This window comes from Sapajus apella, unplaced genomic scaffold, assembly GCF_009761245.1.
Source record: "Sapajus apella isolate SASKATOON/1434 unplaced genomic scaffold, GSC_monkey_1.0 scaffold44, whole genome shotgun sequence".
In the NCBI taxonomy this organism is placed as follows: domain Eukaryota; kingdom Metazoa; phylum Chordata; class Mammalia; order Primates; family Cebidae; genus Sapajus; species Sapajus apella.
In genome coordinates this window covers 16,446,308-16,517,434 of record NW_022436984.1, presented here as the reverse complement: position 1 = coordinate 16,517,434, position 71,127 = coordinate 16,446,308, and the positions used below count along the sequence as shown (strand labels likewise).

The 71,127-nt window shown below is 50.0% G+C and overlaps 1 long non-coding RNA gene and 1 other non-coding gene across 2 annotated transcripts; one reads left to right on the top strand and one right to left on the bottom strand.

The window, feature by feature from the left end:
- Nucleotides 1-33,937: 33,937 nt before the first annotated feature.
- On the top strand, nt 33,938-34,044 carry LOC116524335. Its single transcript, XR_004257283.1, has one exon. It is a non-coding gene; the product is annotated as a U6 spliceosomal RNA (small nuclear RNA).
- Nucleotides 34,045-39,778: 5,734 nt separating this feature from the next.
- LOC116524237 lies at nt 39,779-50,712 on the bottom strand. Its single transcript, XR_004257233.1, has 2 exons — nt 50,500-50,712; nt 39,779-40,714 (listed from the first exon to the last, which is right to left on the bottom strand). It is a non-coding gene; the product is annotated as an uncharacterized LOC116524237 (long non-coding RNA).
- Nucleotides 50,713-71,127: the final 20,415 nt, after the last annotated feature.

The window sequence follows — 71,127 nt, the reverse complement described above, 5'->3', positions numbered from 1 at the left end:
GCAGAGCGGAGGTGGCACTCTCCCGGTATGAATACCTCTTGTACCATGAGGGGCCTGGCTCTGGTTCCCTGGGGCAGTGGTCCACACGGAGGGCAGGGGAAAGTGAGCCCGCAGAGACCCTCTCAGCTCTCAGAGATAACCTGGTCTCTGGTTACAAGGGGACATGGAGCAACTCCCTCTCCAGATCTCACAGACCCGCCTTGTGCAGACGAGCTCTGCCGGGGTCCACACCTGACCAGGAAAGGATTGGCCTTGGAGGAGAATGAATAAGCAGAAGCCTCTCTGCCAGTCAAGACCTTTTTAGCACTTTCCACAAGGAAATTGTTGCCCAGGCAGCCCCTCCTGCTAGTAGAGTGTGTGTGTGTGTGTGTGTGTGTGTGTGTGTGTGTGTGTGTGTGTGCGCGCGCGCGCACGGGCACACATGCCTGTGTACACTTGCTGAACTGCGACTGGGCTGGAACATCCCTGGGTCTTACCATGTGGCTTGCAGGTAAGGCTAAAGTTTGGAGTTGGCCCTGGGCCAGGTGCTGGAGTCTCCACAGAGACATTTAACTCCTTCGAGCCTCAGCTTCCTCATCTATAAATGGGCACAGTAACATTTCCTACCGTATAGATTGTTCGGAGGGTCAAATGAGGGAATGTGTGTTGAGCATTTAGCATAGTTGCTGGGGCATAGATTGTGCTCGATGAATGCTGGCAAGTGTGGTTTTTGCTGCTGCTGTCATTGTCATCCTCATCATCAGCATTCAAGTTAACATCTTGATTTCTAGAATCCAGCCTTTAGGTGATCTATTTCTTTAGTCTGATATAAAAAAGCACTGCCTGGCTTTCCCACTCCTGCTCCCCACACCCCCAGCAGCTTACAGAGGCAGTTGGGAGAAGTTTTAGTCCAGGAACATCTTGGACATTTGGGGTACAGGATAAGGACAACAGATGTGGGGTGGCTGGGGGTGCAGCTGAGATGGCTGTGTTCCTGTCGCCTTCCAGGAGCGTGAGAGTATGTGTGCTGAGTGTGCGAGGGTGAACACGTGCGGTCTGCACCCTGTCTGGGCGTGTGTCTGGGTGGGGCATGTGTGCATGCTCTGGATGGGGGGGGGGGTGTGTGTCCCATGTGTGAACCACGTGGGAATGCTTCTTGGTCCCATGTGTGTGAGGGCTTCTGTGCCCCACTGCTCCCCAAGTGAGTGCATCTGTGCGTCTGCTGCTGTGTGTGGGTACCTGGCCCTGGTGGGCTGGTTTGTGGGAGCTTCTGCTGCATGATGGGGCTCCAGGGCTGAGTGAATAGAGGCAGCACATGCCTGCTGCTTCAGTAGGGCTGAGTGCGGAGGCCTTCTGGGTCTGGAAACATCCTTCTTATGCTAGTGGAAGTTAAAGATTCCTCTTTCCCGAGGTAAAGACTGTGTTATTAAATCTAATTCCGAGCCATGATGGGGTTGAGAGTTCCACCCTGGAACTCTTATTTTATAGCTGGGGATCTGATACCTAGCCAGGGATGGGGAATGGCTTGAGATGTGGGCCATGGGGGCTATGAGCTGCTGTTGGGAACCTCCCTGGCCCCGCTTCCTACCCTGAATGGTGCCTCTCCAGGGCCAGACTCTGGGCAGAGGTAGAAGTCTCAACAGACGCTGGGCATGGTGGCTCTCGCCTATAATCCCAGCGCTTTAGGAGGCTGAGGCAGGCGGATCACGAGGTTAGGAGTTCGAGACCAGCCTGGCCAATATGGTGAAACCCCGTCTTTACTAAAAATTGAAAAATTAGCTGGGAGTGGTGGCGCATGCCTGTAGTCCCAGCTCCTTGGAAGGCTGAGGCAGAAGAATCGCTTGAACCTAGGAGGCAGAGGTTGCAGTGAACCAAGATCGTGCCGTTGCACTCCAGCCTGGGCGAAAAAGAACTGTTAGCAGAGAATCTGGACTTGGGCACAGTCTTTTGCTGGGCCTGACACGGATTTGTCTGGGAACGAGCCCCTAAAGGGTAGAGTTCCTGATAAACAGTGTTTTTAATACAGCATGCCGTAAATATTGCATGGAACATATTTATACTAAAAGTTATTCATTCTTTGTTGGGAAATTCAAATTTAACTGGGCATTCTTATTTTAATGCCAAATGGGCTAAGAGGCTGGTGGAGAAATAGGGACATCTAACTGTCCTGCTCTATCCTGGCCAGACAATTCAGGGCAGCCCCAGTTGGCTCATGCCCGTTGAATGATTCCTGGGGTTCAGCCTCCTGCCAGGAGCATGAGGGTTACCTAGTCTGAGGCCCAAGGCTTTCGCCTAGTAGATCCACATGGTCTAACTCAGTGGACCTGAATGGTGGGGTCAGGAAACCGGACTGGCTTAGGACAGCTTTCCTGCCGATACGGCTGCTGGTTTTCAAATGTTAGGAGATACTGTTGTAATGAATAAAATGCACATTTGCTCCAAGGCAAGCACTGCATAATGGCTGTTGCTATTAAAACTTTTTCTCATTGCTTCTCGGCCTTTTGGCTATGATCAAGTGTAAAACTTTTTCTCAATCAAGAGAACACCAAAAGCATAATTACTAGTGGAGAGGGACACATTTGGGGGTGTGGTTTTCTACTGAAGAGTGTGGGAATTCTGGGGCTTGACCTTTCATGTACCATAAAACCCATGGGCACGTGGTGAAGCTTGTGGATGAACCCCTTCTTGGAATAATGTTTTCAAATGTGTGAAATGAAATCCATAGGGCTGCAGAAGAAACCAATGTCACTAAAATACGCTTATCAAAGCTTTCAGAAAACAGCTCTGATATAGTAATATACGTGCTTCTTTACTGACACTTCAGCGGTGATCACTTTAAAGTGGTGATGAATATAAATGATATTTGAAAAGACCTGCAACAACTCTGATGTGATTTAAAAATGTCCGTAATTTTGACTGGAGACAAAGCTTCAGGTTCTGCAAATACGACTGAAGATTTTTCCTACATCCATATGGAAAGGAAACGCTGCCTTTCAGTGGGAGCCTAGTGAAAACAAAGATATACTTTTTTTCCCATCTGAATTCATGAATGTCAGCATCATAGGAAAGGTAGAAAAGAGAAAAAGGAAATAAAACAGCCCCCACATTCATGGAACCCCATCTATTCCCAGACCTCTGGATGAGAAGGGGCATTGGTGCAGTCCAGGCTCACAGCATGTGCTCTCGAGGAAAACCCTCACAAGGATTAGAAGAGAGTTCAGGCAGGAGTCGCTTCTGGTCACAAGAGGGGTGAGTTGGGCGTGGTGGCTGAAGCCTGTAATCCCAGCCCTTGGAAGGCCAAGGCGGGCGGATCACGAGGTCAGGAAATCGAGACCATCCTGGCCAACATGGTGAAACTCCATCTCTACTAAAAATACAAAAATTAGCCGGACTTGGTGACACCATGCCTGTAATTTCAGCTACTCGGGAGGCTGAGGCAGGAGAATCCCTTGAACCAGGAAGTCGGAGGTTGCAGTGAGCCAAGATAGTGCCCCTGCCCTCCAGCCTCGTGACAGAGCAAGACTCGGTCTAAAAAAATAAAAATAAAAAAAAAGGAAGTGGGGTGAAATCAGACAGGAACATGATGGGAACCTGCATGCATGGGCCAGTGTGTAGGGGGCTCCATGGCTGCCCACAGGGCCCAGGAAAGACACTAAGTATGCTCCTACCTGCATTGCCTAACCCGGTGCTACAGATCAGGGGTTACGCACTGCGTTCCAAGGCCCTTGCCACCCAGTGTGGACTGTGTGGGCAGACCCTGTCCTTCTTGAGCAACTGGCCTCGGGCTGACCCTTGGGGGTCTGGGCTGTTTTGGGGAGAAGGTCCTGGAGGGGAGGACTCAGGCCGAGCTGGTGACCAGGCGAGACCAGAGGCGCTGCGGGCAGCTTTGCAATGAGGAGGATGGAGGCAGGAAGGGTGGGGCTGCATTCAAGCCAGAGCTGGGTTTTGTCTTCAGGGGTAGGAGTGCCCAGGATGAGGTGCACGTGAGAGGAAACCATGAGGAAGTTTCTGGAAATCTATGCCTTTTGTCTCCCTCCTGACCTTCCTCTCTCTCCCTCTCCCCTCCTCCCACCTGGAACCAGGATCCAATGTTATCAAAATACAACTCAGAATAGATTTAATCTAGGAGAACTGTTCTGTGAGGAGAACCTGAGGAGGCAAGTTGTGTCTGAGGGTGTAAGACAAATGTGTATAAAGATTTTGAAAAATAAAAAGCCCACTCGGCACGTGAAGTGACTCGAATCCCTGGCTGCTGGTCACCTGCTTCCTGCCTGGACATCAGCTGGGGCAACATCCCAGGGGTGGTTTCCCTCCCCCGCCCCCGCTGTCCTAAAGTGGCAGCAGCCCATGGGGATCTTTCAGAAACGACCACATAGAAGCCCTACATTTGGGAAGGGCCTAGCACCCTGTGACCTATGATAATCCTCAGGCAGAGGCTAAGAATGAAGATTCCCAGGCCCCTTCCAACCTAATCTGGGGATTCTGCTGCAGCCAGGGCGGGAAGTCCCCTCGGGCAGCCGCGGGACCTGGCTGGCACTTGCTCGGTGAGCTCCTGGAGGTGGTCTGTGTTGGGGGCCTTTCTTTGTATAGTGCCTCAGAGAGGGGGGCTTTGGGACAGAACTTTTTTTTTTTTTGAGATGGAGTTTCGCTTCTGTCGCCCAGGCTGGAATGCACTGGCAAGATCTCAGCTCACCACAACCTCCGCCTCCCGAGTTCAAGCAATTCTCCTGCCTTAGCCTCTTGAGTAGCTGGGATTACAGGCATGTGCCACCATGCTCAGCTAATTTTGTATTTTTAGTAGAGACAGAGTTTCTCCATGTTGGTCAGGCTGGTTTCAAACTCCTGACTTCAGGAGATCTGCCCACCTCAGCTCCCAAAGTGCTGGGATTACAGGCATGAGTGACTGAGCCCAGCAAACTGGTTTTTTATTGTTGTTTTTTGAGAGACAGAGTCTTGATCTGTCAACAGGCTGGAGTGCAGTGGTGCGATCTTGGCTCACTGCAACCTCTACCTCCTGGGTTCAAGCAGTTTTCTGCCTCAGCCACCCGAGTAGCTGGGATTACAGGCGCTTGCCACCATGCCTGGCTAATTTTTTTTGTGTATTTTTAGTAGAGATGAGGTTTCACCATCTTGGTCAGGCTGGTCTTGAACTCCTGACCTTGTGATCCACCCGACTCAGCCACCCAAGGTTCTGGGATTACAGGAGTGAGCCACCGTGCCTGGCCAGTGGGGAAGAACTTTTAAGCTCTTGAAAACTGCCTCTTGAAGCTGATCATTCTGAAGTGCAGTGAGATGGGATAGGGTAGAGTGGGGTGGATGTTGCCAGTTTGTGAGGCATGGTACTCTCTGGTGCCAGGTGACAGAGGGTCAGTGATGCAGTGCAATGTGTTGGGGTTGACCGACATGGGTTGGCCCAGACACTCCTCAGGTGGTGTAGCAATGATGCTCCCTGACCTCCCATCACTCAAGGCCAAGTGACACAAGGGACACACTTCCACAAAAAGCAGGGCTTTCCATTCTCCTGAACAAAGTGTGTCTGATCCACTGTGGGCAGCCTACATTTATGGTCCTAGACACCCAAAGCACTTCTCTATAAGCTTTAAATGCCTACCAGGCCAGGATTTCCAGAACTTTCTGTGAGCAACATTAGCATACCATGGAATGTAAAAAGTCTCCTCTCACAAACATACAAAACTAATAACTTTTGTTTTTCTTTTTGAGACAGGGTCTTCCAGTCTCTCAGGCTGGAATGCAGTGGCCCAATCATGGCTCACTGCCCCCCTGACCTCGCACCTCATCTTTCTGAATAGTTAGGACTACAGGTGTATGCCACCTTTCCTGGCTAATTTTTATATATATTTTTTGTAGAGACAGGGTCTCACTATGTTGCCCAGGCTGGTCTCAAACTCCTGAGCTCAAAGCAATCCTCCTGTCTTAGCCTCCCAAAGTGCTGGATTACAGGTGTGAATTGCTGTGCTTGGCCAAAACTAGTAACATTTTTCATTACATTTTTATTTATTTATTTTTATTTTGTGCAGCGTCTCTCCCTGCTGCCAGGCTGGAGTGCAGTGGCGCCATCTCAGCTCACTGGAACCTCCACCTCCTGGGTTCAAGTGATTCTTCTGCCTTAGTCTCCTGAGTAGCTGGGACTACAGGCGTGCACCACCGTGCCCAGATAATTTGTGTGTGTGTATTTTTAGTAGAGATGGAGTTTCACCATGCTGGCCAGGATGATCTCAATCTGATCTCTTGGTCTTGTAATCCACCCACGTTGGCTTCCCAAAGTGCTGGGATTATAGGCATGAGCCACTGCACCCAGCCTGTTTAAAATTTATGTTGAAAAATGCATTAATATATGTATGAAAATTATAAATATGTGACGTGACTATACTTATGTGATAATCTGTCTTTACACAATGGGACACTTTTCAGATGTCAGGAATTCATATTATGACTTGCTCAATGCATGAATGATGTTGAGAATTTCAGAAGTGCTATACTGGTCCTCAAGTGAGATACTTGAGGACAAGAGTCAGGACTAGTGTCCCCTCACATCTTGGGGTGAACTGTTATATTGGTGGCCCCCAGTGAATCATACCTTTTGGCATTCATGCCCTCATATTGCTGTCTTCCCCTCATGGGCTTGAGCTGTAACTTGCTTTGGACAATGTAACACTAATAAGCATGATGCAAGTATAGATCTGATAAGCACTTGCTTCTCCTCTTGGGGCTTGTCCTATTGGAATGCTCTTGAGGAAGCTAGCCACCTAGCTGAAAAGAAGCTTGGGTAGATTCATGAATGATGAGATAGCACATGGAGAAAGGCCATGTGGAGGAACTGAGGCACCAGATATTTTAGTGCAGCCATTTTGGACTTTCTAGGCTAACCCAGTTGAATGAGTGGGACTAAGATGCTACCTGGAGCAGAAGAACCAACCAGCTGAGCTCTGTCCAAATTCCTGACCCAGAAAATTATGAGAAATAATAAATCATTGCTATTTTAAGCCACTGAGTTTTGGAGTGATTTGTTACACAGCAATAGATAACTGAGATACTTGTAATAGGTGTGTAATAAATGTGTATGGAATGAATGAATGGCAAATCACAATTATAGCCTTGGTGTTAATCTCTTACATTGGTCTTGGATACTCATTAAGCCTTGGTCACATCTGTTTTCTGGTATGATTCCTATGATGGTTAATCTTATGCGTCAACTTGACTGGGTCACCAAATGTCCAGATATTTGGTCAAACATTATCCTGGGTGTTTTATGAAGGTGTTTTTGAATGAGATTAACATTTAAATCTGTAGACTTAGCAAAGCAGGTTGCCCTCAATAATGCGGGTGGGCCTCATCTAATCAGTTGGAAGTTTAAATAGAACAAAAGGTTGACCTTCCCCTGAATAAAAGATAATTCTGCCTGACAAGCCTAAAATTGGAACATCAGCTCTTCCTGATTCTGTAGTAGCCTGCTGGCCTTCAGATGGAAACTGAGACATTGGCTCTATCGCTTTTGAACTTGCCACCTTCCGTAACTGCTTGAACCAATACCTTATAATCTCTCTCTCTCTCTGTCTCTCTCTCTCTCTCTCTCTCTCTCTCACACACACACACACACACTCACACAGACACAGATGTTCCTTGACTTATGATGGGGATACATCTCAGTAAACCCATTATAAATGGAAAATATCATAAATGAAAATGCAGTAAATACATGTAACCTGCTGAACATCACAGCTTGGCCCTAATTTAAATGTGGTCGGAACACTTACATTAGCCTACAGTTGGGCAAAAATCACCTGGCAACACAGTAAACTGTAGAATATCAGTTGTTTATCCTCATAATTGCATGGCTGACTGGGAGCTGCAGCTCACTGCTGCTGCCCATCATTGTGAGAGAGTATCATACCGCATATTGCTAGCCCAGAAAAGACCCAAACTGAAAATTTGAATTATGGTTTCTACTGAATGTATATTGCTTTTGCACCATCATAAAGTGAAAGAAATCATAATTTTGAACCACCATAAGTTGTGAACCGTTTATGTATTTATATATAGGAGACATCTATATCTCCTATAGGTTCTGTTTCTCTAGAGAACTCTGACTAATATAGACTTTGCCACTGAGAGTGGATGCTACTATAACAAATACCTAAGCATGTGGAAGTGGCTTTGGAATTAGGTAATGGGCAAAGGCTGAAGAGTTTTGAGGTACATGTTAGAAAAAGCCAAGATTGCCTTGAAGAGACTGTTGGTAGAAATATGGAGATTAAAGGCAATTCTGGTGAAGGCTCAGAAAGAAAAGGGCTGTAGAGAAAGTTTCTATCATCTAAGAGAATACATATATCATCATAAACAGAATGTTGGTAGAAATATGAATATTAAATATACTTCTGGTAAGGTCTTGAATGAGGAGCATAATGTTGGAAATTGGCAAAAGGCAATCTTTGTTATAAAAGTGGTAAAGAACTTGGCTGAATTGTGTTCAGCGAAGGTAAACCCTGGGAGTGATGACCTTGGATATTTAGCACAGGAGATTTCTAAGCAAAGTGGTGAAAGTGTAGCCTGGCTTCTCCTTACTGCTTATAGTAAAATGCAGGAGAAAAGAGATAAGTTGAAGGAATTGTTATGCAAAAACCAGAATTTAAAGATTTGGAAATGCTCAGTCTATCCATATTTCAAAAAAAAAGAGAGAAAACACATTTCTCTGCTTGGTGCAAACACCAAAGGCCTGTGTGGACAATCACTCCATAGTAAGATTCGCATGAATTTAGTCAGTCATCTCAGCTGAAGCCAAGAATAGAGATGGGATTATACTAGCAGAAACACTTCCAGCTGGGACTAAAGCAAACAGAGAAAATGGAACAGAATGAAAGGAGGCTGTTGGACTTCTGGGATTCTACAGGACAGGACAATAGAATTATCCAGCTTAGAACATATGTTATCCTTCAAGAAAAGGGAAGAATGACCCCTGAAGACAATATGGAGATTATCAGGGCTGCCACTCACATCCCAGGCCCAGGGGATGGCTGTTTTTCTTGTTTTCACAGGGTGGGACCCCTTCTTGGTTTCAGTGGGTCAGAATGCTATTGCCCAGTCCTCAGGGGCAAGGTGACTGGCAGAACTGCAGAATGGGGTCTACCACCCAGGACGGTGGGGATGATGCAGCTGCTCCCGTGGGCAGAGCATTCGGCACAAGAGGATTATTCTTTTTCTTTTTCTTTTTTTTTTTTTTTTTGAGACAGGGTCTCCTTCTGTCACCCAGGCTGTGTTGCAGTGGTGTGATCATGGCTAACTCCAGCCTTGACCTTCTGGGCTCAAGTGATCCTCCTACTTTAGCATCCCCTACCCCTGAGTAGCTGGGACTACAGGCATGCACCACCATGCCTGGCTAATTTTAGTATTTTTTGTAGAGACAGAGTTTCACCATGTTTCCCAGGCTGGTCTTGGACTCCTGAGCTCAAATAATCCTTCCACCTTGGCCTCCCAAAGTGCTGGCACTACAGCTTAATGGACTACAGATCTAATGGAATTTTCCTTGCTAGGTTTTGGATTTGTTTGGGACCCATTGCCTCTTTCTTCTTTCCAATTTCTCCCTTTTGGAATAGGGATGCCTATTCTATACCTGTCCCACCATCGTATTTTGGAAGCACATAAGCTTGTCTGGTTTCATAGGTTCACAGCTAGAGAGAATTTTGCCTCGGGATGAATCATACCTCAAGTCTCACTCATACCTGGTTTAGATACTCAGTGAGACTTTGGACTTGGAATTGGTGTTGGAATGGGTTAAAATGTTTGGGGTTGCTGGGATGGGCTGAATGGATTTTGCATGAGAGAAGAACATGAATTTTAGGCCGCCAGAGGGTGGAATGTTTTGGACTGAATTGTATCTCCTGGCCAGATTCACATGTTGAAGCTCTGACTCCCAATGTGACCCTATTTGGTGATAAGGCCTTTGAGGAAGTAATTAAGGTTCAGTGAGGCTGGGCATGGTGGCTCCCACTAGTAATCCCAGCACTTGGCCGGGTGTGGCGGCTCACGCCTGTAATCCAAGCACTTTGGAGGCCAAGGCGGGGGATCACCTGAGGTCGGGAGCTCAAGACCAGCCTGACCAACATGGTGAAACCCTGTCTTTAAAAAAAAAAGAAGAGTTAAGTAATCCCAGCACTTTGGGAGGCTGAGGTGGGTGGATCACTTGAGGTCAAGGGTTTGAGACCAGCCTGGCCAACATGGCAAAACCCTGTCTCTACTAAAAATACAAAAATTAGCCGGGTGGTGGGGCTTGCTCATGGTCCCAGCTACTCAAGAGGCTGAGGTGGGAGAATCTCTTGAGCCTGGGAGGTGAAGGTTGCAGTGAGCTGAGATGGCGCCACTGCACTCCAGCGTGGGTGACAGAGTGAGACTTCATCTCAAAAAAAAAAAAAAAAAAAAAAGGTTAAATGAGGCTCTGAGGGTAGGGCTCTAAAAGTTGGTGTCCTTATAGAAGAGGAGGACGCGCCACAGCCCTCCTCCTTGCAGGCATGCACCAGGAGAACAGACTGTGAGAGGGCACAGCAAGAAGGAGCGATTCCAGGAGAGCGGCTTTATCAGAAACCAACCCTGCTGGCTTTTTATTTATTTACTTATTTTTAGACAGAGTCTCACTCTGTCGCTGGGGCTGGAGTGCAGTGATGTGATCTCAGCTCACTGCACCCTCTGCCTCCTGGGTTCAAGTGATTCTCCTTCCTCAGCCTCCTGAGTAGCTGGAATTACAGGCGCCCCCCCCATGCCTGGCTAATTTTTTTTTGTGTGTGTATTTTTTTGGTAGAGATGGGGTTTTACCATGTTGCCCAGGCTGGTCTTGAACTCCTGACCTCAAGTGATCTGCCTGTCTCAGCCTCCCAGAGTGCTGGGATTACAGGCATGAACCACCATACGCAGCTCCCTGCTGGCATTTTGATCTTGGATTTCTAGCCTCCAGAACTGTGAGAAAGTAAATTCGTGTTGTTTAAGCCACCCAATCTGTGGTATTTTGTTATGGCAGCCCAAGCAGAAATATACAATTCCCCATAGCAATTTGCAGAGGAGTCATAAAGACTGAGATTTCAATTCTAGCTTTCATTCAGCTATGTGCTGGACACTGTGTCTACTGATTTCTACACCCACTGGATTTCAATGGTGAGCAAAATGGACATGGTTCTTGTCCTCAAGGAGCTTAAAATCATGTAAGGGAGACATATTTGTCAAATAAATACTCAAATAGACATAAAATAGTAACAGCGATGAGTGCTGTAGGGGATGTTGGCTAGTCAAGGAGGTCAGGGAAAAGTTTTTGAAGAAGTGACACCAGACCTGAGATACAAAGGGTGATTAGGAGTCAACCAGGTGAAGACGTGGAGGAAGGGTGTTCCATGCAGAAGGAACAGCATGTGCAAAGAGTGCTTCTACCAAGGAGGAGGCTGGTGGGTGTTCAGGGGACTGGAAGAAGGCCACCGTGACTGAAATGGAGAGAGGAGGAGCAGAGTGGGCAGGGCTCAAGAAGAGGCTGGATTGCACCAGCTGGCAGACCATGCCCAGCAAGTCTTTGTCATAAGAGCAGTGTGAGCCTGGCGCAATGGTTCACGCCTATAATCTCAGCACTTTGGGAGGCCAGGGCGGGTGGATCACCTGAGGTCGGGAGTTCGAGACCAGCCTGACCAACATGGAGAAACCATGTCTCTGCTAAAAATACAAAATTAGCCAGGCATGGTGGCGCATGCCTGTAATCCCAGCTACTCAGGAGGCTGAGGCAGGAGAATCGCTTGAACCCAGGAGGCAGAGGTTATGGTCAGCCAATATCGCTCCATTGCACTTCAGCCTGGGCAACAAGTGCGAAACTTTGTCTCAAAAAAAAAAAAAAAAGAGCAGTAGGAAGCCATTGAGCTGGCTTGCCCTGGGAGTTGGCATGGCCAGATTTGCATTTCCAAAAAGGTGCTTGAGGCTGCTATGGGGGTGAGCATGGGTGCAATGGAAGAAGACTGGTATAGGAACTGGAGAGGAAGCTCCTGCAGGAGTCATGAGATGCATGTGGGGGGCTTGGATGAGGGTGATGACAACAGAGATGGAGGAAAGGGCAAGATTTGAGAGTGATTTATTAACGCAAAAAATTGGACTTTGGCGTTCAATTTTCTATAGGAGGTGAGGATGAGGGAGGAGCAGAGAGGATCTGAGGTTTCTGGGTTGAGTACCCAGGTGAGTGGTGGTGCCATCCGGCTAGGGAGAGAAGATGGGGGAACCAAGTTAGGGCTGGGGGCAGCTACTTACCAACTGCATGAACTTGAGCAGGTCACTTTTAAGCCCCTGTATGCTTCAGTTTCCCCATCTGAGATAAGCGATGTGAGATGATATTTGTAGAGGATCTGGCTTGGAGCAGATGCTCCTGCATACCAAACTTTCTGAAGTAGCCTGGGCAGATGCTATTGCTCCATTTTTAAGGAAGAGGAAGCTGAGTCTGCAAGACTGGAGTCTTGCCCAAATCCACATACTTTGGAACCAGGCTTACAGGGAGGTGATGGGAAGAGCCTTCCCTCCCTGCCAGACTGCCTTCAACATCAGCTCACAAAGCCCAAGAGCAGAAATTATTCATCCATAAGTTCCTCAGCCATCACTGGAGGTCTGGTATGTGTGGGGAGGAGGGGACATAGTTAAGGTGGGAAAGGCAATTAGAGGAGGAAACAGAGCAGAGTTGGCATGAGAAGGGTGAAATTTAATTAAGCACCAAATTCATGTCGTAGCCAATTTCCCAAATGCGGGCTGCTCACAAAGTTTCTTTGCACTCACATAAAGGCTCAGATGCTGTGATTGGCATGCAGCCTTCCTCTGAGTGAAGATTCAGGCACCCAGGCTCCTTCCACCTGTGGCTCTGCTGTCTCTAGGCCATGAGGTCAGGCAGTAGGGGAAAGAGAGATGGATGAGGCACATCTGCCTAACATCCTTAGCCCAGAATGGAGACACATTGCTTCTGCTCACACTCCACCAGCCACCCAGGATGGCAAGGGAGCTGGAACTGTAGTCTAAATGGGTGCCTTTCAAAACTCCCTTTCCCTTCTCTAGATGGAAGAAGGGAAAGGGAGTTTTTGTGATGAGCGTCTCAGTCCTGCTATACCAGGTCAGAGCTGAGGTCTACATTCTAAATATCATATTCAGGAGCCTGGTAAAGAGACACATTTTACTGGACAGGAACCTGAGCTGCTCCAGGCCAGGCTCCCGGGGTCCAGCAGGGACTAGGCCTCTTGGTTAAGGTGGAGCAGAGGGGAGAGAAAGGTTGTCCAGGCACTGCTGGGACTTCTCCAGCGGGGGAGAGGACCAGCCTTGGGGTAAGCAAGCTGAAGGAACCACACTTGAGCTCATGCACTGGCTGAATGGGTGGCAGGAAGGCTGCTTCTGGGTACACTTTTGTGAGCCACAAAAATAGCCTCTGGCCAAGGCCAATGGGGAATTTGTCCCCAGTTTCTGAAGAGAGTGGGCTCTAAGGAGCCAGTGAGCAAAGCCTCTTGTATTGCACATAATTAAATGTTTGTGGACTGCCAGAGAGAGGGGCATTGTTGTGAACTTTACTTGGGTGGCCTCATTGAGAAGAGATATTTGAGCAAAGACATGAAGATGCTGAAACATGAGGATACTTCAAGAATGGCAGAGGGAACAGCAGTTGCCAAGAGCAGGCTTGCTGTGTTCTGGACCCTTTGCCTTCATCCAGGCCAGAGATGATGGCGGTAACAGTGGGTAAGAGAGAAGGAGAAGTGGTTAGATTCTGCATCTATTTGGTAGGTACCTCCCTCCTTCCTCCTCTTCCTTTCTTGGTTTTCTAGGAGTGACTTGTGAAGACACACTATGGTGTTTCTACCTCTGTGCCCTTTTATAGACTGTAAGCCCCATGAGGGCAGGAAATGGGCTTTACCCTTACAGCTGGCTCAGGTACAGCTTATCCCTAACACCTGGTTAAACATGTCTGTGTCCTGAGTCATCAGATTTCCTGGGCCTAGCCTGGGTATATTGCTCATGATGAGAAAAGCTTTCCTGTGGCTCAGACACTCCTGTCTCGAATGTCCTGTGTAACCAATCAAAGGAGGTGGGGCTTCAGTGTCTTTTTTTTTGAGATGGAGTCTCGCTTTGTCACCCAGGCTGGGGTACACTGGCGTGACCTCAGCTCACTGCAACCTCTGCCTCCTGGATTCAAGCGATTCTCCTGCCTCAGCCTCCCAAGTAGCTGCGATTACAGGCATGCACCACCACGTCTGGCTAATTTTTGTATTTTTGTAGAGATAGGGTTTCACCATGTTGGCCAGGCTGGTCTCAAACTCCTGACCTCAAGTTATCCACCCACCTCAGCCTCCCAAAATGCTGGGATTGCAAGCGTGAGCCACCACGCCTGGCTGGGCTTCAGTGTCTTGAGTATGAGAAAGTCACAGTCCATCCATTCTTCCCGGCCCTGCTGTGAAGTGCTCAGGAGCTCAACCATGGACAGGTTCCTGGGTTCTGTTTTGTCCCTGATACACCTGCCTGCTGGTTTCCTGGGGAAGTGACAGGGGGACATATGGCTGTGCCCATCAGGTATCCCTGGCCCAAATCAGCTGGGCCTGTGCTCAGGCAGGGAGTGTGGGGCTCTGCATTGCTCGCTCACTGATGTCAGGAGGGACCCCCAGGTGCTTCTGGGGAGTGTCTTGAGCTCCACAGAAGGCCCGGGTTAAACAGACTGCAGGTTGTGGGTGACGGATGTTCCACAATTCCACAAGCAATTATGGAATGTCCATCACCCACAACCCGCAGCCTTTCTGTGCAATACCTCTTGCCCTCTGACTTTTGCAGACACTTGGGTGCAACTGATGCTTAGAAACCAGCAGGCTCTCAATGTTTGGGGGCTCTGTCCACAGACCTTCCACAAGCCCCACAGTCTTAAATGCAAAATGTTAGCGTGGGCTTCTGGCTTTCTCCTGAATGGTGTTTTCTTGAGAGTTATGTGTTTCCTGTTCTCTCATGGCACAGATTAACTGCCTTTTCACTTTTCCCACAGATTTTATCTCTCTTTCTCTGTGGCGGGGTCCCACCATGTAGCTGTTGAAAGTGTGTGAACTTCGGAATTGGACTGATTTGAGTGGGCATCGCAGCTTCTGCTCTTATTGGTTATGTTGTGTCTGGCAAAGTCTTCTGAGTCTCAGTTTACTCATCTGTAAAATGAAGAGAATCACAGTATCTACCTAGTAGCTTGGTTGTGAAGCTTCATTGAGGTGGTAACATAATGTCTGGACCCACAATAAATAGGGACTCATTACCCTTAATGAAAACTCCGCCAGGTACGGTGGCTCACGCCTGTAATCCTAACACTTTGAGAGACTGAGGAGGGCAGATGGCTTGGACCCAGGAGTTCAAGACCAGCCTGACAACATGGTGAAGCTGTCTCTACAAAAAATATAAAAGTTAGCCAGGCGTGGTAGCACACACTTGTAGTCCCAGCTACTTGGGAGGCTGAGGTGGGAGGATTGCCTAGGGGGCGGAGGTTGCAATGAACGGAGGTCGCCCCACTGCACTCCCGCCTGGGTGACAGAGAGAGACCCTGTCTCAAGAAAACAAAAAAGAAAAAGAAAACCCAAAGCTGCTTGTGGGGACTTTCAGTGCTGGGTGCAGGCCAGTGTCCCCAGCCAGTTCTGAGGCTTGTTCCTACGTCCACCAGCCTTTCAGCCCAGTCCACTTCAGGCCAGAGCAAAACACGAAAGCCCTGCTTGTTCTGGGCCTTTGGGGGAGTCTGGGAATACTGAATCCATGAATGATGTGTCTGCAGGTGCCAGGGACCCACGGCTCCACCCTCACCCAGCTCAAGCGCTGCCTGCCAGACCCTTGTCAGCGGTTACAACCTCCAACTGCCTCCCGCTGCCCGGGTTTTATCAAAAGCTCAGTTGAGAGAAGTAAAGTTCATGGGGGTTATTTAAAGGTCATGCATTCCATCCATTCTTCCAGATGGGACTTATCCCTGAACCAAGTCAGACTCTCACGCAGCTGAGTTGTTCTTGGAGCTCAGTATTTAGTCTCCATAGAATCTTTCCTACATCCCTCCCTTACGATGGAGATTAGAAGGAAAATGGCCGAGGGAGCCCTGCGTTGTGTTTATTTTGGGATGCTACTGCTTCAGCTAATGTTCTCTGGAAGTCCTACGAGTGAAATGAGTATATATTAGACTCCAGTTTCCAGCAAAATTCTGCATCCTCAGAGGAATTAGGGGGCTTCTGACTTATGGGCAATGTGACTTATGAAATTGACCCCAATTCCCACTTCACTTGGGTTGCTGGGAAGCTCAGAGCCAAACTTGGCACTCATCCTTAAGAATCTTAGAGGCTCTCTTGGGCTCTTTTTAAAGGAGATGATTACCTCCCAGGTGCCGGTTTCTAACAGGTGGGATTATAATTATTATTTTTTTGTATGTATCTTGTCAGTTGGTTCAGGGCTTTAGTGGGACGGGAGTGGGAGTAAGCAAATAAAATAATCCTCATCCTGAAAACAAAAGAGGGATGGAGAATTGGCCTGGGTGAGTAAGAGAAGGAGGAGGCAGCCAGGGGGAGAGATGGTGCGGGGCCTGGTGGCAACAGGACAAGTGTCCCTTTCCAGGCCACTGTGGTGATGCTGAAGGGTCTGGCTTCACTGAGCCAGGGGGTGTGAAAAGAGGATTTTCCATGAATTTGAAAAGAGAACTGCAGTCATTGCTCAATGTGCACTTCTCTCCACGGCCCGCAGGCTTTGGGGGGTATTTTTGTAATGTTGTGAAACATTGAAACTTGCAGCGTCTCCTTTCTCTTCCTCTTCTCTCCCAACCCAGTCACTCCAACCCATTTTTTTTTTTTTTTAAACAAACCATGTTTTGCTTCTTCCCTTCATGTGGCCACTGGCACAGGGGCGTGAGCTGGGCTGCCCACTGTGACTGCTCCTCCGTCTCTGGGCAAGACAGGGGTCCCTCTAGCCCGAAGCCCACAGTCTACTGCTGGAACAAACAGAAGAGTGTCAAGCAGTTCAGAACCTCCATGAAAGAGTAGCAGTGGAGCAGCAAATAGGAATTGAAAACTCTGTGTGTCACTTAGGAACCGTTATTATTGTCGTTTAATTTTACTTATTTACATTTGTCCTATGCCTCAGTTCATGGTACATGCTTATCATTTGTTTTTGCAAAGCCCCTTCATCTCTTTGTCTGTTTGTTTGAGGCAGGGTCCTGCTGTCATCCAGGCTGGAGTGCAGTGGTGTGAACATGGCTCACTGCAACCTCGAACTCCTGGGCTCTAGCGATCCTCCTACCTCAGCTTCCCAAGTAGGTGGGACCACAGGAACATGGCACCATGCCTGTCTAATTTTTAAATATTTTTGTAGAGATGGAGTCTCATTATGTTATCCAGGCTGGTCTCTAGCTCCTGAACTCAAGCAGTCCTCCTTCCTCAGTCTCCCAAAGTGCTGGGATGACAGGCGTGAGCCACCATGTCTGGCCCATTTGTCTGTTTATCCATCTACCTTGCCCAGAGTTTCCCATTGGCTGTACTATTGACATGTCAAGTCTGATCATTCCTTTTATGGGGCTGCCCTGTACATTGCAGGATGTTTGGTAGCATCCTTGCCCTCTCCAATACATGTCAGTATTCCCTACCCCCACATCTCCACTGTGACAACCAAAAATGCCCCTAGATGTTGCCAAACGTCCCCTGGGAAAAGGGAGCAGAATCATTCCAGGCTGAGAACCACCATCCTCTTGTCCCCTTCCTCACTCCCCTCCCCTCCCGACAGAGGCCTCTCTGAGGCATCTGCTGTGTGTCCTCCTGTTTGCACACCTCCTTGCAGCTCTGTTCACTGCCCCTTCACATCCTTTGCGCATCTTTCTATTGGAGTTGCCATGTTCTTTGGATCTGCCAAAGGCCAGTCCTTGTGTTTTCTTTTTTTTTTAAGAGATGGAGTCTCGCTCTGCCACACGGGTTGGAGTGCAGTGGCACAATCTCGGCTCACTTCAACCAACCTCTATCCACCCGGGTTCAAGCGATTCTCCTGCCTTAGCCTCCTGAGTAGCTGGGATCACAGGTGCATGCCACCACGCTTTGCTATTTTTTGTATCTTTAGTAAAGACGGGGTTTCACCATGTTGGCCAGGCTGGTCTCGAATTCCTGACCTCAGGTGATCTGCCCGCTTCGGACCCCCAAAGTGCTGGGATTATAGGCGTGAGCCACTGCGCACAGTCCTTGTGTTTCCTAAATATAAGTCCCACGCTGGTGTGGCTTGTTTTCCTCTGCTTATCTGTCATCAGTCTGCTACATCTTGCCTTACAGATGAGGAAGCAGAAGTGTACAGCCGTAGCTGCCAACACTCACACTGCTAGTAAGTGGTGAGCCAGACCCAGGCCTCTGTCTTCAGAGCCCAGGCTCTCAACCCCTGGGCTATAGCAGTGTCCCTTCTGTCCAAATATGACTTTGCAGGCAGGCAGGCCAGGTCAGGCCCTGAGGCCCAGGCAGGGGAGGAAGGTGGCTCACTCCAGGTCATGCAGCTCGATAGCAGCATTGCTCTGGTTACCCTGATGTGATGGCAAGCATCTTGGGAATTGGACTTAACGTTTCCTTTGGTGGAGGAATGACCAAGTGATTTTGTTCAAATGTCCAGCAGGAGGCCATGGCTCCGGTGAGAAGAGGTGGGGATCTGAGGGTGTCTGTGCAAGGGGCCCCTCTGTTGGCTCTGCATAGCACTCACAGACTCATGCTTGGGCAGATTTCTGGATTTGGATTTTCTGGCCTGGATCTCTGTGCCCTGGACCCTGGTGGAAGAGTGCTTCTCTCCAGCAGGGGATGATGGATGGAGGGGAGCCAGGTTTTGTTCCCCAAATGCCATTCACATGACTCGCTGACCTCAGGGTCCTTCCCCTTTCTCTTGTCTTTTTCTCCTTCACTGCATTCTGCCCTGCTTTGGTTTCCCTTCTCTATTTTCCTTTTTTCAATCTGCACAAAGCCTGTGGAGGGTTGGGGCTGAGCTGGGGCCTCCTATCTCTGGCTGAGGTTGGTGACAGTCCCTGGACTGTAGCCCTGGGGCTGTCTGCTTGGAGGGCCTTAGTTAGACTTAGGGGGTGGGGGGTTTGGGAGGAAGCAAGTCGGCCAATGAGCCGGCACCTGGAGGCTGGTCCTCTCTCCTGCATCCTCAGGGCCAGGCCTCTGAGCCACCAAAGCCTGATGACAAATACCTAGTTCAGACCACAGCCACTCCCACCCATCCCTGACAGACATGCCAAGTGCATCACAGATCTCTTCCTACCAGCCTCAAAATCCTTCTCAGCAGAGAATGTGGGATGGAAATGTATCACTGTGGCTTAGAGCTTCATCTTGATTTCCTGGAAACTTTTCCCACAGTGGTTCTCAACCACAACCGCTCAGCAAAATCACCTGGGTAACTTTCCAGACAGACTGATTTCCAGGCCCAAACCCGAGCTTCAGATTTCATGGGTCTGGAGTGTGGCTGGGAATTGAGATGTAAAATCTCCCTGGGTGATTCTGATATGTGACCAGGACCAACAGCAACTGTTTTGCGGAGGACAGAGTGTTGCAGAAAAAGTCGGGGGACTGGGTTTGCATCTGGACAACCCTCAGGTGGCAGCATGTCCCTCGGCAAAGCCCCTTCCCTCTCCAGGCAGTGGGCAAGAGCACCCTAAGGAAAAATGACTGATTTGTGGAGTTTTATACTCGGAAAGCGCCAGGAAACCAACAAAGCTATCCCCTCATCCTGCAAAAGAGAAGCCTGTGTCTGGAGGGAGTGGAGTAGCTGGGGTCCCACAGGCGACTGGCAGGGTTGCAGGGTGGGAAGCCAGGATAGGCTTTGGGCTGCCTCCTCCCGCTGGCTGGACCCCTCAGTGAGTCCTCTTTAGATTAGAATTTGGGGGACATGATGTCTCCCCCACTGTTTACTCGAAAAGGAGCCTGTTCCCCCAGTGCCTGGGAGTGCCTGCTTTGGTTTCCCATTGGTTTCTAGCAATGGCTAGAGTGAGAGGGTGTTGGTCTTAGCTAAAATTGTCAAGAGGACTTTTGCAGCGCTGCTGACTGTCTGCAGCTGTTTTATAGGCTCTGTGGCTCGAAAGGGGAAGTGTGGCTGCATTTAGAAAGTTGTCCACAGGAGGAATGGTGGGGGTGGGGGTGGGGTGGGGCTGATGAGGGTGGCCAGGCTGGGGAGCTGGGGGGAGAGGAGGGATACAGGCAGGACCTATAGACAGGGGTTTGGTTTAGGGCCCACATGTTGTCACTTTGGAAACTCTTGGGTTTGAAGGGATGGAGATAGGGGAGAGTGAAGGGGAGGCAGACAGAGAAGAAAGGCGGAAGCGGGGAGGGAGAAAGAGCTCCCAGCTGGGAAGCCTGGCTCTTCTTAGGTTGGAAGCAAACATGAAGCATCCTGGGAGCATGCCCAGCCAGGCCCTGAAGGCCCAGGAAGGGATTTCCTCTAAAGGGGAGCGGGGAGATGGTGAGAGGTGCTGGAAAGGGGGAGGTTTTCTCAACATAGGCCAGCCCACAGGAAGGGATGTGAGAGGAGGAACTCTTCCTTCCCCCAAGCTATGTGAAGATACCTCTGTTATCTGAGTCCATTCATGCTCCGATAAAATATCATGGACTGGATGACTTATAAACAGCAGGCATTTGCCTCTCACGGTTCTGGAGGCCGGAAGTCCAAAATCAGGTGCCAGCAGATTCAGTGTCTGGTGAGGGTGACCTCCTCATAAACGGTGGCTTCTTACTCTAACCTCACATGGCAGAAGGGGTGAGGGGTCTCTCAGGGTACAATATAAGGGCACTAATCCTATTCATGAGGGCTCCACCCCCGGGACCTAATCACCTCTCAAAGGCCCCACCGTGAAGATTTCAACATATGGATTTGAGAGGGACATAAACATCTGGCCACCTGAGTGAAATGTCCCATTCCTATGGCCAGGAATGCATCCAACCCTTCCCAGGGCTGAGCTGGGGCTCAGGTCTCCATGGTAGCAACAGGAAGATTGCTACACAAGGCTCCTAGCCCAGGGGCTGGAGACTGGAAGGCCTCAGAGGGCCTGATAGAAGATGCCCATGCCTCAGGTTCCTGTTCCTGTTAGTGATGGGGAGCTCCCCTGCCCTATTACAAGTGCCCTGCCCCAAGCAATAGGAAGGAACATGAAGCTCCTGCTAATCATGTGGGTCACAACCCCCTGCTCCCCGCAGGCCTACTGCTCTCCCTCAGTCACTGGCACCTGCAGGGTGCTGCTCTCTGCTGACCCCCCACCCCCAGCCTTGTCCTTACTGTGTATGTGGGGATAGAGTGATGGGGTGGTGAAGGTGGGGGTGGTGGTACCATACTTCAATCCAGAACTTTCCTGCAGAAGATCCTGCCCCCACCAAAAAGGTGTTTGAGCAAAGCTCCTCTTCCCAAAGTAGTCCCACCCAAAAGGACCATGAGAAGAGGACCTTATCCTAACTTTGATCATATTACACTGGCCATAGAGACAGCTCCACCACCTTTGATGGTAGAATCAGCAGCCAGAAGGATCTGCTTTGAAGGTGGGAGTTAAAGAAAAGAGGGGAGGTTTCCGTTGGTTCTGACTCTGTGGTTGAGCATCTGAGGTTGGAAGCATGACCCCCAATGAGACTGCTTAGTGTACCTAGTGAAGAAGGCAACTCAGCTCAACCCAACCCAACCCAACCCAACCCAACCCAAGCCAACTCAATCCAACTCAACCCCACTTGACCTACCGAACCCAACTAAACTCAGCTTAATTAAACAACTCCCATTCATTCACTCCGTGATTTAACCGGTATGTACTACTCGCCAACAATGTGTCAACCACTACGCTAAGTGCTGGGGACCTGGAAGAGAGCAAACAAGACAGAGCCCTGCCCTCATGGAGCTTTGAGTCTGGTAGAGGCACTTAAGGGCATATTACGGGTCTGTGTCTCTATTAAGCTCATGAGGATGGCCGTGGGAGGGTAGGGAGAGAAAAGGCCCTTTCCCCTGTGGTCTCACTGGAGAGACAATATTCATATAACAAAACACTCAGAGAATGAGGCAATGTTTTGTTGACTCTGGTAACCACTAGGTGGGCCTGACCACCAACTAACCTTGAATAAAAGAAAAAAAACCACTTAGCCAGGTGTGGTGGCTCACGCTTGTAATCCCAGCACTTTGGGGGTCAAGGCAGGCAGATCACTTGATGTCAGAGGTTCAGGACCAACCTGGCCAACACGGTGAAACCACATCTCTACTAAAAATATAAAAAATTAGCCGGATGTGGTGGTGTGTGCCTGTAATCCCAGTTACTTGGAAAGCTGAGGCAGGAGAATAGCTTGAACCTAGGAGGCAGAGGGTACAGTGAAACAAGGTTGTGCCCTTGCATTTCAGCCTGGGTAACAGAGCAAGACTCTGTCTAAGAAAAAAAACCCAAAAAACAACAAAAAAGTTAGTTCTGACATGAATGTATTGGACTAGAGAAGCTTCGTGTGGACTCTGCCATCTTTCTTGGTTTCTTCTTCCATTCGGCTATCTACCCCTTCTCTTCCTCCTTCCACCTCACTCAGAGCTAGAAACCTTCCATGGCAAATGACTGGATTCTAGGTTTGGTTAAATGCCTACCACTTACAAAATACATTGCTAGCTGCAGTAGGATTCAGAGGTAAACAGCACTGGCCTTCCCCTTAAGGATGCTGGGCCTGGCTTGGGTTTGCAAATTGCTATGACAGAAGACAGTGAAAGATGTGTGCATCTTTGGACTGCATTTTACCAGTCCAAATATTTTATTTTTAATAATATAAAATGTAAGGTGTAACAGGGAAATGAAATGCAGAGATCTAAGTGTGCAGTTCCATGCATTCTGAGTGTGGGTGTGACTGTGTGTCACAGGGGGAGGGTCACAGGAGAGTCGAGTCCCTTCCCTGGGTATGGGATTAGCATATCAGTGCTATGATGTTTTGGTGTGTCTGCTGCCTACTGACTTGTTCTTTAAATTTCAAACTTCGGAAAGATTATAAGACTATATAAAGAATTCCTGTATACCCTTTCCCCAGATTCACCAATTATTTACATTGATGAAATCATTTGAGAAAAATTTAGAGACATCTTGCTCCTTTACCCTTAAATACTTCAGTTTATATTTCAAGGACATTCTTTTACATAGTCTGGCTTCCTTCTAGCTCTGCCTTGGTCATCTCACTTTCAGACAGTATTGGGTCATTTTATATCTTAAGTAAAGCTGATTTAATGGCAGAGAGAGCTGGATTGGCTTTCTGCTTGATGCCGTGCTGGGGCTGCCTAGGTCACAGGGTCCCCTTGGGAAAATCTGTTGACTTCGGCAGCTATGCTTGAGTCTGCTTGTTACTGGACAGCTGGTCTGTCTCCTCAGAGGCTTGGCTGAACCCTGTGCTCTCCTTCTCTCTACTTTGTTCTCGAGTTTTCTGCACATTCTCCCACCCACAGATGTGAATGTCGTGTGATGTTGGTTTTCCAGTGTCTTGCAAGGCGTGGTAGCAGCAGAAATGCGCTTGGCTGGGCACCCTCTCTGGGCCTTGGAGGCCACCCTGAGCTCCTCTGAAAATACAGGCAGTTTCCTCTCCCTGACTCGCCTGGAGGAGTGAGGCCCTGTGGTGCGGTCTGGCTCTGAGGCCTGTGGTCCTGCTTGGGACTGGCAGTCTTAGGCTGAGGGAACATTTTCCAGAGTATAGCCGAGGGACAGAATGTCTCAGTAAGATGGGCTGGGAGGGGCAGGGTTTTGGAAAGGCCTCTGCTTGTCCTGGGAGGCGTTCAGGATGCTGAGGTTTTGGAAGTCCATGGCGGCTCTTTACAACTGCTCCCAACTTTGGGAGGAGGAATAGTCGGGTGCCCGTTTCCTTGGGTTCAGTGGCAAAGATGAAGCCCAGCACTGCCGACCTGGGACCTGGGCCTCTCCTGGCCCTGGGCAGGACACTGGACTTTGAAGAGGAATGCAGCCTAGAAGACCTGGACCCTGGAGTCAGGAGATACTGCTCCCATCCAATAAGCCCTGGCTGGAGCTCTGCTGGGCACTGACCCTGGCATAAAACCAGTGGGGCCTCTGGGCCTGCACTCAACGGTGCCTCTGATGGAGCAGGTAGGACAACCCCAACAAACCCACGAGGAAGAACAGAACACGGTGGAGGCATTTAACCGGGCAGACCTGTCTCCTGCAAGGAGAGGCCAGGAAGGGAGAGCTCAGACGACCTGAGCAGCCAGGGGATGCTTAGGGGAGGAAGTGAGGCCCAAGCCCCGCTTTCTAGCACCTTCTCCCTTCTTCTGTTCTGCTTTTGTGCACAACCAGTATGCCCTGGGGCCAGTCCCAGTTCTGTTCTGTGATCTTGGACAAGTCCTTTATCTCCTTGGGCCCATTTCCTGCCTGTGAAATGGCACGTGGAGCACCAGAGCCATCTCCCTGGGACAGTGCTGAGTGGTAACCAAATGTTGGTGGGGAGAGGTGCTTGGAGAGCTTAGGAAAATGCAGATGCCTGGGAAGTTGAGAGCCTGGATCCTCAGTGGTGAGGCCCAGGCGTGTGTAGGCATTGCTTTCAACCAGCTCTCCTGGTGGTCCCTGGAGCAGAGCTGGGTGACCAGAGCTGGGTGACTGTGGAGGCACCCCATCCTCCGCCCCTAACTTAACTGCACGCCCCTCGGACCCAGACTCAGGCCTTTATTCTTGGATGCCTTTTCCCCGGTGTCCTAGAGGGCCTGGTACAGGTGGGGGCATCCGGGCCTGGCCACTGGGCCGTCCACCGGCCCCTCCCACCCGGGAGCCGTGCCACAGCCCGGGCGGCCTGGACGCGCCCCCCTCCTTCCCTACGAGCCAGCCTCAATGCCCCGCATTACCATTTCCATGGCGCCCTCCTCCAGGGCCCCATGGAAATCACGAGGCTTTCTGAGGAGTCGTGCAGACTTCAGAAAAGACCCCGGGCCCCCTGCCCACCCCAGCTCCCCGGCCTGTCTAATCCCGCGCGGGGCGCGAGAGACAGAGCTCCCAGTCTCCTCGCGGCCCGGCCGGGCGCTCATTCTCCCACAGAGCTGACATTTCTCTGCGGCCCAGCTGGCTGCAGTTTTTAGAAATAACAATATCCCCGGGGGGAGGAGCGGCGGGGTGAATGGGCGCCTTTGTCCCGGGCCCTGTGAAGCCCGATTAATTATGCGCGACGGAGCGCGGGGAGCGCGGCCGCCGGGCCCCCCCTGGGCGGCTGAAAGGCCGGGGCTTGGGAGCGCGGCCGCCGGCTCCGCGCCGCCGCACAAAGGGCCGCGAATTAGAGAAGCGGCAATTACCCCGCATTTTGTATGTGCCCTTGTCTCGCTGACACTGTGGACGGCCCCTCCCCGGGCGGCTGCACTTTGAGGATTTTCAAGCCCTTTCTTGGTTACCAGGGGCGACTGGGCAGAGGGCTGGGGGCTTGGGGAGAGGGGGAAGCGCCAAGGGCCGAGTGGGATCGTGTGCAGTGGGGGACGTGGGGAGGGGGTAGCGGTGTGTGGGTACCGCCCTTGGGGACCTGGGCCTCAAGTCTAATCTCTCTCCGAAGCTGGAGCCCGTTCAGCTTGCAGATTTCAGGGCCCCACCGCAGAGGACTCTCTGACTCAGTGAGTCTGGGGCACCCAGGAAGCTGCATTTTACCCTTCCAAATATTTTATTTTTAATAATACATGATAAAATGATATAACAGGGAAATGAAATACACGATCTTAATAAGTGTGCAGTTCCATGCATTTTGACAAATGGAAACCCGGGTGTCACCCACATTCCATCAAGACATAGAAGCATTCCATCACTACAGAAAGTTCCATGGGTCCTCTTTCCGTTTCTCCATCCCACTGCTCATCCTCCCAGGCAATTACGGCTCTGATGTCTAGTGCCATTCCTAAAGTTCCAACTGTTTTTGAACTTCATGATAAATGGGGCCATACAGTATACAGTTGTTTTGTTTCTGGTTGTTCTCTCTTGGAATCAAGTTTTTGAAATCTATTCATGTTGTGTGTACTAATAGTTTCTTTCGGGTAAACAGGTTTCTTTTGATTCATTCACCTGTTGATGGACAGACACCTGGACTGTTTCTAATATTTGGTTGTTATAAATAAGGCTGCTGTGATTATTTCTTATGAGTCTTTTGTGTGTGTGTGTGTGTGTGTGTGTGTGTGTGTGTAACACGTGTTTGTGTCTTTTGGATAAATATCTAGGAGTGGAATTGCTGCATCATAGGGAAGGTGTTTAGCTTTACTAGATTCTAAAGTAGCTATATGATTTTGCATCCCCACCAGCAATATATGAGGAGTCCAGTTGTTCTACCCTTTGGTCAGCACCTGATATTGTCATTCTTTGTGATTTTAGCATTCTAGTGAGTGTGAGGTGGCATCTCACTGTAGTTTTCTGGGTGGGTGATTTTAATGTGTGAGCTCCAAGTAGTACACTTGGAGAAAAACTCCTGTCTAGTCCAATTCTTGCACTTGCTGCAAGGTCCAGCAGAGGAAATGTCCTCCCTGAGGCCCACAGCTGGTTGAGCAAAGGCAGGATGAGAACACAGGACTCCCGTCCCAAACTAGAGCCCTCTTCTTGGTATCATGCTACCCCTTTGGCCTGCACCTCCCGAGCCTGGGTGTATGAAGCATGGCTCATGCTCTGCCTAGAGCCACTCAAAGTGGACCTGGCAGGGCATTTCTGAAAAGTCCCCACCTGCCACCCAAGCATCCATGGGACTCAGAGTGAGAGATTGGGCTTGGCCAAGTACACGTGGTGTGCACACGAACACAGGAACAGGGGTAGGGAGCTGCAGGCTAGCAACTCTTGACTCTAACTCCCGGGACACTCCCTGGCTTTCTGGCTGTCTACTGCCTTATCATACATTCGAAGAGCCAACCTAGGTGAAAGCCTAAACCCTGAGAGTTCCTCTGCTTCAGCTACTCATGGGGGGCCTTGGGTATTTTCTGATCAAACACAGAGAGGATGTTGGGTGGAGGGAATAAGGGAGCAGGAGGCCTGGGGCTTCCAAAGTCCTCCTTTGTCTATAAACATAGTCCTACGTGTGCTTTTTAAGACCCTCCAGAACCTGGTCTGACCTATCTTTGTTGCCTTATATCTGCCTGCCTTTACCTTGCGCTTGGTGCTCCAGCGGTAGTGACACTGGTCTATCTAATTGTTGTTCCCCCCACGCCCTCCATCCCCATCAACACAGGCGGTGGAGATTGTGTTTTCCAAAGATGACTGCACCACAGTCTATCTCCCAACCCACATGCTCTTGCAATGTGATTGTCACTCCTCCCACCAAGAGGACGGGGGTCTCTGTTTCCTCTCATCAACTTGGGACGGGGCTTGAGGCCACTCTGACCAATAGACCATGACAAGAGGAATGATTTTTGATGCTAAGTCATATAAAAGCTAGAACTCCCATGTAGCTCTCTCTCTCTTTGGAATGTGCACCGTAGGAATCTAGACACTGTGCTATGGAAATGCCCAAACTGGCCCACATGGAGAGACCCACGTGGAGGAGAGCTGAGGCCTCCAACCTGCAGCCAGGCTCAACCACTAGATTTGTGAGTGACTGAGACTTTAGATGATTCCAAATCCCAGCGTTCCATGCTTCCAGCAGAGGACTCAGACCACAGAAAGCAGAGACAAGCTCCTCCTGCTGTGCCCTATCCGGATTCCTGACCCTCACTGGATACCAAACATAATTAAGTGTTGTTTTATGCCAATATCATGATAATTTTTTATGCAGCCATAATGGTTGGAACACATACAAGATTTCTTATGTCCTCCCCATGTTAATTCATATTCCCCTTGCTCCAAGCTTAATTTTTCTCTCTCAGGTTCAGCTTGGCCGTGACCTCTGCTAGAAGCCCTCCCTGGCCTCCCTGTGCGCCGAGCTGGTGGCTCCTCCTCTGCATCCCAGGTGCGTGCTCAGGTCTGTGTACCCTCCACCTTGTCCTCCAGCTTCATGTTTGGATGTTCACATCCCCCATGAAAAGCTGCCCCCCTGACCTTGCCACTGCCTCAAGAGCTGGCACAGTGCATGTTTGGACTCTGGACTCCTACGAACCTAACACGTAATTGTCTGATGAAAGATGGCATGTTCCTGAAACAGAGGAAGTAGAACCTGAATGAAGCAAAATCCAACTTCCCACTCCCTGCTCTCACTTCCTCTGGGACAGGCCTTGAGCAAGAGAGACACAAAGAACAAGAGATGGTCTTTCCCTTTAATGGGATTTTGGTCTGATCAAGGAGATAGTAACCAAAAGACTAGACTAGACTAGTGTATGATTAAATGAGATTTGCCATCCCCAGAAGAGGGAGAGACGTGCATGGAACAGGGTGGTCAGGGGAGGCTTCCTGGAGGAGGCAAGGACTTGAATTTAATAGTACCTGAGCTCTAGGATAGATCCTTTTCTGATAAAACTCCCAGTTTCTTTCCCCCACCCCTACCTTCGCTGGGTCCCCAGCTGAAGTTGTGTGTGTGTGTGTGAGTGTGTGTGTGAGTGTGTGTGTGAGTGTATGTGTGTGTGTGTGTGTGTTCGTGTGCATGTACACATGTACACATGTGGTTGGAAAGGGGGTATTAGTATCTCACTCCTAGGATGGAGTCTCAAGGACAGGCCCATAATGTCCTCAATTTGCTCTTCTCTCTCCCACCACTCCTGGGGAATGGAATAAGAATGGGATAAGTATACTGCAATGAGGTGAATGCAGAACCGACTAGATGTACAGCCAACAGTGTGGGTGGACCTGAAAACAGTGCTGCCTGAAGATGCAAGAAACAGAGTGAACGCTGCACCACATCATTCATGTAAACTAAAAATACCTGCACACAGAAAGGCAACATTTTTTTTTTTTTTTGAGACCGAGTTTTGCTCTTGCGCCCAGGCGGGAGTGCAATGGCATGATCTCAGCTCACTGCAACCTCCCCCTCCTGGGTTCAAGCCATTCTCCTGCCTTAGCCTTCCGAGTAGCTGGGATTACAGGTGCCTGCAACTATGCCCAGCTAATTTTTGTATTTTTAGTAGAGATGGGGTTTCACCATGTTGCCCAGGCTGGTCTTGAACTCCCGACCTCAGGTGATCCACCCACTTTGGCCTCCCAAAGTGCTGGGATTATAGATGTGAGCCACCACAACTGGTCAGCAATGTATGTTTTATAGCGACACAGACAAAGATGTGATGTTAAATAAATTAATGTGGTTGCCTCATTTATGGATGGAGAGGCTGGACTGGTGAATGAGGATTAAAGGAATAAATAAATAAAAACAGAGGAGCTCTGTGCAGACGGTGATGGCAGCATGCCGTCGAGGAGAATGACAATCTCAACTTCTGCACCTGAGGGCCAAACAAAAAGTCTAAACCAAAATCACTCTTGAAAATGATGCAGTGACTTTATGATGGCACTCATGTCTGTGTGGGTGGGAGAGAGAAGGGGTATGGGGCAGGGATTTGGTTGTAGCTGTAATGTTTTATTCCTTTTAAAAAGATAAGTTAATCTGAAGCAAAATGGTAAAACCTTAATATCTGTTGAATCTGGGGAGAGGTAATGAAGGTTTCTGTTAAACCATTTTGTGTACATTTTAAATACAGTCATGCCTGGCTTAATGATGGGGAATCAGTTCTTAGAGATATGTCGTTAGGCAATTTTGTTATTGTGTGAACATTATCAAGTGTACTTACATAAACTTAGAATGGAATAGACTATATGGTCTAGCCTATTGCTCGAAGGCTGCAAACCTGTACTCCATGTTACTGCACTGAATAATGAAGGCAAATGTAACACAATGGCAAGTATTTGTGTATCTAAACAGAGAAAAGGTACAGTATAAATGTGGTATCATAGTCTTATGAGACTACTATTGTATATGTGATGCTTTGTTGACTGAAACATCATTATGTGGTTCATGACTGTATATCATAATTTAAAAAAATATTTTGAGAGGTTGCCAATCAAGACACTACAAATTAATTTTGTGGCTTTTGTCAGAATTCATTTCTTTATTTTATTTTATTTTTTGAGATAGGGATCACTCAAGCAATCCTTCCACCTCAGCCTCCCAAGTTGCTGGGACTAGAGGCATGCATGCCACTACACTCAGCTAATTTATTTTTCAAATTATTGAATAGAGATGGGGTCTTGCTATGTTGCCCAGGCTGCCTTGAACTCTTCTCCTCATGCAATCCTTCTGCCTTGGCCTCCCAAAGTAGGTTGGCCTCTGAACAGTTTTACAGAGCTAAATGCTCTAGTCTTCTGTGACACAGTCTTTTTTTTTTTTTTTTTTGAGGTGGAGTTTCACTTTGTTGCCTCCTGGGTTTAAGTAATTCTCCTGTCTCAGCCTCCCGGGTAGCTAAGACTACAGGCTTGCATCACCATGCCCAGCTAATTTTGTATTTTTAGTAGAGATGAGGTTTCACCATGTGGCCAAGCTGGTCTCAAATGCCTGACCTCAAGTGATCTGCCAACCTCAGCCTCCCACAGTTCTGGGATTATAGGCAAAAGCCACCACACCCAATGACACAGTTTTTAATAAGGAGAAGAATATGAAGAATTTGACTTTTTATTGATGCTAAAAGTATTAATAAATAAGAGATTTGGAAAAATGTGGAAAATGGAAAATGTCACAGCCTACTGTTTGTTGGGTGAAATTAAATGGCTGAACAGCTATAGGAACATTTCGTTCTCGTTAGTTGGGTCAGATCAACGTCCCAGGACTTTGTGGGAAGATCACAAATCCTAGACAATTGTACAGCTCTGCTGTAGGAATTCTTGGAGGGCTGAAAGGCTCACTATTAGGGCCTTTTCTCTGGGCACCAACCTGACAGCCATGGCGAGGGGGCTGAGTGGCTGTCAATGGTACAGATGCTAGATTCTGCGACTCCTCCTCGCCCTAGCCATAGCTGATTGGTATGGAGGGCCATAGATGGGCCAGTCAGATTATCTCTCTCAAGATTCTGGAATTTTGAACTGGGGCAGAGACTGGGAGCTATGGGAATGTAGTTGCTTTAATGGGAATGTTCTAGTGAGGAGATGCATTGATCAACCTTTTCTTGAAATTTAATAAATGTATTATTGTGATTTGTCAGGGTTAATTTCTATTGCCTGTTCTGTGGAGTAGGCTACTATACTTTTATCTTCTTACCTTCCCCTGGTGCTGCTGTTAATACATATGGTATCTTCATTGAGTTAGAAAAAGATGCCTCCCTCTGGGTGGACAAGCAAGAAGAAGCTGTCCTTTCCTCCAGGCAGGCACAGCCCCTCGCCAGGGTGGAAGGTTTGGCCAGTGGAGTGAGGACTGGGTTTCAGGCCATCCTCAGCTCACTTCCTTGGCCCAGCCCTTTTGTACATTGCACAGATGACATCCATTTATGCTGGCCTTGCCTGTCCACCATGTGCTTTCAGAATGATCTGTCTTCTGCAGCAAGGCATCATTCAGAATATGAAGGGTTATTCCAGACAAGAGTCACTGGACATGGTCTATCATGCAAGTCCTATTCAGGACTTTAAGGCTCATGACAAAGATGTTCAAAGTCAAACCTGTTTTAAAGTCAAGACTTAAAGGAAATGTAGGAAAACTCTCTGGCCTGAGAAAGTCCACAGAAGCCTCATCTTCTGATGAATGATCTTCAGGCTTGAAAGGATGCCTTTCTCCAAACAGGCTGACAGACATTCTTGAAATAGCAAAGGATGGGCCAGGCGTGGTGGCTCACGCCTGTAATCGTAGCACTTTGGGAGGCCAAGGCGGGTGGATTGCCTAAGCTCAGGAGCTCGAGACCAGCCTGGGCAACATGGTAAAACTCCATTTCTACTAAAACACAAAAATTAGCTGGGCATGGTGGTGTACGCCTATAGTCCCAGTTACTCAGGAAGCTGAGGTGGGAGAATCACTTGAGCCCAGGAGGCAGAGGTTGCAGTGAGCTGAGATTGCACCACTGCACTCCAGCCTGACTGACAGAGCGAGACTTTGTCTCAAAAAAAGAAAAAAGAAAGAAATGTCAAAGGCTACTCCTCCTCCCCTGTGTGGAAAAACAAGTGAGAAGGTAAGAGCAAGATCACAGGAGCAGATGACAAGGAGGTGTCTGCAGGCCACAATGAGAGTGACATGGAAACCACCCAAGGCACTGATGGCCATGGGAAGAAAATGATCTCAAGGAAGAGAAAATTCCTTGAGAGGAGGCTGCTCCAGCTCTGATTTGTTCATTCATTTTATAGTCATGCAGCCACTCTATCCCTGAAGACGCCCTTGCAGCTGATATGAGTCCTACTACCTTTCTGAAAGAAAGCTGAGTACAGAAAATCAAGACAGTAACTTTCCGATGCCAGGGAACCCCTATCTCCCCAACTTCCGCATCATGTGGACCATTTGTGTCTACAACTTACAGGAGGCAGTGTAGACTAGCAGTTAACAATGTGAGTCTAGAATCGGAATGCCTGGGTTCAAACCTCAACTCTCACTTTCCAGCTATTGGCCTTGGATATATTACCTAAACCCTTGTGTGTTTTCAAACATGTACACAATCCTTTGACTCTCTTCTCATAGAAGTGGAGCCTACGTCCCCTCCCTTTGAACCTGGGTGGAAATGTGGGAGTGCCTAGACACACAGAATGTGGCAAAGAGACACTGTGTAATTTCCAAGGCTGGGTTAGAAAAGACCCTGCAGCTTCTGATGATGCCTTTCGGGACACTCATGTAGGGAGGCTTCAGCTGCTGTGGAAGAAGCTCAGCTACCCTGAGGCTGCCTTATAGAGGGACTGCATTTAAAGTGAGAGATTCCTGAGGAGCCCCCGCCATTCAGCCCCAAGAAGTGTGAATCTTCTAGTCTAGACCCCAGCATTCTAGCTGACCTCAACCCCAGCCAGCAATTGACTGCAAACTCATGAGACACCCTGAGAACTGCCTAGATAAGTCCCAGTCAACCCTCAAATTCATGAACAAAATAAATGATTGTTATTGTCTTAAGACCACTGTTTGAGGATGGTTTCTTATCATGCAATAGATAGCTGATGCAGACTTTTCTATAACCTGGAAGTGGAATGCTGCCTTAACAGACCCTAAGTCATGTGGCTTTAGGACTGGGAGATGGGCAGAGATTGTAAGGGCTTTGAGGGTATTGTTGGTGGAAGCCCAATCGTTCTCAAGGAAGTTGCTGGTAAGGCCTTAAAGGAAAGTGAGAAAATGTTATTGGAAGCAGAAGGAAAGGGGACAAACCCTTAGGTAGTAGAAGAAAGCAACGTTGTCACTTGAAGTGATATGAACAATAGAATATGTATGTGCCAAATGAAGGCTGGGCATGGTGGCTCACACCTGTAATCCCAGCACTTTGGGAGGGCGAGGTGGGCAGATCACATGAGGTCAGGAGTTCGAGACCAGACTGGCCAACATGGTGAAATCCCATCTCTAATAAAAATACAAAAATTAGCTGGGCTTGGTGGCTCATGCCCATAATCCCAGCTTCTTGGCAGACTGAGGCTGGAGAATCACTTGAGCCCAGGGGGTGGAGGTTGCAGTGAGCTGAGACTGTGCCATTGCCCTCCAGCCTGGGTGACAGAGCCAGACTCTGTCTCAAAAAAAGAAAAAGAAAATATGCCTAATGACCTAATGGTTTGGGTTAAAACAATTTTTAAGCAGACTGTTGAAAATGCTAGTTGGATTATTGAAATGCTAGTTGGACTGTTGAAAATGCTAGCTGTATATCATGAAGACAGAGAAAGATGAGTTAAAAGGAAACTTTAACTTTCAAGCAAAATTTATAAAACATATAAAAGAACCAGGGCTTGCTGGGTTTGAAAATAAATCTGGTTCTCATTCTCAGCCTCCCAAATGGCAAAAAATTCTCGAAGTATGAAAGGGCTTAAGGACAAAGATAAAATCCAGAGTGGGACTGTAAGAACCTTTGTTAAAATCTCAGAAATATCTAAGACTTCATAAAATATTTTGAATAGACAAAGGCCCTCTAAGTATTTCAAGAGTGTGCCTCAGTGCTCGCTTCAGCAGCACAGATACTAAAATCAGAACAATACAGAGAAGATTAGCATGGCCCCTGTGCAAGGATGACATGCGAATTCATGAAACATTTTGTATTAATGTAAAATATTAAACATAAAATAAAGAGTGTGCTTCACAGATCCTCTTCATTAAACAACAGGGCTTCTAAGGATCTTAAGTAAACTGTCTTACAGTAGCCCCACAAGAGGAAAGGTAGAGAATGTTTTCTTGATGAAATGTGTGGCTACAGATTTTGACTAATAGAGTGAGCCCCAATAGGATTCATGGGAAACCCACACAGTTTTTAATAGAATTATTTTGTCAGAAGCACCACCAGCTGAGGCAAAAAGGGCCAGAATAGTATGAAATGAAAAAAGGCTTTTGGACCCCCAAAATTCTGTGGGAAGGAAACAAGCTTAAACTACTTGATTGGAAACACCAGCTGTATGAGTCCATTTTCACACTGCTGATAAAGACATACCTGAGATGGGCAATTTACAAAAGAAAGAGGTTTAATTGGACTTACAGTTCCATGTGGCTGGGGAAGCCTCACAATCATGGCAGAAGGCAAGGAGGAGCAAGTTACACATTATGTGGATGGTGGCAGGCAAAGAGAGGATGAGCTTGTGCAGGGAAACTCCTCATTTTAAAACCATCAGATCTCATGAATCTTATTCACTATCACAAGAACAGCATGGGAAAGACTTGCCCCCATGGTTCAATTACTTCCCACCAGGTCCCTCCCACAACACGTGGGAATTCAAGATGAGATTTGGGTGGGGACACAGCCAAACCATGTCACCAGCCATTTTTTCCAGAAAAGGATGATTCAGAAGGCAGAGCCAAGAATCTAGAGAACAGAGCCAAAAGCCACAAAGAATCATTCCCAGGCAGTAGGACTGAGCCCTAATCAAGAATTGGCAATACAATATGAGCCTGAATGGATTTTAGAATTGCTATGGACAAGTGATGGCTGTGTGCCTCCTTTCCCCTCTCTTGAATGAGAGTGTTTATAGGGTCTATGCTATGCCTATCTCATCATTGGATGTTCAGTGTATAAGTAGCAGATAACTTTTTTTTTCTGACACAGAGTTTCACTCTTGTTGCTCAGGCTGGAGTACAATGGCGTGATCTTGGCTCACTGCAACCTTTGTCTCCTGAGTTCAAGTGATTTTCCTGCTTCAGCCTGTGGAGTAGCTGGGATTACAGGTGCCCACCACCACACCCAGCTAATTTTTGTATTTTTGGTAGGCACAGTGTTTCACCATGTTGGTCAGGCTGGTCTTAAACTCCTGACCTCAGGTGATCCATCTGCCTTGCCTCCCAAAGTGCTGGGATTATAGACGTGAGCCACTGTGCCCGGCCCAGTAGCAGATAACTTGTGTCTTTAGTTCACAAATCTTTGGATAAAGAGGAATAGTACTTATGAAACGTGCCTGAGGAATTGCAGCTGAGGAACTTCCTCCATACCTGGATGGTTTAGATAATGGGGTCCTAGACCTCTCTAGCCTAAATCTGATGTCATAATAGATGAGACATTGGGGGATCTTTGGAAAGGAATGAGTATATTTTGTATATGAAAGGAATGTAAATAACTTATGTCCAGAGGATAGACTATGGTGGTTTTAAGTATGGCTCAGATCATTGACACATTTCCTGTCAAGAAATGGAATGGTTTCTCCCTCCTGCTGTACCTGGGCTGCCTTTTAACTGCCTTAACAAATAGAATGAGGTAGAAATGACACTGCATGGCTTCCAAGTACGCATGGGTTAGGAAGAGTGACGCAGCTTCTGTCTTGCTTTCTCTCTCTGGAGGTGTGCCTGGGGATCGCTGAGTGGCCATGTAAAAAAGTCTAGCATTTTGGGGCTGTTGTGTTGGAGAGCTCATGTGGAGAGGCCACATGGATATAGAGATGGCTGAAAGACTCTGGCTTTCACAGCCTCCACATGTGTGTGTGTCCTCCCAGTCCAGGTGCCAGACCTGTGAGTGAGGAAGCCTTGAACCTGCCCCTATCCTCGGGCAGTCTGACTACAACTTCATGAAACCCCAAGCCAGAACTTCCCAGCTGATCCAAAGAGACCACGAATGATAATAAATCATTCTCATTGTTTTAAACCACTAACTTTGGGGGTGGTTTGTTATTCAGCAATAGATAACCTCTTTTCTAAGGGATCTAGAAAATAGGACAAACAGTAATACCTACTTCAAAGGAGGGAAAATGAGTAAGGAGTAAATGACTTAGATTTTGTAAAGCACTGAGCTCAGGGGCTGGTATGTAGTAAACTCTCAATGAATGTTATTTGCCCTTTACAGAGCCTCTCAGCGGCTGGTATCTTGAACCACAGTGAGTCACACAAAAGTATTGTTTACTTTAAATGCTGTACTTCAGAAGGAACTATGTGCCTGACTGTGAGTGTTTGTTGAATAAATGAAAAAAGAAAATAATTTTCTTTCCTGGGGAGTGGTAGCTACTCTCCAAAGATGGCCCTTGAAGATAGTCATTCTCTTGTAGAACTCCCTCCCATGCTGAATCTCATCCAGGCTTGTAACTCACTGTAAGCAACAGAATAATGAGATAATGAGAGAAGTTCAAAATCATGTTCATCTCTGAGGGGAATGAATATTGACTGGGAAGGGGATCCAGGGGAACTTCTGGGTATTTGCAATGTTCTGTATTTCATCCAGGTGTGTATGTATATGAAAATTCATTAAGCCACACCATTAAGAAGAGTATGTTTTACTGAGTGTGTTATATCTCCTCTAAAAAAATGAAAAAATGTTGAAAAAATGTTCGCGTGTCTTCCCTTCATGCAGGAGTGGTCTTTAGGAATTCACCAACTCTGGGGCCTCTTGCTCCTCATGGGCTCTCTGACCTGCCCCCTCACCCCAAGTCTGCCCTAGAGCAGCTTCAGCAATGATATCTTCCCTCTTTGCACGAATTGGATGGCACTGCCCAGTCTGGCCTGGGGCTGAGTTCCAGGATGGGGATCATGGGGAATGCATTAGCCTGCTCCTGAAAGGGCAGAGTGGCTGGGCTGGGAGGTCCTAGATGACTTTGGTGGCTGGTGAGTGGGAAGGGGGTCTCACCCTTATACATGGGGTTGTCTGGCTATGTTGGGGGCTGGGGATGTTTGGATTAAGTGAGTAACAGGGGCACATCCTTGGCATGATGGGCCTGGTTCCTGGAAGGAAAGCAGGTGGTGCTGAGGGTGTCCAGGCTGGGCTGAAATGAAGAGCGTGTCCTGCTCACAACCCTGCTATTTGGGACCTGGAGCCATGACGTCCCTCAGAGTTTCCATTTTCTGTGCTGCAGCTGTTGGTTACGTGTTTCATTCAAAATGCTTTGCAGGAAGCAGCAGGCTTCACATTCCAGGGTTTGTAGTCATTTTTTCTCTCAGAGCTCTGGGGCTGGGATTAGAACGTTATTCAAACCACACTGTCCTCGGCTGGACTCCCAAGAGGAAGTGGGTGGGTCTCTGGGGGAAGAGAACACAGGCCTAAATTCAGGGACGGAATGAAAAAAGATTGGCCGGGTGCTCACGCCTGTAATCCCAGCACTTTGGGAGACCGAGGAGGGTGGATCACCTGAGGTCAGGAGTTCAAGACCAGATTGGCCAACATGGTGAAACCCCGTCTCTACTAAAAATACAAAAATTAGCCATGTGTGATGGTGGGTGCCTGTAATCCTAGCTGCTTGGGAGGCTGAGGCAGGAGAATCGCTTGAAACTTGGAGGCGGAGGTTGTAGTGAGCTGAGATTTCGCCACTGCATTTCAGATAGAGTGAGACTCCATCTCAAAAAAAAAAAAAAAAAAAAAAAAAGAGGAAAGATTGAGGCCAGCATAAGTAAGTCCTAGAGGGGTCAGCTGAACTGAAGCCCAGGTATGGTGAGGGGCAGAAGCCTGGTGGGTGGTTGCTCTTGCCCTCCCCAGCCTTGGGCCAAAGAGAACGCAGAGCCTCTGCTGTGGGCGTGTGTGTGTGTGGGCGTGGGGGGCCGTGGCGTGAGACAGAACAGGGTCAGTGCTGGCCTTTTATCCTGATGGACCCACTCCTGTGGCCTCTCACTTTTGTCACTGCCCTCAGGCTGAGGAAGAGAGTGACACGAGTGTCACTTGCTGAGGGGGGAGTGGATGATGTATGCTCAGGTTTGGGGCAGGCAGGGAGCCCTTTAGCACAGGGACCACATAGATACATGGATCCAGACACACCATGATGAATGCTCACTAGCATGTCTGCTAAGCTCCTCACCGGGCCGGGTGCTAGGAATAGCACAGGTACAAAACAGACTCTGTGGCTGCCGTCACAGGAAGGCCTGGCAGAGATGGCCTGGAAGGTGTCCACTGGGATAAGGGGAGGGAGAACAGATTAAGGCAGTGGGGGCCAGTAGGGGTCAGGCTCCAGTGGACAGAGATGGGAGCAGGCGAGTGTAAACGGCCATCATAGATCCCGGGAAGGGGTGGGGCCCAGAGAGTCTGAAGGAAGGGCAGAGCCCAGGAAGGAACCTGCTGGGTATGGAGTGGCTGAAGATCTGGAAGGGGAAGGCAATGGACAGGATTAAGTCCCGGGGTCCTGAGATAGGGCTCCCTCTCCAAGTCATGAAAAGCCTAGAGGCAGGCTCAAGAGGAGGCAGCCACCTCTAGTCCAGTGCCACCCTTTGCACTCCTGGGGCAGAGGGAAGGAAAGCCTAAGTCTGGCACTTTCAACATGACAAAGCACTTTGCCTCCCATGTAGGCAGAATTGTAAATATGGCCCCCAAGATTTCTATCTGAACTCCTGAACATGATGAGACATCAACCCACGATCCTGTGAAATTATATGGCAAAAGGATTTCAAAGACAACATTCAGGATAGAAGTCAGTTGACTCTGAGTCCAAGAAAAGAAAGATTAGCTGGTAGGGGGCCGAATCTAATCACACGAGCCCTTTAGAAGCAGAGGGTTTTCTCTGGCTGCCGGTAGGAGAGGAAGTCACAGATGTGAAGTGTGAGGGAGGACTTGATGCATCTTTGATGACTTGAAGAAGGAGGGGACCATGTGGACAGGACCCGAGAGAGAGCAGCTTCAAGGAGCTGATAGGGATCCCTGGCTGACAGCCACCTCAGTTCTGCAACTGCAGGAGTGGAATTCCACCACAACCCGAATGAGCTTGCAAGCAGATGCTTTCCCAAGGCTTCTGGAAAAGAGCTTCAGTTAGGAGCCAGCCAGCTCACACCTTGATTTTAAGCCTTGTGAGACCCTAAGCAGAGACTGCAGCTGAGCCCACCTGGACTTCTGACCAGAACTGCGAAATAAAAATGGGTAGTGTTTTAGCTGCTAACTTTGTAATAATAGAAAATGAATATACTCCGCTTTCTCATTTTACCCTGAGAAGGTCTTTGGGAAGCATCTGATGACTCCCCCTTTGCAGATGGGACAGGCTAAGTGAGACGCTCAGGTTGCAGGTGCCCGGCTGGAGCTCAGGGCTGAGTCTAGCTGATTTTTGCCATCACGAATGCTTTTCTCACTTGAACAGCCACAAAGGAACCACAGACACTCAGCCTTGGGCAGGAGCACCAGAGCTGGGAGACCTGCATCTCACACTCCCCTTTCTAAGACGCGCCCCGGCAGATGCCATCCTGCCGCAGCCTGCAGGGTGCAAAGCCATCCCAGCCCTGCCACCTCCTTGGAGAAGAGCAGAGCTCTTGGCAGAAACCAGAGAAGGGCAGTGACCTCAGCCTCCCCCTAACTCTCAGATGACAAGCCTGGGCTCTGTTAAGGCAAGAGACAGGAACTGAGATCCAAGGAGCTATGCGCTTCGGCTTCCCCTCCCCCACATCCAGTACATAGCATTCTCTGACTTGTCGGGGTGGGGATTTTAAAAATTTTAGACTCGCTTTCTTAATCATTTGTTGGGCACAGTCAGGCATCTCCTGGGAGTCCAGAAATGTTTGCAGGGAGAGAGTTTTGTTCTTGCTTTATTGATTAAGAAGCCCTGATGAAGGTTTTCTCATTCCTGCAGAGAGAGGCCTTTTCTAAAAACCTCCTTAATTCTTCCCAGATGGTGTCCAGTTCTCCCTCTCCAGCAGGGTAGGGCTTCTTTCAGAAAGTAGGAGGGCTTTGTGTCTAGCCGACCCGGGATCTCAGCTCTGTCACTTAGCCCCTGAGGGGTGTATGGGGGCAGGCAACCTCCCCAAGCCTCAGTTTCTTCAGAAGGAGTTTCTAGATACAATGAGCCAACAGATACGTACAAAGTACCTGGCAGGCCAGAAGGAAGCACTCCCTATTGCCTTCCTCACCCACGGGCCTGGCCACAGCAAGACAATTACCTTGGAAATATTTTTTCCACAACCAGAAAACATTCTCGTGACAGGCAGGCCTGGTCAGCCAGCAGCAAGAGTCCTCGGTCAGCAAAGTTTGCCTTGGTGCTCCACCTTCCCGAAGCCACTTCCTCTATCCGTACCCCATTTCCTTCTTTCAGGCCCTCCCTGGCCAGATCCCAGGCTCTGGGAGGAGCGACACACTGAAAGCCTCCTAAAGACTCTTCGAGTTCAGTTCTCTGGAGGGAGGGCAGGGCTGAATGGCGGAATCCCAGGTCCCCAGGGCACACGGGCCAGCATGGGAATATTTTCTGGCTGGGGCGGAGGATGTTGCCAAGGTCCCTCCAGGTGTCTGTCGGGTGGGGGGCCAAAGGCAGTGGATGTGCAAGCCTCTCTCCTGCTTGGGTTTCTCCTGGCTGTGCATTTGCAGGTTTGGAGGTTTGAGCGGAATCGTCTTAGATGTAGCTTTTGCTGTCCTAGACACATGAGAAAAATCTGCTTGACTTCAACTTTTCACAGTTTCCAGGGTGAAGCCTGGGCCGAGCAGGTCCTGGGGGCAGAGTCCGGGGCTGTGGGCGTGACCACGTGTTTGTGGGGGTGAGGGGCGAGAGGAGCTTCAGGGTCTGGGCCCCAGAATAGTTGGCCCCATGACAAGAAGGTGGAGGGCTGGTGAGGCTGTTTCCTCTGCTGTTTCCTGTGGCTTCTGGGGTGTTCTAGGACAGAGGGTATTTGAGGGCCAGTGCAAGTCCCTAGGATTTGGGGGTAAAGCTAGTTCCTTCTGGGGGAGCCTTTCCAGGGCAGAGGCTGAAGGAGGTGCTGGGAGATGAGGGGGGTGTCCATGAAGTGGCGTCGTATTCTCAGGCTGGGGCTTTGAGGCCAGGGCCCAGTACTACCCTCAGCTGCCTCTACCCTCCTCCCCTGAGCTGTGGGCTGAGAGCTGAGCCAAGCATAGGATGGACAGCCTCTCTCTGCTTCTCTGTCCCCACCCCCATCCTGACGGAGTCTGGTTTTCATCACTCATTAATCACTGCAGCTTCCCACAGACCGTGTCTGTCTGTCCACACTCACCAGCCCCCTGGGCCCTGGGGGGATGGATAGACAGGCAGATGGTCTTTAACTTGGGGAAATTTCGGGTCACACTGGGGGCTGCTCCCTCCCGCAAGGCAGAGGAGAGGCACGCTTCCTGGGTTGTTAGAGGTCACACCTACCCCCAACCCGGCATGAAGCTGCCAGCCCGACCCACCTCACCCTGGCAGCAGGCGACAGGGGCCATTAGCTGTCCTGTTCACCAGGAAGGAAATGGGTTGGAGGGCTGAGGAATTCTAATTAAGCTTCCCCAGCTGGCAGGCCGGCTGGCGGGTGAGAGCTGGCACCTCCACCCCTGCTAGAGTTGGTGCCAGCCCTGTCCGGCCTGGCCCGCTTGGTGCCCACCTGCCGCTGTGGGAACCCCGGCCTTGGGCTGCCTTGCAGAGCCCCTGAAGATTTCCAGGCACTGACGGCCCAGCCTGCTCCCCTCACATCACCTCTTTGCCCCTGTCCTATCTCCCCTTCCTCCTGACCTTGCCCCCTTGACTTCTCTGAAGGAGATGGGGCCTCCAGGGTTGTGTTGCCAGGCGGGATGCCACTCACCAGCCTCTCATTGTACCCTCCCCCTGACTCTGGAGACCTGAGTACTGATCTGGTTCTGCTGTGACCCACTGTCAACTTGGAGCTACTCACAGCCTCTCTGGGCCTCAGTTTCCTGGACTGTGAAATGGAGTGAAAATTGCAGTTCCACTATATCTCTTCAGCTTACCCTTCTGCTAATTAGAATACCACTGATTGAGAGTCTGCAGGGTGTGGAATGTGCTGTGCAACCAGAGGGAAAGAGTAGCAGGTGCCCTGGGCAGGGTGTCTGGGATCACCGTCACTGTCATCATCATCCCAGGGCCACAGCATCAATGAATTTGATCACAGAATTTGCCTTCTGGGCCCTCCTGGCTTTGTATCCATTTCTCTAAGACCTCCCTGCTGACTCAGCCTCTCCTGCCTTCCAAGGGGATTTGTCTTTTAAAATAGGAGGCTAAAGAAAGCAGTGGCCATGTGTGGTGGCTCACGCCTATAATCCCAGCACTTTGGGAGGCCGAGGTGGGTGGATCATGAGGTCAAGAGATCGAGACAAGCCTGACCAACATGGTGAAACCCCATCTCTACTAAAAATACAAAAACTAGTTGGGTGTGCTGGCACGTACCTGTAGTCCCAGCTACTTGGGAGGCTGAGGCAGTAGAATCATTTGAAACCGGGAGGCGGAGATTGCAGTGAGCCGAGATTGGGCCACTGTACTCCAGCCTGGTGACAGAGAGAGACTCTGTCTCAAAAAAAAAAAAAAAAAAAAAAAAAGGAAAAGAAAGCAGTGCTTGTCCCACAGAAAAAACATTCTCTGAAAAAAAGCATATGAGGTTCTAATGGTTGGACTCCAGGTGCTGCAGTAGCTGACTGGGGGACATTCTAGGTGAGGCAGGGGGGTGTAGAGGGGTTGTGTGTGTTTCAATTAGGTGGCTGCCAGTTTACCTTACCTTGCATGAGGGCAGAACCCCAACCGCTACACTGGAACTTTCCCCCTCTCAACCCTGGATTTGTCCTCCTCCCCAGATGTCCCTCATGGGAACTGGGTGCACAGTGGCCATTGTGGTGTGGGAGGGGAGGCAGGTAGTGGCAGTTAAGAGGGACACTTTTGGAGTCTGACAGTTTTGAGTTTGAATCCAGCTCTACCATTTGCAGGTTGGATGACCTTGGCCTCTGTTTCTTTATCCATAAAATAAGGATCATAACACTATTGCCTATCTGGTGGGGCTGTCAAGGATTAAATGATATAATACGGTTAAGGCCAGGCACGGTGGCTCACACCTGTAATTCCAGCACCTTGGGAGGCCGAGACAGGTGGATCACCTGAGGTCAGGAGTTCAAAACCAGCCTGGCCAACATGGCGAAATCCCATCTCTAGTAAAAATACAAAAATCAGCTGGGCATGGTGGTGGGCACCTGTAATCCCAGCTTGAACCCAGGAGGCAGCTTAAACCTAGGAGGCGGCCATTGCAGTGAGCCAAGATTGAGACACCATAATCCAGCCTGGGTGACAGAGTGAGACTCCATCTCAAAAAAAAAAAAAAAAAAAAAAAGGTTAAAGTGTTTGGTCATGGTGTCTGGCCAGAGAGGGTGCTCCATACAGGGTGGCTCTCAGTGCTGGGAAGTCCCTCGATCTCCCAGGTGCCATGGCCTGTCTGCCATGTGGGGCACTGGCTGAGGGCTGGTGGACAGCACAGCCTAGGGCTGGGAGTGGCTATGGGGAGTGGCAGGCAGCCATGGGCTTCCCACTGGTGGCCACAGCAGAGAGCTGGAAATGAGACCAAGTGTGGTCTTTCCTCCCTGGTCCCACACTCCATGGTCCCCCAGAGCTGTGTCTCTGGAACCCAGGAACCTCCAGCTCTGGCTACACACCAGCCTTTCCTCAGGCAGGCCTCTGTCTTTACAGCCTCCTGTTGGCTCATCTGCCCTGGTGGGTGGGAGCAGCTTCACAGAGGATCAGAAGATGACATGGATCCCCAAATGGTTTCCACTGGCGCCAGAATGCTGCACGGCAGCCAGCTCTCAGCATTGCCACGAAAGATGGCAAGATCCCCTGCAGGCACAGAGCCCCTCGGAGAGCAAAGCCCGCCGGAACCAGGATTCTGAAGTCCTGGCACTCCCTCCCACAGATCCAGGACACACATCTGCATATCATTGCACAGTGGTTTGCATACATTTGCATCCAAGTCCACATCCACCCCCCATATTGTTCCTTTTTCCACCTATAGTAAGAAAGAATATTTAATGAGCCATCCAAAGTTCTAGTATGTAAGCCCCCAAACCCAATTCCATCCATTTCAAGTGTGTTTTGAGGGCCCGATGTCTGGACCAGCCTTTATCAGAGATGGAGGAAGGGGAAACTAGAGTCTTTGCTTTTAGGGTACTCACAGCCTAACTGGGGAAATTCACAGATGAGATCCAGGAAAACGTATTATGGCGCGTTCAAGGATGCAATAGCTATGATGAAGCGGGTGCTGGGATTGGGGGCGGAAGCTCCAGATGGGCTGGAGGAGCATGGTTGGTGAGCTCCATGGTCCCTGGCACAGGGCTGCACATGTGCTGGCCACTGTGTTGATGAGGGGTCTGTGAGTTTTTAACTCAGCCCCCATCCCATGGCTCTCTGTGGTGCAGGGACTACACGCAGTCACCTTGCATTGTACCACAGGCCTGCGCTCCACCTCGACAGACGGGACCCAGTATGGGGCCAAGGACAAAGGTGGTCTTTACTAGGCAGTGGGACATGGGAGCTCTGAGTGGGCAGGAGTGCCTATACCACCCAGTCCCATCCATGTGCCTTCACGTGATACAGAGGAGGGAACTGTGGCACACAGGGCTGGGTAACGCACTCACGCATCCACACAGGGAGAGAAGGAGCTGGAAGGGGAACCCAGGCAGTCTGACTCCTTGGCTGGTGCCTTTGGTCACCATATTCCCTAGCCTCCGCCAAAGGACACGCTGGGCTTCAGGGTAGGAATTGACAGACCATCAGGGGTTGGTGGGGCCGGCTCTGGAGTCCCACTGCCAGGTTTGGTTGGCTTCTTGGTTGCATCTTGTTTGATCAGCAGGGTCTTTTGAATCCTGGCTTCACTGATTGTCAACTGTGTGACTTCAGGGAAGCTGCTGGATTTCTCAGCCAAGATTTCCTCACCTGTGGAGCGAGTGCACCTGCTTCAAGGAAGCCTGATTCACCTGGCATTCACCTCGGTGAATGTGCAAGACGCATCTGCCGCTGAGTGGGGGCCGACGGGGGAGGTCTGAGGATGGCTTTTGAGGGCACGTAAGGAAACAGGCCTGGCTGGAGCAGAGGCTGCCCAGGGGAGGAGAGGGGGACAAGGCTGGGCCTGGGGAAAGGAGCCCCAGTGCCCTCCATTATTCCAGAGAGGCAGATGTGGTGGGTGTGGCCAGCGCTGTTTGTGGCTTGGCAGCTTCTCACTGGTCTCATCTGGTCCCTCACAGACTGCTGGGAGTTAGCAGTTCTGTCCCTCAGAAGCTTCAGGGGTTGGGGTGGGTGCTATGCCCTTAGCTCCATGGCCCTCAGAATGCCAGTAATTGCCCACAGTTAGCCCTCCAGACCCACAGCATGGTGAAATTCTGAGTTGCCGACATGGCACTTGAAAGCAAGGCTTATGCTTACATTTTGCCTTCCCTGTGTTCCTTTAAAAAAGTCCAAGACGGATTGGGACTTGGTCTCTCCACATCATTGGGAAAAGGTCATCAGACCCCAATGTCAAGGCAGGAGTGTCAGGGGCAGCAGGAAGACCAGGGGTATCCAGGAAGGGAGGGGCAGGGGTGCTAAAGAGTCAAGAGAGCAGAGTGAAGAGGGGCTGGGGATGTGACCAGAGCTCTGAAGACCCCATTACAGGGAAACAATACTCACAGGCAGACACACACCTGACATGCATTCTTGCACTCTTGGGTCCACAGACCATCATCAAGAGGCTCAGAGTGGTGAGCCAGCCTGCAGGTTCTAGAATATTCTCTTATGAGAGACTCTATCCAGGAGTCTAGTTGAGGATAAAGCAAGGTCCTCTCCTTTACACTTTTAAGCACATTCGGGCAGATTGAGTTTGCCTATTAACTGGAACTAAAAGGGACTTGGGGCTCAGCCTCTTCTTGGTCCTACAGCTGTGGGCAGGGAAGAAGGAATGAGGGCCAGACAGTATGCACCTGAGAGCTGCTTCCTCCTTGGGTCCCAGTCTCGAGGCACCAGCTGTGTAGGAAACCCACTGAAGGGCAGCCTGACCTGATCTGGCATGTGTGGGGTCTGTTGGAGGTCCAGTCCCTGCCCTGTCTTTCCCCACAGCCCTCCTTGGGTGGGTGCTCAGCCCCTCTGGGGAGAATGCTCTAAGTCTTCTCTTCCACTATTAGCTCCACTCTATTCTTGTTCCCTAGCCGTCCTGGCCCAAACCCTGCAAGCTCCCTTTAGATATCCTCCTTTCTGCCTTTCTGTGTGGATTAGATCCTTTGTGACTTGGTTCCTCCCCATTGTAACTTACATACAATAGTGTTAATGGAGCATAAATGGACAGCTCAACGGATTGCCACATGTGTGTCTAGACCCATGGAACCACCAGATCAAGATCTGAAACATTTCCAGCTCCAAAGCTGATTCCCTTGTGCCAATCAATACCATCCCTGAGGGTGACCACTAGTCTGACTTCTATCATCCTAGATTCATTTCACCTGTTCCTGACCTTCATACAAATGGTATCTAACAGTCCCTTCATGTCTGGCTTATTTTACTCAACATAATGTGATTGATGCAATTGCCCAAGGACTGCCCACCAGCCCTCAGCCAGCGCCCCACATAGCGGGCAGGCCATGGTACCTGGGAGATCTAGGGACTTCCCAGAACTGACACCCACCAGGAATGGGCACCCTCTCTGGCCAGGCACCATGGGGAGATTCACCCATGCAGTTGTGCGTAGCAGATACTTTTTGCTGTTGTGTTCTAATCACTGTGTAGTATTCTATTTATATGAGTATGCCACGATTTGTTTAGCCCCTCTGTTGATGGATATTTGTGTGTTCTAGTTTGAGGTGCTATGAACAAAGCATTGGTGTGCATACCTAGTCATGGACACATGCATTCATTTCCCTTGGGTGGACAACTAGGAGTGGAATTCCTGGGAGACCTGAGGATTTTTAAATTAAATTTTTTTTTTTTGAGACGGAGTCTTGCTGTGTCTCCCAGGCTAGAGTGCAATGGTGCAATCTCAGCTCACTGCGACCTCCGCCTCCTGGGTTCAAGCCATTCTCCTGGCTCAGCCTCCAGAGCATCTGGGACTACACGCATGTGCCACCACGCCCAGCTAATTTTTGTGCTTTTAGTAGAGACGGGGGTTTTGCCATGTTGGCCAGGCAAGTCTCAAACTCCTGACCTCAGGGGATCTGTCTGCCTCCGCTTCCCAAAGTGCTGGTATTACAGGTGTGAGCTACCATGCCCCGCCAGACTTGGAGTTTTAAGAGGTCAAGTCCTTCCTTCTTACTGGCTAGGCTTTGGGACACAATAGAGTTAATGGAAGTTGTCCCCACCTCCCAGCGCCCTCCCCATTCCAGGTGCAGCTTCTTGGGAAGGTCAGGCACTCTTTCATACTATTGTCTATGAGGAATGGAAAGACCCACCCTAGAGGACTCATGCCTTATAGAGCCACTGGAGACTGGGCATGGTGGCACATACCTATAATCCCAGCACTTTGAGAGGCCAAGGCAGGCAGATTGCTTGAGCTCAAGAGTTCAAGACCAGCCTGGGCAACACAGTGAAACCCCATCTCTACAAAAAACTCAAAAGTTAGCAGGGTGTGGTGGCCTGTACCTACAGTTCCAGCTACTCAGGAGGCTGAGGTGACAGGATTGCTTAAGCCTGGGAGGGCAAGGCTGCAGTGAGCCATGTTCACACCACTGCACTCAAGCCTGGGTGACAGAGTGAGACCCTGTCTCAAAACAGACAAACAAACAAACGAAAAGCCATAAAGAGTCACTTGAAGAGGCCTGAAATGCTACAGAGGGAGTTGCGGGTTCTTCTTCAAGTCAGGAGAGCATGGGGACTGAGGCAGCTGAACAGGAAGGATGCGATTGCCCAAGGTGCTGGAGGAAACTGAAGCTCCGGGTTAATGACCTGTCCAAAGCCACATGGCCCATATGTGACCAGCAGGGAGGTCACCTCAGGTGCATCTTCTCTAACCCAGAGCGCTTCCAACCATATAAAGACTGCCCTCTCTGTGGAGAGGAATGCAGAGGTAGTCACGGCTCAACATTATGGACCCACTGAGTGCTCTGCCCTGAGATCAGTCTCCGGGCAGTTCTTTCTTGGGGTCTCCACCCCTGCCTGGCCACCAGCTATGGCTCTGGCCCAGTTCCCTCCCAGGGAGACATTTACTGGCCTTGAATAGCCTGAGTCATGGCTGTGAGCTGGAGGAGAAAGAGACAGAGCCTAGGGGCTGGTATTACCCAAGACCCCATGCCAGGACCTGCCAGTGAGCCAGCCATGGGTGAGTGGGGGCAGCGCGCAGAGAACATTCCTGGAAAACAATCTGCCCTGAGTAACCCTCACAGGCTTTCTTGGCCAGACCAACACATTTGGTCTCAGGCTGGCAAGGCCTGAGACGGTGGTGAGCATCTGGCGAGGCCTTAGTGTGTCGGGGGAATGCTGCTTTGGCCTACTGGGAACTGCCAACCGGCATCTCCACTGGAAGGTCCTGGATGCTATGTTCATGAAGCAGTTCATGGTGTGAAGACTTCAGGCTGCAGGATTAGGGATTCACTGACTTTGTTCCAGAGAGGGAGAGAGCCTGGATATATGAGTATGCATGGAAGTGTGTGTGTCTGTGTAATCATGTGTGTATGTGTGCGTGCATCTATGACTTAGCCATTCATTCATTCATTCTGCAAATATTTACTCTTGCCTATTATGTGCGATGGGGGATTCAACAGTAAATGAAAGAGCCAAGGTCTCTGTCCTCAAAGGTGTTAGTAGATCCAGAGCATACATCTCCACGTGGTGCATGTGTACCTAAAGGAACATGTGGTTGCCTGTGTGTTTGTGTATCTGAAGAGAGGTCTTAATATCTGAGTTTCTGAGTACGCGTGTGACTGAACATATGAGTCTGAGCATGTGTGTGTGAAGGGGAGAGAATTACTCATCCACTTAGAAAGGCCTCTCCCAGAGAAGTTATATTTTCATAAATAAAAATAATCAGATAATGAGTTCATTTCCGATCTCAAGTTTGATGCCAACATTCCAGTGAAACAAGACTCGCTGGAGGGCTGGCTGCTCTCTGTGTGGCTTGGATTAGCTGGGGAAAGTGCAGAGGCCAGACCTGCCACTTGCAGGCTGTAGGGAGTTGGGGAAGAGAGGGTGACCTACAACCAAGGGACTGGCTTCATGTATCTGGGGCTGAATAGCTCCTCACCCTCACACAGGTATCAGCAGACAACCCTCGGGTGTAAGTTCAGGCCTTACATGTCCAACAGCCTGTGTAACACCTGAACTTCCTCCATTCATTCCTTGGAACCAGTGATGGACAGTCTGTGCTGCTTTGTAAATGCAGATGGCCCCAGAAGAGATGGTCCACTGAGCTGCTGTGAATCAAGGAAGGCCTAGTGAATGACCCTTTCCCTGGGAGCCAGGCCACTCAGGGATGCCTGCTGGGAGAGCAGTGGCAGGTACAGGGAGAGGCTGTGACTGGAGTCCCTAGGGGAAAGGGATAGAGGCCACAGGCAGATGACAGCCCCTGCTTCTGCTTGGATTGATGTTCAGGAGTCAAGTTAATGCCTCAGTTTGGATTCAGGGCCTTGCACAGTGGCTTTCCCAAATGGATCTGGGCTCTCCTGGTTTATCTCCCTCGCCTGTGCTCCTGCCAGACACAACCATCTTCCACTTGGCCCTCTCTGCCTTTGCTTCGGCTGTTCCTTCTTGGAATGCTCTTCCCCAGCTCTGCATGCCCAAATGTACCAGGTCTTGAAGATCCAAATGTCGTCCTCTTCACACAGTCTTCCCTAATTCTGCCAGCTAGGAATGCTTTCTCACACTCAGTGGTGACCGCCTTTTAACTGTGTCCTACTTTTCCTCCTGGACTCCAAGTTCCAAGAGGGTAGGATCTATGCCTTCCTCAGCTGATTTTCCTCCACAAATCCTAGCCAGTCTGAAGATGGGGCTGCTCCTGCAAGCTGGCCAGAAAGGTGAACGGAGCTGCAGTCAGTAGCAACTGGAGGCGGGCCTGGGGGAACCAGTGAGGGCTGTGCCTTGAGATAGGCCCCTGCTCTGAATTGGAGACCTAATGTCAAAGAGGAGTACCCTGGAGTTGGATAGGGGCTTGGAAAAGGGCACTAAGGGGAGAGGGAAGGGGAAAGGAGAGGAGCTTTTCCTAGGAGACACAACTTGGGCCCCAAAGCAAGACATCTGTGATATGTCAGGTTGCTATGCTGGGGGCTGGGGTGGAGGACGGCAGGGATAATCAATTCTGAGACACAGGCTGAGTGTCTGCAAGTAAGAAAGAGGAATCCACAGAGGGTATCTGTCCATCCATCTGTCCATTCTTCCACCTGTGCATTTCACTATGCATTTACCTACTCATGCATTCAACAAGCAACATTGAGCGTCTACTGTATGCCAAAGCCCCGTGGGGCTTTACATACATTATTCCACCTGCTCACAATAGCTGCGTGAGGAATGCATCATCATCATCTCAGAGGAGGAGGCTGAGCCTCACAGATGTTGAAGGCAATGTTCAGGGTCACAGTCCAATGTCCAGGCTGCTTCTCCAAAGCTGGCACTCTTCCCACACCAATGAAGAACAAATGGCTTATTTCTCAGCCTCGCCTGGCTTCAGGCTGAGCTAGATCATGGCCCTTGGGCAATATGATTAAGCCTTGTTCTTGTCTGGGAAGTCTAGCCTGCGTCTCCACCCAGGGGCCCCAGCCACAATTTGGCCATTGGCCAGCTGTCTTCATCCTCTAACATCTTCGTTGACAAGGCCATTTGTAGGGGCAAGGTCCGAACCCAAGGAGCAAAGCTCCGCTAGTTGAATTTCTAGCAGAGAGGGAAGCTTTATTGGGCAGGCACCCACTTACTTTGCCAAGAGGGAGGATCATCCTGGCAAGAGGGCCCAGCATGACACGAAGAGCTGCAAATGTTCTCAAAAATTACCTGGGAGGTTGCTATAAATGCATATTCTGGGGCTCCATCCCTATAGAGTTCAGTTAAAGAATCCAGGATGGGCACAGAAGCCTGAATTTTTAACAAGCCCCAAAGGCTGTTAATGTGAGTGGTCAGAGGACCCACAAGAAATTGACACGAAACAAGACTTCCCTTAATGTGCCTGAAGATCACACCACTGTTTTGTGCAGATTCATGTCACAGTTGATTGGCACTCATCTGAGTACCTACAATCTTTCAGTCTTTTATTAACCTGTACTGACGCTGTGGATTTCTTGGGTGCCACAAGCAGATCCTTACACAGAACCCCCTTCAGACTCATCTCTAAATGTGACCTATTCACCCAGACTGACCAAACCTTCTTGGATCCCAATTTTTATTATTCAGTGCACTTCCCACTCTTCTCAGCTTGGATGATCTGCAAATTCTACCAGCCACATGTCCACTCAAGTTTCTGATAAACGTGTTGAAGGGACCAGGCAGGGCCAACGCTGTGCAAGAAGCTCTCACCAGGCCACCCCAGGCAGGCCTCGAGGTCCAGCCCCTGAGAAGTCACAAAGCCTTCAACCTGAACTACTCCACCCTCCAGGCCCACATGGCAGAGGATGCTATGAAAGGCTGGCTGGAATCCACCCACGGGGGCCTGGCCATTCTAGTGTCCTCCCTCAGCCCATCAGCAGGACACAGAGGCTACCTGGATCAGATGCTGAACTCATTCATGGCTTACTGCATTTTGGACGGACAAACCCATCTTTCCTCAGTGCATGTCCAGAGCTGTGATATCAAGCTCACAGACGGGTAGAGTAGATTCCTCTCTGCGCCCTTCCTGAGATGCAGGCCTCCTTGGTGACTATGCTGTAGTTTGGCCTCTCAAGGCCAGGAGACCTGTGTCTGTATATACCTGTGCCCCAGAAGACAGGGTGGAGGTAGGCAAGGGGTGGAGAGCTGGGGACAGGGGAGACACTTTTGGGAATTTGGTTTTCCTTCAGGCTGGAGTTTTGAATAGGTGGTCAATGTAACTGGCCATAAACCTTGGAATGAAACTCCTCCTTTCCCACTGGCAGAAAGGGCTGAACTGCTGCCTTGCACATCCCAGGCTGGAATTTGAGTCCCCCAGCTGGCTGTCTGCAAAGTGGGGAAAGAGGGGAAGAGGGGAATCTGACCGAAATGTTCTGGGCCTGGCTGGGAATGCTGAGCTCTGAAATTTGATCGGGGACTGAAACAACTCCAAATATTTCCGACATTTCTTGGAAATGGAGGCTTTCTCACCAGAACCTGGGTTTTCTTTTGAATAACACTCCCCCCTAAACCTGTCCCCCACCCTGATGGGGTGGGAGTTGGGGCGGGAAGCAGGCGTTTACCGGGCCATCAGCGATCCTGGGCTGTTGGTCTCAGAAATCACCGTCAGCCACTAGAAGGGAAAAGTGGGGAGGCCTTGCGGAAGAGGTGCAAGAGCCACCCCGATCCCCAGGTCACTCTGCAGAGCTGCTGAGGCCCAGAGATTTATGTTCTTCCCTCTGCCCTGGTTCTAAAGCTCCTCCCCTGAGTTCAAGCTGAGTTGAACTGCCTCCTTCCCTGCGAGGGCAGCTGTCCCCTGCTCGCCCCTCCCTTTCTCTGGCTGCCCAACCCCTTGGCCTCTGCTCCCTGACTCCTGCTCTTTCAGGGGCCATGGGAGAGAGAGGCCTGACCCCTGGATTTTTACTGCCACTTCTTAGCTGTTAGCCCGGGGCCTGAGGCCCTCCTGACACCCCGGGCCTTTGCTGCCCAGGCCTGCCCCTCTCAGGAGCTGGAAGAAGCCACTGCTATGGTAGAAGTTTTTGTTGGAAAAAGGAGAGAAAGTGGAGGTTGCAAAAGGAGGAGAAAACAGAGGCTACATCCATGTTTGTGCATTTCCAGATCTGTAGGCGGACAGTCACCCGTCAGGGGCCCAGCTTTGAGCCACAGCTGTGCCTGCCCCATGGAAGGAGAAGCGGCCTCCCCCACCCCTAGTTTCCAGGAGGTGGCAATGGGGCACCTAAGGAGAGGCATGAGCAGTAACAGAACCCCCTTCATACATATTATGCCCTCCAAGAAAGTGGGGGCCTGGGTTCAGGTCCACTTTGTCATGAGCTGACTCTGGGTACAGCCCCCGCTTCTCTCTCTCATGGGTGTGGACTGTGTGGGTACACGGGGTAGTGCCAGGGGTTCCAGACGCTTCAGAACAAGCATGGCTCATCCTCGAGAGCATCAGATTTATCAGACTGTAGGAAGAAAACTGCCATCATTTTCATATTGAATAGCCATGTGTATATTAGGAAGGAACATGCAAAACACATGTCAGTTTTTAAGAAGACACCACTTTTCCAACAGATCTCACTGTTGGAGCTCCTTGAAGCTGTACCCTCAGATGCTCCCTCTCCACTCCCTTCAAATACACCAGCCTTCTGCGCCTCAGTTTCTTTGGCCTAGAAGTGGGATAGTATTAACCCCACACATGGGGAGAAGCTGGTGGAGCTGGGTGGAGGTGGGGTGGGAGGGAGTCAGGCGGAAGCAGGCCTTTCCTCCTCCTGGGCCTGCAGCTTGCAAACCCCAGTTCTGTGTCCCCAGAGGAAACCCTCATTGAATGGGTCACTGGGCTTCCCCCAGCTGAGCTGGGTGTGACGATCGCCATCTCTTGGCCATGTGCCTGGTCACACAGATTCCAGTGGCCTGGAGACTTCCTGCCTGAGCCTCTCCAGCCTGCAGGTGCAGCGTCTAGCAGGGAACAGCTCTGAGGCAGGGCACAGGGATGTGGGCAGGGACTGGGCATCCCCAAGCACCCAACCTACTCCCTCCTTTTATTCACTGGCCTGGGAGAAGCTGGGAGAAGTGGGTGTGACGGGAGGGAACAGGGCGTTTCTTCTTCCAGAGGCTCAGAGCACCAAGAAGAAGAAGAAGCTGCCAACCTGCCACTGAAGCTGGCCCCTACCTGGGTTAGCCTGGCCCACCTCAGGCTTTACAACTCAGAAATCCCACCCAAAAAGCTGGATTTCTTTTCTTTATTTTTGACGGAGTCTGACTGTCACCTAGGCTGGAGTGCAGTAGTGTGATCTTGGCTCACCGCAACCTCCACCTCCCGAGTTCAAGCAATTCTCCTGCCTCAGCCTCCCAAGTAGCTGGGATTACAGACATGCACCACCACGCCCGGATAATTTTTGTACCTTTAGTAGAGTTGGGATTTCATCCTGTTGGCCAGGCTGGTCTTGAACTCCTGATCTCAGGTGATCCACCCACCTCAGTCTCCCAAAGTGCTGGGATTACAGGCATGAGCCACCATACCTGGCCTGGAATTCTTATTTCTCTTTAAAAGCTCTGGCCTGACCAGCTCGGCCCATATGGCGCTCATGGGCCACAGTGAGCAGGGACTGTCTGGTTGACAGCAGGCTTTGCCACAGGTCCCACGGCCCCTAATGCCCCACACGAGGCCCACCTGTTGGCTTCTCCCATCCCATCACCTGCTGGTGGTTGTGGGTTGGAGCATGTTGTCTCTGATGACATCTCCGGTGAGGAGAGATGTTTAGTCAGCTGGGGCATGACACCCACAGCACAGAAAAGACTTTTGGAAAGTCAGAGCCTTTCTGACCCTCAGGCATGGCTGGTGAGGGCTGGGTGGTGGGGGAAGGCCCCAGGGCCTCCTCTTCCCACTCCCGTGGGGCTCCATCAGCCCTTCACACTGCCTTGGGCTTTGGAGAGACCTGGGGCTGTAGGCAGAGAGCCAGGAGGGGGCTACAGTTCTGTGGGGGCTGCTGGAAAGAAACAGGTCCCATCCCTTGAGCCCCTGATCCTAGTGACTGGTGTCCTCTACACTGCCCCAAGTGGGTGAGGTGTCAGGGCTGACAGCGCCCCCCGCCAACCCTGTCACCCTCTGTAGATCTCCCAGGCAGCTTCCCTGAAGGCTGGGAGCTTCCACTTCCCAAGCATCCCCAGGCTGTGGGTGGCCAGGGGGTGAGGCCAGGGGCTCTCTTGTGTTTCTGCCTTTTCCAGACACTGCCAACCTTGTCATTCATTCATCACATCATTGTTGGGTGCTTACTATCTGCCAGCAAAGGTGAGGCACCTCTTCTGACTGTGTGACCTCAGGCAAACCACAGCCCTTGCACCTCACCTCTCTTATCTGTAAAACTCGGATATGACAGTATCTGATTTAGGAGGTCGTTATGATGATTGAATCAGATGGTGTATATGTCTCCCAGACTGGGCGTGGAGCTGATATACAGCAAACGCTCAATAAATGTTGCCCATGTCACAGGCACTATTATTAATAAGAACAGCCAGCTTCTTGCTCCCTTGGTGTCTTCCCGTCTCCGGCCTCCATTCTCGGCTTCTGTCCATTTTCTTCCTCCCTGCTGTCCGCCAGCGCCCCCAAGTCTGCACCCTGAAGCGGGGCTGCCGCCTCCCTGGGGTCCCAGGCCCGCGAGCGGCCCCCACCAGGTGCACAGAGGCCCCATTTTCTGGGCACGCATCCCCTCACCCGCTCCTGGGGGACCCTACTCTGTGACCTCGCGACCCTGCGGTTTGCCCGGGCAAAGAGGGGCCTTTTGTTCCCGGGCAGGCCCCGCCCGGGCCGCGCGACTCCAGCCCTAATCCGGCTAATTACCGTCCACACTGCTGACCCGTCAGGGCGCGCGCTCGCCCACCACTTTCCCACGGCGGTGAAGAAAGCCCCTCAGTGCGCTCCGGGAACAGAGCGGCGATTCAGCCGCGCCCGGCGCAGCCCGGCTGCCGCGCCAACCTTGGCTGCGTCCTCTGCCGCTCTCTTGTCCTCTGTCTCTGTCAGTCTCTGGGCCTTCCACCCACCGGCCGTTTCCCTTTTGGTCTCCCTCTAGGAGTCTCCCCATCTTTCTCCCTCTCTGTGTTTTTATCTCTGTTTTTCCAGGCGTTCTGTTCTCTGTCTGTCCCATTCTCTCTGCCCGCCCTCTCCGAGGCCTGCCTTGGCCTCGATGTCTCCGTCCCTGGGCCCAAGGCCGGGGTTCAGTGTACCCTTCACTGGGTCCACGAGGGGTCCCAGTTCAAGCTGAGCATCAGCTTCCCTAGCCCAGCAGCCTCAGGCCTCCCTTATCTCCCTCCTGGGGACCCCAGGGTCCTGGCCCCTTCTAAGGAAACCAAAGAAGCTCTGGGCTCGGGCCATGCCTCCTAACCGGTTTTGGGGGAAGGTCCAAAACAGAGAGGAGTGCCTCAAGATGTCCAGTGCTGGCCCAGGTGTGGAGGGCGGGGACGGGGAGGGCTCCTGCAGCAGCTCCTGCTGGTGTCCTGGGGCCAGGCCAGATAGAAGAGCCACTCTGAAGTAATCCCAGCCTTGGGGTCAGCCACTAGCTTCAACAGGGTTGACCAAGGAGAGAGTCTGGCTTGCGCTTGACTGGTTCTGGACCAGCCACCATAGAGTCCAAACAACTGCTTTTCTAGAATTCACTCTGTGTGTCTAAAGGGTGTTGGACATGCCACAGAATGGTTTTTTTTTTTTTTTTGCACAAGAGCTTCATTCATTCATTCATTCATTTTAGGACCCAAGGAATTCATTCATTCACTCAGCAAGTATTTGTAACATATTTGCTATGTGCCAGAGATTGTTCTAGGCAGCAAGGAGAAAGCCATGAACAAAATGAAGATCCCTGTGCTTCATTGTAGCAGGGAAGGCCCATGGGTGAAAGGTAAGAGAAGCATATTGACAGATGGTGGGAAGGGCTAAGGAAAAATGCAAAACCGGGAGGAGTTTGACCAGGTGCAGTGGCTCACACCCGCAATCCCAGCACTTTGGGAGGCCGAAGCAAATGGATTACCTGAGGTCAGGAGTTTGAGACCAGCCTGGCCAACATGGTGAAACCCTGTCTCCACTAAAAGTACAAAAATTAGCCAGGTGTGGTGTTGCACACTTGTAATCCTAGCTTCTTGGGAAGCTGAGGTGGAAGGATGGCTTGAACCTGGGAGGCAGAGGTTGTAGTGAGCCAAGACCGTGCCACTGTACTCCAGCCTGAGCGACAGAGTGAGACTCTGTCTCAAAAGAGAAAGAAACAGAAGGAGGTGTCAGGAGCTAGGAGGAAGGGGGTCAGAAGTGGCCTGAGTCGGTGACACCTGAAGAGATGTCAGGGTCACTGGCCTGCAGACAAATTCCCACCAAAGCTGTGAATGGTTCTGCCCAGTGCCCTCAGGCCCCAGTCGCTGGGAGACGCCAAGACCCACTGAAGCCTGGTGGTGGCCCCCAGCTCACTGAGGGGCAATGGCCAGGAAGAGTTTGGTTGAAAGACTTATGCTGCAGGGAAACTCCTCCTTTCCCTCATTTTGCTTGCCTTTTCTCATCACTGTCAGGAGTTTTCAGACAATGACGACCTTTGAATGAATAGACCACAAATAAACCACACAGCCCCATGGGAGGGTCCTGCCCAGGGCTTGGTGGTCTATGTAGCAGGGAGAAGTAGGGCCCTCCTGCCTGCAGAAAAAGTGAGGACTTCTTTACATCAAGGTAACTGAGGGAGAAGGATTAGTGAGCTTCGTGAGCTCATAAATCACAAAACAACCCAGTGGTGCTGTGGGTGTCCAAATCAGGGGGACAAGAAAGACAGAAAAGGGCAAAAACAAAAAAAAAAAACAAAAAAACAGTCTGGTGGGGTCATGTTGGCCTCAGACAAAGCAAGAGAACCTGGTGTAGCAGAGGCAGGACTGATGGGAACACCGTAGGACCCCCACGTGCTGGGGCTGAGATTTAGGGCACTGAGGGAGTCTGGGAGCAGCCAGGGTCTGCCATCGCCAGTGGGTCGGCTACGTGTGGTTTGTGTGTGGCATATGGGAGGATGGATCAGGCCCATGTGACCTCTCCTGCCAACTTGCTCCCCTGCCCTCATTGCCCCAGCTGGCAGAGCCTGGTCCTGGCTGAACTACCACTGAGCCTCTGTGACCCCCTCATCCTGCCAAGCCAACATGGAGCTGGCCAGACACCCTGCAACCTGGACCTTTTCCTCATGAGCTGTGCCTCTCTGGACTTTGAGAAGCAGACAAGTGCCACAATTTTGTGTGGGGTTAAATGCAAGAATCCCCAGCTATGTCTGGGAGCTGATGTGTTCCTCATGGCCCTGCCCCCTCACTAACTGGGGGCCATAAACACACCATTCACCCTCTCTGGGTCTCACTTTCTGCACTGGGAGAATAGGAATGATGCTAATAATTATCCCTCTTCACAGGGTTACAGTAAGGCTAAATGAGACTGCGATGTAAAAGGTACTCTCTCGGCCAGGGATTTCATCTTGTTTGACCAACACATGTAAAATTTTGACATATTACTCACACATATAATGGAAGCAAAAGTTTATACTTATCTGTCGTATTCTGTTGAATGCATTGATCTACTCTATTATATTCTGTTTCTTTCTATTTTTAAAAAAATCACAGATCGCCAGGCATGGTGCCTCATGCCTGTAATCCCAGCACTTTGGGAGGCCAAGGTAGGTGGATCATCTGAACTCAGGAGTTCGAGACCATTTTGGGCAACATAGTGAAACCTTGTCTCTACTACAATGCAGAAAATTAGCTGGACATGGTGGTGTGTGCCTGTAGTCCCAGCTACTTGGGAGGCTGAGGCAGGAGAATCTCTTGAGTTCAGGAGGTACAGGTTGTAGTTAGCCAAGATCCCACCACTGCACTCCCGCCTGGATGACAGAGCAAGACTCTGTCTCAAACAAACAAACAAACAAACAAAAATCACAGATCATGATGCATTGGGTCTTGAACTACTGTTTGAAAAACACTACCATAAACCATGGAATGGGATATAAAAGCATTTGTGGTTTTACCACCTAGAGAGCAGGAAGTGGATCCTGGAGTAGTCTTGGGAGCTGTCACCTAAAGCACACCCACCTTGACCCCAGCGCCACTCATCACTGGCCTTATGTAGGCCTGCTTCTCTGTGGTGGATTTGAACCTTACTGCTCCAGTCATCTCCTCTGCCTGCCCACCAAGCCTCCCTGTTAACTGCAGTCAGCTTCATGCCAAAGGCCAGACATAGCCTGCCAGACTTGGATGGGACCTCAAGAGTCACCTCATCTTTTACTTTATATAGGAGAAAACTGAGGCCCAACCAAGGAAAGTGATTTATTCAAGGCTGCCCAGTGAATGGATGGCAGAACCAGAACCAGAGTTCATATGTCCCTCTGTCAGCCCAAGGCTTGTTTTCATTACAGCCTTGTTATCTGCCTGATTGCAAACCCAACCCCCCTCCTTCTCTGTACCCTTTGGGTTTGGAACCATTCTTGGCCTGAGTAGAGCAGAAAAAAAGCAGCAGGGCTAGTCTGAAGTCTGCACATACTAACCATGTGGCCAAAGACAGGCCTGTTAGTACTTCTAAGCCTCAGTCTCCTTCTCTATAGAATGGGAATGATGTTTTTTGCTCTTCCTAACACACAGGATTGCTTTGTAGATTAAATAAGATAATGTGCATCAAATAGGCTTTGAAAAAAACATTTAAATATGCTTAAAATGGAAAGGTTCTTGAGAGTTAGGGAATGGCTGAATAGGTGAAGCATAGTGGTTTTCTTAGGTGGGTGAAATTATCTGTATGATATTGCAGATGGATACCTGACACTATATGCTTGTCAAGACCTGTAGAAATTTATAACACAAAACAGTCCATTTTACACAAAATAAAATAATCGTTTAGGAGATTGGAGGATCCTAAGATGGAATGCAAAATGTGATAAAACTAACTATTAAAAACATGTAAAACAACTTCACTGAAGTGGGGGAAGGGTGGGAGTTTCTGATCTAAGTAACTTTGGTAATGAGTGAGTCTATAAGATTAAAGGCTAAAGAAACTGTGCTTAAGCACTGTACTCTAGTTGATAAAGTTGTTTCTTATGGAGTGTGGTTAACAATTCCAGTACCACTATACATATGTATTGGAATTGAATGAGTAAGTCAATGGATAGTGTAACAGGCAGGTTTCTCACTGTGGGAGTGAAAGGTTACAGACAGGCAAGGCGAGAAGGCTAGAGTGATCCTTATGATAATTTATTAGAGTTGTAATATTAGCATGAAATCAAGTTTAATATAGATACAGTTAGTGACATATAGAAATATTTATATGTTTGTATATATCTATTGTGTTGTACCTACAGGTTAGTAGATATGCATATATTTCTATGCTCTGTCAGCTCAGAGCACTTAGAAGCAATGACAGCCCACTAGCAATGAGCACACTTAGTGCTCAGATTTTGGTTTCTAATATCATTCTCCAATTCTAAAAAACCCCGCAAAAAAACAGGGCTTCTTGTAAAAATGGCTGATTCTAGGATTGGAACAGGAAATGTACAGGATGAACCTGGAACATCTTGCAGTGCCAGAAAGTAAGGAAGATCCAAGGAAGAAGTGATGGGAGTATGTCAAAGGGACATGGGAGCAACTGGTAGAGCTCCAGTGGCTAAAGCTGGAACGAATGGAGCAATAAAATAAATACAGTAGTACTGGATTATTACCCAAAGTCTAAGAGAAATATCCATGAGTTCGTACTTATACAAATAAATGACTACATAGAGAAAAGGGGGAGAAGATATAAAAATGCAGAATTGCAGTTGATATTCATAGATACTCAAGGATGAGCGTAGCTTCCTGCTCCTTAAAGGTGGGCTCCACATGGTGACTTACTTCCAAACAGCACAGGCAGAAAAGAGAAGAAAGCATAATTCATAGTGGAGAAACCTGACAAACACTACTTCTGTTGACTGTTAACACAGTTAACATCACTGTTAAGGTCACGGTGGTGATGTATATGTACCCTTGATAGGATGTAATGAAAATGGCATTTCACCTCCGAGGTCTTCCTCCCGAAAATCCATAACCTAAAACAACAGACAAATCCCAGCTGAGGAACATTCTTCAAAATACCTGACTGGTACTCCTCAAAACTGTCAAGATCATCAAAAACAAGAAAAGTCTGAGAAACTATTGCAGCCAATGGAGGCCTAAGAAGACATGATGGCTAAATGTAATGCAGTATCCTAGAACAGAAAAAGGATATCAGGAAAAAAAATCACTGAGGAAATCCAAATAAAGTACGAACTTATACTTTAATAATAGTGTTAGTCTTGTAGGGCTGATGTCAATACTGGTTTATTAATTGTGGCAAATGTATCATACTAATGTATGATGATGAAAATAGGGGAAATTGGGTGTGGAGAATATAGAAACTCTCTATACTATCTTTGCAATTTTTCTTTAAATCTAAGACTGGTAAAAACCTGTGTCAGAGGGTTGTTGCGAGGTAAGTTGAGATAATGGCCATGAGGGCCAACACCCGGTACACACTGGGGACTTGAAAGTGTTACAGTCAATTTACCTTCCCTTTAGTCTGCCTTGAGCAAGATCAAACAGCCACTTCGCCCTCATTCCTGGAATCCAGCCCTTCCTCTAGATCCCAGGCCCAGTGTGGTAGTTTTAAAACCTGGCCCTCAAATTCCGACACTCTTTCCATCTAGAGGTCAGCTTTATATCCCCTCCTGTTGAATCTGGAATATGTGACTGCTTCACATAACAGAATATGGCAAAAGTGATGCCATTGCCACTTCGGAGCCAAGGCTTTCAGACACTGTCATCTTCTACCTCCTGTCTCTTGGGGTTCCCACTCTTGGAACCCAGCCACAGCACTGAGGGGGAGGCTGAGCAGCCTGTGGAGAGGCCCATGTGGAGGGGAATGGAGACCCCAGCTCTCAGCCCTGGCCGAGCTCCTGGCCAGCAGCCAGTTCTCACTGACTGCGAGAATCATCTTACAACTGCACCCTGGAGTCCCCAGACGCGCTGCCCCAGCTACTGCCTTGCAGAGAAGAAACGAACCTTCCCACCACGACCTGTCCAAACTGTAGACTCATGAGCAAAATTAATCACTAATGATATTTTAAGCCATTAAGTTTTGGAGTTAGGAAGTCGTAGTAACCTGAACACCCGATAACTGGGTCTAGGACTGCGCCTTCCTCCACCTCCACCTCCTCCTCTCTGCCACGTGCTTGAGTTGTGATGTGGTTGTGGTGTGGTGGTCTAGTGGGGTGGGCGCTGAGCCACACTACCTGGGCTCAAATCCTGACTCTCACATATCAATTGTATGACTCTAAGCAAGCAACATAGTCTCTCTGTGCCTCAGTTACTGTGTCTGTAAAATGGGGGTGAAAGTAGATAGTACAGAATTGCTGGGAAGATGAAAGGAGCTGATAAACATCAAGCACATGGAAAAGCACCTGCCATGTGCACAGTTATTCTGCCAACCCAAGGCCTCAGCCCTCCTGGGTTCTGGGATGCTGACTTACTAGGGCTCTGTCGTTTGAGATGATCCCTATCTGGCCACTTGAGGCCCCAGACCTCCCAGGTGCCACCAGCCTGCCTCCTGGGACTATCACTCTTCCTGCTGGTGCCAGGCTCTGCCCATGAGGCCAGCCTTGCTCACCCCCATGACACTCTGGATCTGCCCCGGTCCCTCCCTGCACCGCTGTAATTCTGACTTCCTTTTGGCAGAGCTGTTAGGGAAAAAGAGAGAGTGGTGAGGTGGAGGTAGAGGTCCCCACCATAGAGAGTGGTGCCCTGATGGGTGTGTGGAGGGGCTTTAGTTCATAAATTTTACTGGAAAATTGAAGCCTTAGCTTTGTTAGGGAGCCTAAACCTCTCTTAGGAATTACGTGATGGCATGCGGCAGATTCTCAAGGAAGCTAGGGTTGCGTCTTAATTAGGTTTCGCCAGAGAACAATGAACGTGCTCTAAGACACTTTCCCACATACGTCTTCGTGCAGGTTGTGCGAGCTCAGAAATGCTTTGCATCCAGGCTATGCCCAGGACTCAGGTTTCACTAGCTCCAGGGGTTCTCTGTTGCAGCAGGAACACAGCGGCCTCCTCATTAGCGTTTTTCAAACCAAGGTGGTCACTGAGGGAGGGATTGAAAGTCCCCTGGGGCAGAGGGACCTTTGAAAGGGGGAGCCACTGCCCCCGTGTGAGGAGCAGAGAACGGTGAAGGGGGGCATCCGTGGGTGCAGTCTGGGTTCTGGGGCTTGCTGGTCCTGCAGCGCGACTTAAAGGTCACGGCACCATCTCCAGCGATTCCCACAGTGGGCCTGGAAGAACAGCCCACTTCTTCATGCTGGGAAAGCCATGAAGCTGGGATTGACCTACAGGAACAGAAGAACTGTATCCCTCCCTCCATCCGCTCACAGGAGGCTGAAGGCAGGGAGGACTGAGAGGATCTGGGCATGCAGGGGGCTGCTCAGGACACAGAAGGGGGCTGGCTGCAGGGAGAGAGAGGCAGGAGACTGAGGACCAAGTTTGCACTCAGTGTGGGACCTCCTCCCCTAACGCCTTCTGTGGTCCACACAGCTGTGCTGAGGTGAGCAACCAGTCTGCTGGTCTGCTGGGGGGAGGGAAGGAGGTGCCCAGCCCCCTGGGGGAGGATGGAGTCAGATGCCTCTCCAGCTGGGAGAGGAGGTGTGGGAAGCAGGCTTGCTGCGGTGCCACCTGATCTCCGGTGGAGTCTCAGGAATCCCATTTCTGGAGGTATCCAGGCCACATTGAGTGTATGGGGAGTGTGAGGCAGAGAGTCCCGAGTCAAGATCCATACCGCGCCACTCACCGTGGTGACAACAGCAGGCTCATTCCAATAGGGACAATATTGATCAATTCAGTAGTTCCTGACCTGACTGGCTGCGGAGTTGAATCTCCTGGAGTCTTAAAAAACAACAACAATAAAAAGCGATGCTGGACCCCATTGCAGGCTCGTGGAATGCAGTGGGGCCCTGACACCGCCCGGGGGACTGATGGGCAGGCAGGACTGAGGACTGCAGGATTGCACTCTGTAGAGGGCCCCCCTCCCCAGCACTTTCTGCTGTCCCCGCATCTGTGCTGAGGTGAGCAGCCAGGCTGCTGGCAGGAGGGGAGGAGGTTCCCAGCCCCCTCGGGCAGGATGGAGTTGGATGTCTGTCCAGCTGCCGCAGGCCCCTGGCAGGGCTCACAGGATGCCCCGAATTGAATGAGACCCTCACGGCCCCTCTCCCTCTGCTGCCTTTGGGGCATCTCTGTGGCCAAGGTGGCTGGGTGGCCTCTGTGTGCTCCACAGCCCTGATTCCACCAGCCCTGTCAGCCTGGCACGGCCTGGGTTCCCTCCCAGGTCTGGTGTGCAGCTGGCGTGAGGCCTAGAATCTGTCAGCGGCTTCATTGAGATGCTGCTCCAGCGCTGCCCTAGTTCAGGGCTTCAGAGCCTGAAGGCACACATCCCGGCCTTCTCCTGCTCTGTCACCCTGGAAACAGGTCTCAGTTTCTGGGGGCCCAGAGTGGATGGTGGGGTTGTCCCCACAGGGAGGGGTAGGGCATGGGTGGAGGGCAGTGCTGGCAGGCTGAGTCGGGATAGACCCAGCGGAACCAAGGCTTGGCAGCGGGTGGGGGCTGGGAGGGCCGGGACAGGCCCACTCTGAAGAAAGGGCTCTTTCTGACGTTCACTGGCAAAAAGGGAATGTGTTTTGTTGGTTTGTCTTTCCTGGTGAGAGTGCCTTCTTCTAATTTACACAAAAGTGTCCTATGTGACCATGGCGGCCAGGCGTGTGGACCCTGTCTCGGGTTCCCTGGGCATTTCCTGAGTCCGGAATTCCTGGCACACCCACCCGGTCAGGGATTTATCCGTGGGAAAAACCTGCAGCTTGTGGGGTTCGGCCCTTGAGACTCCTGCAGTGGGTGACTCTGGATCTTCCCAGCCCCACCTCTAAGATGAGGAGACACAGGACCTCCTCCCCACAGACTCCCAGCCAGCACCCTCCCCTCACCCAGCCCAGGAGGGGAGGACAGCAGGTGGCTGTGTGGGGCCTGTCTGGGGTTCTCTGTCACAGCCACCCTGTCTGTGATTTGTCCATGGGAAAAGCCGGCTGAGGACTAGAAACCCTACTTAGTTCTCCTCGCCCTGCCTCTCCTAGACTCTCTCCCCAGAAACCCCCGCTTACGCAGGCCCCACAGCTTCATGAGGCTTCGGGGAAGACGCAGGTCAACAAGCGCAGGTTGGTGACCCTGCTCTGGAAGTGAGGTCACTCGGCCTGGGCTCTGGTCCTGGCTTAGCTGCTCCTGTGTCCCTCTGGTTCCCAGGGCCCCCATTTGCCCATCTGGAGACAAGGCCTTGCCCTTCCTGGCCAGGACTGCAGGTGAGTGTGTGGGTGAGCACTTGGCTGGCCCACTGGAGTCCCCCAAACTCTGAGTAGGGTACATCCGTGGCTGCTGTGGGTGCCTGCTTGGGTCCCTTCACCAGCCAAAGATGCAGCTCCCAGCTGCTATGGGAGAGTTGGTACTGTGTGAGAGGCTCACTGCTGCCTGCTTCTCTGAAGAACTATCCTGTTCTGACAAGCTGGGAGATTATCCCCTCCCAGGAGCCCATCCCCCAACCCCATCCCCATCCCCTAAAACCAGTGTCTGACCCAGGGTAGCAGAGACTGGCCCCTTTGCCTTCAGGTGGGATGGGCCAATCCACGGTGCTCCCGAGCTCCATGGGATCCAGCTGAAGCTAGAGGTCACATCTTTGCCTTGGTTTCTCCCCAGCCCCGCCCCGCTTCCTTCACTGCCCTGCTCCTGAGAACACTCCCCAATAAACCACATTCACTGGGACTCCCCTCCCAGGCACTGCTTCTAGGACTCTAACCCTACCTTCGAGGACGGCAGGTATGGCCTGTGAGAACTCTAGGGCCCTGCGGCTCCAGGACCACGTGGTCCTGGTCCAGTGATGAAGCAGGTCAAGGCATGAGCTGTCCTTGGCTGTAGGAGCTCAAAGTGGGCGAGGGAAGGGTGGCAGCTTGGGAGCCTGAGCTGGGGACGTGGATCTGTGCAGGGGAGGCAAGCTGCAGAAGCTGCTGTCCAGCCTTGCTCACCCTTCCCTTGGTCCCCCAACCCTGAGCCTGGTCCCTGGTGGCCTCATATTATTGGTCCTGTCTTACAGAGGTGGCTGCCGAGACTAGAGAGTCACTGTCTCTAAACTGCAGGTGAACCAGTAAATTGAGTGCCTCAGCTGGTCAACACTGCCTGTGTCCCACTCCCTAGCCCTGAGTAGTTGCACAGTGTCTGTCCTGGAGGCATTGGCAAAAGCCAGGCCCCTGGCAGGAAGGAACTGGGGATAAACCGGATCTTCCCCTGGTGTGGGGAAAGGGCCTGACCATGTTAGAATGGCAGGAGCAGCTGGCCTGGCCCATCTGGCGGGCAGCTGGATTGGGAAATTGGGGAGCAAGCTTTCTGCAGAGCTTCCTTCCCTTTTCCTGCCAGGAGGAAGGGGTCTTATAACTTCTTGTCCTCATGCTGACTCTACCCCTCCCTTCGTGTGCATGGGTGGGTGGCTCAGTGTTGAACACAAAGGCAGGGGTACAATGGGGACACTTCAGCTTCAGGCACCACCATTGGTGAAATTAGGGACACTCAGGACAGAGAACTTCTTGAGGCTCTCATCACATCACCAAGTCATGTACACCCTGCCCTGATCTCAAAGAGGAGGGAAGCCTTTGACGCTTGGACTGTTCCAACCTCCTCCTTCCATACCACTGTACATACCATAGCCTGCCAGAAAACTGGGCATTCCCTGGGCATTTGGGGAAGGAAACCCTGGAAGAGCCTCAGGGGAGAGGCCAGGTGTCCTAGCAGAGAGGGCTGAGGCCAAGGAGGAGGAAGTGCTGCATGCTTTCCTGACCCGTTCATATTCCCATTCATGTTGGTTGGGCTTGCATTGACACTCCCGGGCCAGTGCAGCTGGTCACTTATGCGATGCAGCCACTGCTTCCTGTGCTCAGCTGGCGGTGAGGCTGCAAAGGCTGGGGTCGCCGGCACCAGCAGACACCCCGGCCCCAGCAGCTGCTCTGATAAGCTCAGGCTCGGCTGGCGGAAGGAGGGTGGTGGCCCCTGGCTCAGCAGCTTGGCCCAGAGAGCTGTGACTGTTGTGCTAATTTGCGTGTTTTCTCCACACCTTGCTTCTGCTCACTGCCAGGAAAGTCATGGCTCTCTGGACTCCAGGGAGGGGGCAGGGCATGTGTAAATGAGTGGCCTTTGGGTTTGTGAAAGCCTCCAGCCTGTGGGCACACGTGAATGGCGAGGGGGGAGCTATGCAAGTCTTCGGGGGGCAACTTAGCAATGGGGATCTCAAACCCTAAAGATATGCATGCTTCTGACTCAGCAATCTACTGGGAATTGATCCTAAGGAAATAATATTAAGTTCATACAAGGCGTGAGTATAAAGACACTTATCCCAGCCTTGTTTACAACTGATACCAGTCAATGGCAGATTGTGCATTCACACAGTGGAGCGCTTGGCAGCCATTTACACAGTGAGGGATTCTCAGTAAAGCTGCCCTGAACATTCTGGTACATGTCTTTTGGTGGGCATATGCACACCTTGCTCTTGGGTACGTACCTAAGATGAGTTCAAAGGATGATGTGTGTTCCATTTGAGTTGATGCTGCAAAACAGCCGATGAGCCTCCCACCACGTTTATGACAGCTCCAATTACCCTAACGTCTTTGTCAACACTTGGTATTGTCAGCCTGTATCACTTTGGCTCTTCTAGTGAATGTTTCATTGTGGTTTAAATCTGCATTTCTAAATACATGCCAACAGAAAAGTGGATAAACAAATTGGAAATCTACATGGCAGTGAAAGAGAATGAACTACTGATTCATGCAACTACATGGATGAACCTCAAAAACAATTATATAGAAATATGTACATAAAAGAACACATACTGTGTGGTTCCATTTATACGAATTGCCAAAACAGGCAAAAGTAAGGCGATAGAGATCAGAACAGCTGCCTGATCTAGGATGGGGAGGTATGGACTAGGAACAGGGAAGAGGATAAGGAACTTTCTGGAGTGTTGGAAATGTTTGATGCCTTGTTCTAGGTAGTAGTTTAAAGGTGTATATAGGCTGGGCGCGGTGGCTCATGCCTGTAATCCACTGAAGCAGGTGGATTGCCTGAGTTCAGGAGTTTGAGACCAGCCTGACCTACATGGTGGAATCCTTTCTTTACTAAAATACAGAAAATTAGCTGTGCGTGGTGGTGGGTGCCTGTAATCCCAGCTACTTGGGAGTCTGAGGCAAAAGAATTGCTTGAACCTGGGAGATAGAGGTTGCAGTGAGCCTAGATCACGCCACTGTGCTCCAGCCTGGGAAACAGAGTGAGATTTCATTGCCAAAAAAAAAAAAAAAGTGTATATATGTACAATTTTATCAAACTTATCTTTGCATTTTGTCATATATATAGAAAAAATTTAAAATAGATACCAAAAGATGGAAAATAATATAGATCTATATTGATTAATCTGGAATTATGTTCAAAATAAAGTAAATATAAAAAGCAGCTTGCAAAATTCTATGGACATTTAGCCCTTCCCTCATGAGCTCTTTTATTTTTGGTGAAAGTTCAAAACTAACATAAAATGTGGCATTTTAAGCTAACATACAATGTAGGATTTACACTGAATAATGCTCTTTGAAAAGGATTCAAAGTTCATAGGGCCCATTGAATAGAGATAAGAAATAACTCAATGGTGCATTGATAAGGAAATCCAATATTATAGCTCTCAGTACCACATTTTGAAGGACTGTATGTGACAAGGCAGAGAATCTGTTAATTATATGGATTCTGAATATTGAAATGAAAACAAAGAAATTTGGAATATTTAACCTGGAAAAGAGACAACTTAGAAGCAAATATATTTAGAGATTTGATGGCTTACCATACGAATAAGGTCTCACACTTACTTTGCATCATTAGAAAGAGCAGCAAAAGGAAACAAGCTGGATTTCATCAGAGAGAGAGCTGCTGTTGATGGGATACTGAATGAATGGTCATCAAGGTTCCTTCCAACTCTGATTCAACAAGTCACATGATAAGGGCACATGATGTATCCAGAGTCACATGAAAAAGAGTTAAGACTAGAATCTTAATCCTACTCTCCAACAGTGAAATTCTATAAGCAAGTTTGTGGAGAGGAACAAAAAAGGGGTGTGTAGGCTGTTAGCAAAAATAGCAGCAATACTCTCTCCCATCCCTGTAAGAACACCTCTTCCCAATGTGACTTTTTTGCACCTCCCATCAAGAAATGAAGTCTATTTTTCTGCCCTTTGAACCTGAGTTTGGCCCTGTGACTTGCTTGGGCCAATGGACCATTAACAAATGTGAAGAAAGCAAAGGCTGGAAAAGAGCTTGTACACTGGACTTGCTCTCCTTTCCTGCTCTTATGATTGGCACCATGTAAATAAGCCTAGGCTAGCCTGCTGGAGACATGTCCCAGTCACTCTCACTACCCCAGCAGATAACCAAATAGCAGTTCCAAACCCCAGATGCGTAAGTGAGATCATCCTAACCAAACAGCCCCCAGCTGACCCACCAGCTGACCCTCTAGCTGACTGTAGCTACCTGAATGAGCCCAGGTGAGGCCAGCTGAAGAACCAGCCTGCTGAGCCCAGCTCCAATTGCCAACCCTCAGAATCAGGAGCTACTAAGTACTTAAGTCACTAAGTTTTGGGGTGAGATGCTAGGCAGTAAAAGTTAACTAACACAAAAGGCAGGCATCTTTTTGAATAAAAAGGTCATAAAAATCCCATATTTCAGAGATTCTGGAGGCAAGAAGTAGCTTAATTAGTTATGATGTATTTTTATTTTTATTTTTTATTTATCTTTTGTGAGACAGCATCTTGCTTTGTTGCCCAGGTTGGAGTACAGTGGCACAATCGCAGTTCACTGTGGCCTTGACCTCCTGGGCTCAAGTGATCCTTCCACTTCAGCCTCCCAAGTGGCTGTGACTACCAGTGTGCGCCACCAGGCCCAGCTCCTTTTTAATGTTTTTGTAGAGATGTGTTCTATGTTGCCCAGGCTAGTCTTGAACTCCTGGGCTCAAGCGATCCTCCCATATTGGCCCCACAAAGTGTTGGGATTATAGACGCAAGCCACTGCCCCTAGCCATATGTGTTTTTAAAATCAGAATATTCTCAGCCTTGGATGGGGGCAGAGGAGTTCCTGGAAATACAAACAAGAGACATAGAATAATAGGTATAAGGACAACAACAAGGATTGCTAACATTACTGTGCCAGGTGCATGCCTCAGCCCTTATCACATATGCTCTCACTGAAATATTCATAACAAGCCTAGCGGCCTGTTCTAAGACATGGACATGCCCACTGACAGTGCTGATGGGGTGGCTCACCCAGCTGGGGCTTGTGAGGGGCAGGGCCAGGAAGTGATCTTTTAGAGCAACCTTGCAGGGAGGGCATGGTTTCTTTCTTTTTTTTTTTTTTGAGACGGAGTCTTGCTCTGTTGCCCAGACTGGAGTGCAGTGGCGTGATCTCAGCTCACTGCAACCTCAACCTCCCGGGTTCCAGCGATTCTCCTGCTTCAGCCTCCTGAGAAGCTGGGACTATAGGCACGCACCGCCATGAGGGCATGTTTTCTTAGGGCATGCTGCCCGTGCCTCCCTTCCCAGGTGGGAAGTTGTGACCTTGATTTACCTCCCACCCTGTAGCCGCCTTTCCTCCATCATCCTAACTTGTCCTCTCTCTAGGAAATCTTCAAGGGCCTTTTGTGATGGGCTCAGTGATTTCCAGACTTCACAGTCTGAGGATCTCTCTTTCCAAGCTCCCATCCTCCACGGGCTCCTCCTCCCACCCTACCCCATCGCCCTGTTACATAACTTCAAGGCTGAAAGGACTTTGGAGCTGCCCTTTTTGCGCAGAGACCAGGAAGCAGAAAAGTCAAGGAACTGGCCCAAGGTCACCCAGCTGATCCTGCCTGGGCCTGGAGGACTCAGGCGTGTTGGGTCCTGATCCAACATTTTTCTCATCATGTGGGTGCATCAAGGAACTGCTCATGAGGCTGACAGGACTGAGCTCTGGACTTGGGCCCTGGGGTCCAGAGAAGTTAAAGACAATCCTTAAAGTCTCTGTGGTTGAGCAGAGACAGAAACAACAGGGGCTGTGGCTTCTCCCACTGATCAAGGCCCAGTGTCTCCTGCTCCGCCTGGCATTGCTGCATTTTCTTCCTTTATCATCTGAAACAATTTCAGCCTCTCCCAGTGCTGGATTTGCCCAAACTCCTGGTGGAGGTGGCTGTGAGGGTGCCACTGTGTGACGCGTAACTGGGTGGG